The sequence below is a fragment of the Bombina bombina genome, chromosome 7 (assembly GCF_027579735.1).
Source record: "Bombina bombina isolate aBomBom1 chromosome 7, aBomBom1.pri, whole genome shotgun sequence".
NCBI lineage: Eukaryota > Metazoa > Chordata > Amphibia > Anura > Bombinatoridae > Bombina > Bombina bombina.
The window spans coordinates 372,254,145-372,311,644 of record NC_069505.1 but is presented as its reverse complement, the minus strand read 5'-3'; the positions used below and the strand labels follow the sequence as shown (position 1 = coordinate 372,311,644).

Genomic DNA, 57,500 nt, shown 5'->3' with positions numbered 1-57,500 from the left:
CTGTTAGTTAACAACAGTCCACTGCTCATCGCCCCGTACTTGGTGCACAGCTTTTTGACAGCTTTTTTTATAAATATGGAGAGCGTATTGAGATACACGGCCACAATGTTAGGCGAGTGTATTGGTGCCGGCGAATGCAGCATAGTTACGGCTTGATAATTCGGCCTCCAGAGGTCAAACCAAGACTAGGGTTCAGGCATTAAAGGACATTATACACTAGATTTTTCTTTGCATACATGTTTTGTAGATGATCCATTTATTTAGTCCATCGGGGTGTGTTTCTGTAAAAATTTATAGATTGCTTATTTGTAAATAAAATTGTGCTGATTTTCAGACTCCTAACCAAGCCCCAACATTTTAGAAGTATACTAATGTATGCAGACTTCAGATTGCTTCTTTTTGTATAATGGGTCTTTTCATATGCAGGGGAGGAGGGAAGGGTCTGCTCTCAGCCCCTTTCAGTGGGGGTCTCAGTCTTACCTCATCAGCAGTGCTAAATTGGGAGCATCTAAGTAAGATTTTAACAGGTTTTATACTGGATTTTTATATCAGTAGCTCTGCATATTATTCTTTATAGTAGTGACTATTACATGCAGTTAAATGTAAATTGGTGTATACTGTCCTTTTAAGTATATATATATATATATATATATATATATATTGTATATACATACACACACACACATTTTTTGGCAATCCTGAATGGAAGATGCATTATTATGTTTTTGTAAAATAAAAAAACAACTGAAGACCAGAGGGAAATAAATTGCATATTTTCTCTCTCTTACATGCAGTTTTTCACAAAGAAACAAGTATCCATTAGTATTATCAAGTGTCTGACACACGCATGCACACACGCACGCGCACACACTCAGGATTGCCATATATGCACAAAAGCAGCAGGGCCATTACAGTGTTAAAATTACATGCTCTTCTAGATTTATTTCTTGCAAATAGCTCAATAAAAATAAGATGGTCAGAAAGCTGATTTTATTACAAGACCAGAGACTCCTATTTAGCATACTTTTTTTTTCTACTCAGAATGCAGCACTTTAAAGAAATAACAAAAGCATCATCAGATACAATAATATTAAAACAGAACAGAAAATAAAGAATAACAATAAGTAGCTAAGGTGTGAGCTAAATTATCACACCAGGAAAAAAGTGACCAATCAGAGTAGGAATAGTGTCCATAAACTGACCAATACGAAGCCAAATCTCCTCTTTCTTTTGCAGCTCATCTCTGAGATAAGTCATGCAAATTATTATATTCTAAGATAGATATTGTTGTTTAATTATACAATATTTAATTGTTTGTTTTATTACATTATTCCTCTTGTAACGTTTATTTTGTTTTCATTGTATTTATTTTACATTTTATTGTTTCTGTTTCGTTTTTTATTTTTATTTTTTCCCTGTTTTATAACTTCATTGTCTTTCCGTTTTTTCCTTTGCCTGTGTATGCGGTCTTTTCGCTTCCCTTTCCCTTCCCTTTTTTCTTTCTAATTTTCAGTTTTTTCTTCTGACGTTTGTTTAATCTCCTGCTGCGTGGAGCCTCTCTTCATCTTCTTATTGCGTGTGCCGCCCGCAGCCATTTTGTGGGCCATTCCCTTATACTTTCCCCACCCTCTTATCTTGCTGATGTCTCTGCCATCTTGTGAAATGCATTGCATCACTCCGGTGCCACTCTTTGTAATTTTATTGCAATTTTGTGGATCGTATGTTAAAAAAAACCATTTTGTTCTTACATTGTTAGTTCTTTAGTTAGCAAGTTAATTTAGTCATATCTTGGGCTCTGTTGCCATCTTGTGGCTATAGTTTTAATTTACCTCAAAAGTTTATTACAACTTTTTCTGTCAGAGAAATTTTGATATTTTTATTATTTGACTTTATTATTTTTGTGTGGTATTTTAGTTTTAATATTTTTTGTTCTAATGTCTGAACCTACAGAGTATTCTACTCCACTAACTACACAAACTTTTCAATCTATGATTGATTCATCTATGAATAATTTATTTAATAAAATGTCTTCATTAATTGGTAATAAAGAGACTAAAAAGTCTTTAAAAAGGAAAAATCCAAAAATCCTTCTATTGCTGTTAAAGCAAGTAAAAAACTAAGATCAAAGTCTTGTCAGTTACTTTCTGACACATCTATTCCTCACAGCTAAAGAACTAAAAATGTTGTTGAAAGAACCCTGCATCCCAAGTGTACCCAAATGGGAGATTCTAAAGTAATGTCTAAATCTAAATAAAAAATTTCTTCTAAGACTATTGAAAAAAAATGTCTTCCTTAGAATCTAATAGTTCTGATGGGGATGAATATACTTTTCTTTTGTAATGATTCCGATGATTCAGATTTTTCCTCGGTAGCCAAGAAGCTTAAGAAAATGTCTAAAAAATTAAAAAACTTAAATGAGGAAGAAGTGGAGTTTACTGATTTCTTAGGGAATCCCAGATTTAACCCTGATGAGTTGCCCCACCCTCATTCTGCAGAATGGTGCCCATCTATTGACGTTCATAGATTTTCAACTCAGAAAACCTCTAAAAAAGCAAACCTGTAATAAAATGAGAGCCGAGTGTCCTCGTCCTTTACTCCCAAAAAATGCTTCTATTACACCGGAGGCATCTGCCTGAGGAAACAGTCTAACTGAGAAACGCGTCGCACTGTTTCTCCACTAGCCATAACTTTTATTGGCACTAATATGAGTGGTATATTTTTATAACTTTTTAAATAAATTTGTTTTTAACATTACCAACTCTATGTGCTGTGTATGGTCTATTGCTACGCTACTTTTAGGGTGAGAATCCCTAACCCCAGTATCCTGCCCTCATACCCTGTTGATATACAGTTTGGGTTTGATGACCACCTGTATTTTGGAGCTACCTTGGATCAGCTAGCTGGACTGCTGTAGAAATCCAGCCTGTCTCTATAGGCATAATTGATTGCCTTTTATACATGTGAGTACCCTGTGTTCATCTCTTGTCAGAAGTTTATAAGATCCACCATTGATCTGCACCATTGGCACCTCTATCTATTGTATTTTTCTAACAATTTTGGAATTTTGTCTGCCTCCCCTTCGGTCTGTCCTCTGTCCATTGGATTTTCACCAAATTACTCAAACCTGCGGTGGCTTGGTTGAGACTTTGGGGTGTTCGTCTGATAATTTATTTGGACGACATCTTAATTATGGACCAGAATTTTCTCTCTCTTCAAAATCATTTGTTTTCCACAATAAAATTATTAGAATCCTTAGGGTTTATTGTGAACATGCAGAAATCGATCCTTTCTCCAACCAGATCTCTGGTTTTCTTGGGTTTTCAGATAGATACTGATCTCTCTACCTTGAGTCTTCCTTCAGACAAAGTGAAGAATATCAAGAAAGAAATTTCCAAAACCTTATCCAAACATTCTGTTCCTATTAGGACTATAGCCAGAATAGTAGGTTTACTATCATCTTCTATTCAGGCTATATTCCCTGCCCCTTTACATTATTGCAAGCTCCAGAGATTGAAGATTCTTCATTTGAGGAAAGGTTTTTCTTATTCTCAGTTGATTTCTTTATCTCCAGAAGCCAAAGAGGAGCTTTCTTTGTGGCTTTCCCATTTAGAGACTTGGAATGGGAGAGCCATCTTCAGCAAAACTCCCGATTTTATCATAGAATCCGACGCCAGTCGTTCAGACTGGGGAGTTCATTGTGGTCCCTCCATTACATGTGGCAAATGAACTCTGGTAGAGAAACGTTTTCATATCAATTGTTTAGAATGATTGGCTGGCTCGTTTGCAGTCAAGAATTTTGCCAAATGTTCTTCTCCAGCTTCCATTCTCCTGCGTATGGACAACATTTCTGCAGTGCAGTATCTCAATCGTTTAGGAGGAACCAAATCCAGAGATCTGTCCAATATCACAAAGATTTTATTCATCTTTGTTTGGACAGGAACATCTCAGTCAAGGCAGAATATATTCCAGGACAATCAAATTCGGCAGCGGATTGGGGCTCTCGACATTTGACAGATTTCAGCGACTGGAAATTAGTCAGGAGCCTTTTTCTCTCTCTCTTCAGTCTCTCAGGGGACCTTTTTGTTTGGATGTCTTTGCATCCAGGGTAAATTTTCAGATTCATTATTATTTCAGCTGGCGTCCAGATCCGGATGCAGTGGCTATAGATGCCTTCCTTCATTCGTGGCCACTTCAGTGAGTATATACGCTTTTCCTCCTTTCTCAATGATCCCAAGGACAATTTCAATGTTCCAATTCTTTTTCCTCTTTTTCCAATCTTCTCACAGATCCAGAAGGCAATTTTCACAAACTAGTTCTCCAAGGCTCTCTCCATCTAGTGGCATGGACGATCTCAGGGGACCCTGGACTCTACGAGGCCTTTCGGATGGAGCTAAATCGCTCATGCAAGAGTCTTGGGCCCCAGGTACTCATAGATGCTACTTTGCCGCCTGGTCTAAATGGACTAGCTGGTGCCTGCGGAGAGACTTGGATCCCCTTTCTTCGGATCTGAGTGATATTATTAACTATCTGTCTCATCTTTTTGAATCAGGTCTAGATTATAGATCTATTAACGTTCATCGATCTGCCATTTCGGCTAGACATAACTTAATTAATAATCTTTCTGTTGGCAAACATCCTTAAGTTTGTAGGGTGCTCAAAGCTTTTAGATTAAACCACCCCCCCCCCGGTCCCTAAACATGAATTTTTCTGGGATGTGATTTTATTTTTTCTCTCTTCAAATCTTGGCCTGATAATGTTTCTTTGTCCCTAAAACAACTGTCTGCTAAACTCGCTACTCTTCTTTGTTTAATATCTTTTCATAGAGTTTCTGATGTCAAAGCCCTAGACTGGAACGCTAAATGTTTTTCTTCGAAAGAAGCTGGGATTGACATTTCTTTTTCAGCTCATTCAGTCAGAGGTTCTGCAGCTTCGAAAGCCTTTTTGAAGTCTGTTCCTCTTCAACAGATTCTGAGTGCTGCCGACTGGTCCTCAGATTCTATTTTTAAACAGTTTTACTTCAGACCCATTCAACATGCCTCGCTTAATTTATTTTCTTAGTTGCATTAACTTGCAAAAATAAAAGTCTCTGGTCTTGTAATAAAATTCTGATTTTCCTAGCTTGTGAAGGTATAATCTAGATTTTATTAAAGACACAGAGTCGAGTATTTCTTTCATGTAATTAGCAAGAGTCCATGAGCTAGTGACGTATGGGATATACATTCCTACCAGGAGGGGCAAAGTTTCCCAAACCTTAAAATGCCTACAAATACACCCCTCACCACACCCACAATTCAGTTTTTACAAACTTTGCCTCCTATGGAGGTGGTGAAGTAAGTTTGTGCTAGATTCTACGTTGATATGCGCTCCGCAGCAGGTTGGAGCCCGGTTTTCCTCTCAGCGTGCAGTGAATGTCAGAGGGATGTGAGGAGAGTATTGCCTGTTTGAATTCAATGTTCTCCTTCTACGGGGTCTATTTCATAGGTTCTCTGTTATCGGTCGTAGAGATTCATCTCTTACCTCCCTTTTCAGATCGACGATATACTCTTATAAATATACCATTACCTCTGCTGATTTTCGTTTCAGTACTGGTTTGGCTTTCTACAAACATGTAGATGAGTGTTCTGGGGTAAGTAAGTCTTATTTTCTGTGACACTCTAAGCTATGGTTGGGCACTTTTTTAATAAAGTTCTAAATATATGTATTCAAACATTTATTTTCCTTGACTCAGGATGTTCAACATTCCTTATTTTCAGACAGTCAGTTTCATATTTGGGATAATGCATTTGAATCAAATATTTTTCTTACCTTAAGATTTGACTTTTTTCCCTGTGGGCTGTTAGGCTCGCGGGGGCTGAAAATGCTTCATTTTATTGCGTCATTCTTGGCGCGGACTTTTTTGGCGCAAAAAATCTTTTCTGTTTCCGGCGTCATACGTGTCGCCGGAAGTTGCGTCATTTTTGACGTTCTTTTGCGCCAAAAAATGTCGGCGTTCCGGACGTGGCATCATTTTTGGCGCCAAAAGCATTTAGGCGCCAAATAATGTGGGCGTCTTATTTGGCGCTAAAAAAATATGGGCGTCGCTTTTGTCTCCACATTATTTAAGTCTCATTATTTATTGCTTCTGGTTGCTAGAAGCTTGTTCACTGGCATTTTTTCCCATTCCTGAAACTGTCATTTAAGGAATTTGATCAATTTTGCTTTATATGTTGTTTTTTCTCTTACATATTGCAAGATGTCTCACGTTGCATCTGAGTCAGAAGATACTTCAGGAAAATCGCTGTCTGGTGCTGGAACTACCAAAGCTAAGTGTATCTGCTGTAAACTTTTGGTAGCTATTCCTCCAGCTGTTGTTTGTATTAATTGTCATGACAAACTTGTTAATGCAGATAATATTTCCTTTAGTAATGTACCATTACCTGTTGCAGTTCCATCAACATCTAATGTTCAGAATGTTCCTGATAACATAAGAGATTTTGTTTCTGAATCCATCAAGAAGGCTATGTCTGTTATTCCTCCTTCTAGTAAACATAAAAAATCTTTTAAAACTTCTCTTTATACAGATGAATTTTTAAATGAACATCATCATTCTGATTCTAATGACTCTTCTGGTTCAGAGGATTCTGTCTCAGAGATTGATGCTGATAAATCTTCATATTTATTTAAAATGGAATTTATTCGTTCTTTACTTAAAGAAGTACTAATTGCTTTAGAAATTGAGGATTCTGGTCCTCTTGATACTAAATCTAAACGTTTAGATAAGGTCTTTAAATCTCCTGTGGTTATTCCAGAAGTTTTTCCTGTTCCTGGTGCTATTTCTGAAGTAATTTCCAGAGAATGGAATAATTTGGGTAATTCATTTACTCCTTCTAAACGTTTTAAGCAATTATATCCTGTGCCGTCTGACAGATTAGAATTTTGGGACAAAATCCCTAAAGTTGATGGGGCTATTTCTACCCTTGCTAAACGTACTACTATTCCTACGTCAGATGGTACTTCGTTTAAGGATCCTTTAGATAGGAAAATTGAATCCTTTCTAAGAAAAGCTTATCTGTGTTCAGGTAATCTTCTTAGACCTGCTATATCATTGGCTGATGTTGCTGCAGCTTCAACTTTTTGGTTGGAAACTTTAGCGCAACAAGTAACAGATCATGATTCTCATAATATTATTATTCTTCTTCAACATGCTAATAATTTTATCTGTGATGCCATTTTTGATATTATCAGAGTTGATGTCAGGTTTATGTCTCTAGCTATTTTAGCTAGAAGAGCTTTATGGCTTAAAACTTGGAATGCTGATATGTCTTCTAAATCAACTCTACTTTCCATTTCTTTCCAGGGTAACAAATTATTTGGTTCTCAGTTGGATTCTATTATCTCAACTGTTACTGGTGGGAAAGGAACTTTTTTACCACAGGATAAAAAATCGAAGGGTAAAAACAGGGCTAATAATCGTTTTCGTTCCTTTCGTTTCAACAAAGAACAAAAGCCTGATCCTTCATCCTCAGGAGCAGTTTCAGTTTGGAAACCATCTCCAGTCTGGAATAAATCCAAGCCTTCTAGAAAAGCAAAGCCAGCTTCTAAGTCCACATGAAGGTGCGGCCCTCATTCCAGCTCAGCTGGTAGGGGGCAGGTTACGTTTTTTCAAAGAAATTTGGATCAATTCTGTTCATAATCTTTGGATTCAGAACATTGTTTCAGAAGGGTACAGAATTGGTTTCAAGATAAGACCTCCTGCAAAGAGATTTTTTCTTTCCCGTGTCCCAGTAAATCCAGTCAAAGCTCAAGCATTTCTGAAATGTGTTTCAGATCTAGAGTTGGCTGGAGTAATTATGCCAGTTCCAGTTCTGGAACAGGGGATGGGGTTTTATTCAAATCTCTTCATTGTACCAAAGAAGGAGAATTCCTTCAGACCAGTTCTGGATCTAAAAATATTGAATCGTTATGTAAGGATACCAACGTTCAAAATGGTAACTGTAAGGACTATCTTGCCTTTTGTTCAGCAAGGGCATTATATGTCCACAATAGATTTACAGGATGCATATCTGCATATTCCGATTCATCCAGATCATTATCAGTTCCTGAGATTCTCTTTTCTGGACAAGCATTACCAGTTTGTGGCTCTGCCGTTTGGCCTAGCTACAGCTCCAAGAATTTTTACAAAGGTTCTCGGTGCCCTTCTGTCTGTAATCAGAGAACAGGGTATTGTGGTATTTCCTTATTTGGACGATATCTTGGTACTTGCTCAGTCTTTACATTTAGCAGAATCTCATACGAATCGACTTGTGTTGTTTCTTCAAGATCATGGTTGGAGGATCAATTCACTAAAAAGTTCATTGATTCCTCAGACAAGGGTAACCTTTCTGGGTTTCCAGATAGATTCAGTGTCCATGACTCTGTCTTTGACAGACAAGAGACGTCTAAAATTGATTTCAGCTTGTCGAAACCTTCAGTCGCAATCATTCCCTTCGGTAGCCTTATGCATGGAAATTCTAGGTCTTATGACTGCTGCATTGGACGGGATCCCATTTGCTCGTTTTCACATGCGACCTCTTCAGCTTTGTATGCTGAATCAATGGTGCAGGGATTACACAAAGATATCTCAATTAATATCTTTAAAACCGATTGTACGACACTCTCTAACGTGGTGGACAGATCACCATCGTTTAATTCAGGGGGCTTCTTTTGTTCTTCCGACCTGGACTGTAATTTCAACAGATGCAAGTCTCACAGGTTGGGGAGCTGTGTGGGGATCTCTGACGGCACAAGGAGTTTGGGAATCTCAGGAGGTGAGATTACCGATCAATATTTTGGAACTCCGTGCAATTTTCAGAGCTCTTCAGTCTTGGCCTCTTCTGAAGAGAGAATCGTTCATTTGTTTTCAGACAGACAATGTCACAACTGTGGCATACATCAATCATCAAGGAGGGACTCACAGTCCTCTGGCTATGAAAGAAGTATCTCGAATTCTGGTTTGGGCGGAATCCAGCTCCTGTCTAATCTCTGCGGTTCATATCCCAGGTATAGACAATTGGGAAGCGGATTATCTCAGTCGCCAAACGTTGCATCCGGGCGAATGGTCTCTTCACCCAGAGGTATTTCTTCAGATTGTTCAAATGTGGGAGCTTCCAGAAATAGATCTGATGGCGTCTCATCTAAACAAGAAACTTCCCAGGTATCTGTCCAGATCCCGGGATCCTCAGGCGGAAGCAGTGGATGCATTATCACTTCCTTGGAAGTATCATCCTGCCTATATCTTTCCGCCTCTAGTTCTTCTTCCAAGAGTAATCTCCAAGATTCTGAAGGAATGCTCGTTTGTTCTGCTGGTAGCTCCGGCATGGCCTCACAGGTTTTGGTATGCGGATCTTGTCCGGATGGCCTCTTGCCATCCGTGGACTCTTCCACTAAGACCAGACCTTCTGTCGCAAGGTCCTTTTTTCCATCAGGATCTCAAATCCTTAAATTTAAAGGTATGGAGATTGAACGCTTGATTCTTGGTCAAAGAGGTTTCTCTGACTCTGTGATTAATACTATGTTACAGGCTCGTAAATCTGTATCCAGAGAGATATATTATAGAGTCTGGAAGACTTATATTTCTTGGTGTCTTTCTCATCATTTTTCTTGGCATTCTTTTAGAATTCCGAGAATTTTACAGTTTCTTCAGGATGGTTTAGATAAAGGTTTATCCGCAAGTTCTTTGAAAGGACAAATCTCTGCTCTTTCTGTTCTTTTTCACAGAAAGATTGCTAATCTTCCTGATATTCATTGTTTTGTACAAGCTTTGGTTCGTATAAAACCTGTCATTAAGTCAATTTCTCCTCCTTGGAGTTTGAATTTGGTTCTGGGGGCTCTTCAAGCTCCTCCGTTTGAACCTATGCATTCATTGGACATTAAATTACTTTCTTGGAAAGTTTTGTTCCTTTTGGCGATCTCTTCTGCCAGAAGAGTCTCTGAATTATCTGCTCTTTCTTGTGAGTCTCCTTTTCTGATTTTTCATCAGGATAAGGCGGTGTTGCGAACTTCTTTTGAATTTTTACCTAAGGTTGTGAATTCCAACAACATTAGTAGAGAAATTGTGGTTTCTTCATTATGTCCTAATCCTAAGAATTCTAAGGAGAAATCGTTGCATTCTTTGGATGTTGTTAGAGCTTTGAAATATTATGTTGAAGCTACTAAGTCTTTCCGAAAGTCTTCTAGTCTATTTGTTATCTTTTCCGGTTCTAGAAAAGGCCAGAAAGCTTCTGCCATTTCTTTGGCATCTTGGTTGAAATCTTTAATTCATCATGCCTATGTCGAGTCGGGTAAAACTCCGCCTCAAAGGATTACAGCTCATTCTACTAGGTCAGTTTCTACTTCCTGGGCGTTTAGGAATGAAGCTTCGGTTGATCAGATTTGCAAAGCAGCAACTTGGTCCTCTTTGCATACTTTTACTAAATTCTACCATTTTGATGTATTTTCTTCTTCTGAAGCAGTTTTTGGTAGAAAAGTACTTCAGGCAGCGGTTTCAGTTTGAATCTTCTGTTTATGTTTTTCATTAAACTTTATTTTGGGTGTGGATTATTTTCAGCAGGAATTGGCTGTCTTTATTTTATCCCTCCCTCTCTAGTGACTCTTGCGTGGAAAGATCCACATCTTGGGTAGTCATTATCCCATACGTCACTAGCTCATGGACTCTTGCTAATTACATGAAAGAAAACATAATTTATGTAAGAACTTACCTGATAAATTCATTTCTTTCATATTAGCAAGAGTCCATGAGGCCCGCCCTTTTTTGTGGTGGTTATGATTTTTTTGCATAAAGCACAATTATTCCAATTCCTTATTTTATATGCTTTCGCACTTTTTTCTTATCACCCCACTTCTTGGCTATTCATTAAACTGAATTGTGGGTGTGGTGAGGGGTGTATTTGTAGGCATTTTAAGGTTTGGGAAACTTTGCCCCTCCTGGTAGGAATGTATATCCCATACGTCACTAGCTCATGGACTCTTGCTAATATGAAAGAAATGAATTTATCAGGTAAGTTCTTACATAAATTATGTTTTTCCCACCTCATATGTTTTTGTCCCACCCTTTAATGGTTACATTTTATTAATGAATTTTGTTTTTGACAGTTTCCAACTGAACGGAAACCTTTTCTCCGGATTCCTACCTTCAACCCAAGAGGATTGTCTTCCTTCTAGTAGTTCTTGGTCAAGGTTTCATTCTGCAAGCAAGATCTTCACTTTCAAGATGTTTTCAAGTCAAGTCTTCAGTTTCTTCTTCATATGTTTTTTTGGACTGTTTGGACTTTTTATTGTTCTCTCAAAATTCCTCCATTGTGAGCATCAGACAAGTAAGAGGAGGTTTGGCTGCATATTGGTCAGTTTATGGACACTATTCCTACTCTGATTGGTCACTTTTTTCCTGGTGTTATAATTTAGCTCACACCTTAGCTACTTATTGTTATTCTTTATTTTCTGTTCTGTTTTAATATTATTGTATCTGATAATGCTTTTGTTATTTCTTTAAAGTGCTGCATTCTGAGTAGTAAAAGAAAGTATGCAAAATACTTGTCTCTGTGTCTTTAATAAAATCTTGATTATACCTTCACAAGCTAGGATAATCAGAATTACACACACTTGATTACTTCTGGCAAGATCTTGGTGGGCTTTCTTTATTCTAACTATAAATGAAATGCTTTTGGGTTTCTCTTATCTTCAGGAGAGAAGGCTTGATGGAAAGTAGACAAACAATTGTATTTCTACTTGTTTAGAAAACTTCTGTGTATTATATTATTTCTATTTATTAATATATTCTGGTATTATAGCATAAGCAACTGGAGATTTATATATACACAGATGTAAATTGTGTAATTAGTGAATGAAGATCTGATAAGAGAAATAAGAATCAATCCAACAAAGCAAATAATAATAGAATTAAAAGTTTATTATAAAATATTGTAAAACTGCCACAAGAATTTGTCAGCCCAAGAGGCTGAGGTTGGTCCAAGCATTGTAGCAATTCTTCCATGATCCAAATAGCAGAAACAGTTCAGGCCAAAGATCACACACGGTAAGTCCAATCAGATGTCACAGCAAAATGAAGTTCACCCACATATGGCACGTTACTTGCCATAGAAAAAAGATTCCTAAGTCTATTCCAAAAACTTTGCCATTTGCTCCTCTTTCCATTATTGCCAGATGGTATTGGCTGGCCTTCACTGGTGATGCTGTTATTGAGGAAAATAGCAGTTAATGCCTGAAAATAACCAGCTTATTTAATTTTATAAGTAATTTCCTAGCTATAAACAAACATGTTTGAGAGAACGTGGCCAATATTGCCTCAGCTTGGTCTCTATCTATACAGGAACAGTGATATGCAGGCTGTATATTTCATTATAAGATCTGAATTGTAGTGGGCAATTTAAATATAAAATTGAAAGCTATGTAGGGGAAATAAATGAACCATAATATCCACACCTAATGCACACATTTCCCCTCATCCTTTTTCCCTGGACTCACCATGATCTTTTTGCATCAGAGGGTGAAGGCTTGGAAGGGTCTTGGTGTTCTTCAATAAATGGGGAACCAGAGGACTGAGCTATGATGAAGCTGTGGGTAGTGGAGGAAATTGAAAAATGGAAAGAGATGGATTAGGAACAAAGAAGGTGATGGGAGATGTTCTGTAATAAATAATCTTGTGGGAGAGGGAGGAGGTGAATTTGTGTCTCTCAACCATACTTAATCTTTCAACTAATCAAATACCTAATTTAAATGAGAAGATACTTTTTTGTTTTCTATATTGATATTCTTATAATAGGGACCTTTTTGTTTTTGATTCCTGACACTCCACAAACATCTTCTGTAGATGCACATGTCTATCATGTTTGTTGTTCTAATGTAGAAAATAATTGTGGTACATAGAAATCTAATGTATCTGATATCTTACATGTCATTGTCACTCTGGTCATCGCTAGACTCCAGCCTTTTTGCAGGTGGTGACTCAGAACTCCAGTTGGTGTCATCTTGGAGTTCACCGCACTGGTGGGTACAGAAAAGAAAACATTTTGAATGACACACACACACACACACATATATATATATATATATATATATACACACACGCACATATATATATATATATATATATATATATATATACTACACACACACGTATATATATATATATATATATATATATATATATATATATATATATATATATATAACTCAAATGCTAAGTCTCACTGATACTTACCACAGATGAGACTGGTCTAGTCCTCTTTCTTGAGTATTTGGGCTCATTATTCGGGGCTAGGGATAAGTCATCTAGATAGACACAGAAAACATATTTAAAGGGACATGAAACCCATGGGTGAGCCAATGACAATGGGTATTTATATGCAGTCACAATCAGCAGCTAGAACCTAGGTTCTTTGCTGCTCCTGAGCTTTCCTAGATAAACTTTTCAGCAAAAGATAACAAGAAAAGGAAGCAAATAAAATAATAGAAGTAAATTAGAAAGTTGTTTAAAATTGTATGTTCTACCTAAATCATGAAAGATGGGGGTTTCATGTCCCTTTAATAACTGTGCATGTCAACAATAGGGTGTGACGTACCATTACTGCACATACATATGCAAATGTACTACTAGAGAAAATAATTTAAAGGAACAGTCTAGTCAAAATTAAACTTTCATGATTCAGATAGAGCATGTAGTTTTAAACAACTTTCTAATTTACTCCTATTATCAATTTGTTCACTTGGTATCTTCATTTGAAAAATCAAGAATGCAAGCATAGGAGCCGGCCCCATTTTTGGTTCAGATCATGGTCAGCACTTTCTGATTGGTGTCTAAATGTAGTCAACCAATCAGCAAGCGCTACCCAGGTGCTCAACCAAAAATGGGACGACTCCTAAGCTGACATTCAAATAAAGATACCAAGAGAACGAATAAAAATTGATAATAGGAGTAAATTAAAAAGTCACTTAAAATTGCCTGCTCTATCTGAATCATGAAAGTTTAAATTGGACTAGACTATCCCTTTATTGTTAAAAAGCCTTCATTTAAAAACTTATATATATATCTACCTATCAATATATCATCTATATATCTGTGTTACACATATGTACCTGTTATTTCAGGACCCTCAGTAGATGAACCAGGCTCCACGTAACATATCCAGGGATCGCTCATGATTAACTGCTATTAGAAATGAGTAAGGTCAAAACAACTAAACGCATAGTTATAATACATATGTTTAATGTGTAAAGACTGTAATAGTCTAGGACCCCAAATGTGAAGTTTGCTAAGGATGCATATAGTGCAATAGGGCTCACAAAAATATAATTTAAAAATCAGATCATATAAGTAAAAGAAGTAATGAAATAAAAAATACACAGTAAAACTGCATTGTTTAATCACATTACAAATGGTATTTTGTGGAAAAATTAAAAATAAAATTTTATATTCAAAGCATATTTTTTTCCTGTATTGTAAAATCAGTTTCTCCGCCTCTGATATTAGGCTGGATTATTCTAGGGGCTTGACGATATCTGCCATTTCATTCCACATGCAAATGATGTATATAAATCATGTGGTGTAGATTGTTTGGACTGAAGGATTCCTTCCTCAAATTAGTGCCCCATATTTATTCTAGTAACTATTGTTATTTGGTTATAGATTTTTAAAAAGTAAATTAATGCTACAGTACATGCAATAAAGTAGAACACAAATTACCCTGCAGATCTGTACTTGTACGTATTAAATGCGCAGAGAATATTGTGTTCATGGTGGACAAATGTTTTAGGAATTTGTGACATGTTTAACCCTTTCATGACAGGGTTAATTTGTCTACATCTGAACAACTATCCGATGTAAACAAATTGAAATCCAACGGTCGCGTCAGGGGGCCTCCCTATGACGCTAGGCACGCCCTCCAGACCGTGATCGCATCCTGGAAGCGCCGTTGGCTTCAGGACAGCCAAATGGGAAGGACGTTCTATTGCGTCCTAACAGCGTTAAACCCGGCACGGTAAGGACGGAATAGAACGTCAGAACAGTGTTAAAAGGTTAAGTATCCGAGAAATAATTTGTGAGATTGTATTAGTTCATGAAGAATGTGTGAATTTAATGAAGAGGAATAGTAAGACCATAATTTACCTCCAATGACTCATACTTGCAGGGGTCTGGCATTAGCATTTTGCGAAGAAGATTTTCACAGTCAGTAGTGATGTAATCAGGAACAAAGTCACAAAAGGCGTTTATGCCGATCTTTCTCATTGCCTAAGAAAACCAATACAAACAAGGGTGAGCAAGTCTAATGTTACTCAGCACTGTCCTTGTGTAAAATATAACTGATGCAGCTCTTAGGATAGGAAAGTCACAATTAAACTTGCATGATTCAGATAGAGCAGGTCATTTTAAGACACTTTTAAATTCACTTCTATTTTAAAATATGCTTTGTTCTCTTGGTATCCCTTGTTGAAAAAGAATACACACATATCCTACACTAGTGGGAGCCGCTGCTGATTGGTGCCTGCACACATTTGTCTCTTGTGATTGGCTGACTAGATGTGTTCATCTTGCCGCCAGCAGTGTAATGCTGTTCCTTCAGCAAAGGATAACAAGAGAATGAAGCAAATTTGGTAATAGAAGTAAATTAAAAAGTTGTTTAAAATTGCATGTTCTATCTAAATCATGACAGAAAATGATGGGGTTTTCTGTCCCTTTAATCTAGTAATGAAAGTAAAAACATAATTTGTGCCAAATGTATTCTCTCCCCGCTCCTGAGGAATATTTCATACAAATTGTACCTTTGAGTGACACTTACCACTTGTGCTGCGCCGTAAGGTGACTTGGAGAAGCCGATCAAATCATAAAGTATCCTCCCGAGGCCCTGTATATCTATTTGTAGCCCAAAATGATTTTTAGTTTCTGAAGAGAAGATTGTGCTTACACCAAAATCTGCGACTTTGATGTTTCCATCTTCGTTTATAAGGATATTCATGGTCTAAAATAAAGGAAATATGCTGTTAGTTTAAAAAAAAAAAACTTTATTGATTTAGCAGTTAGCATTTGTATCTGTTTAGTGATATTTCTTTCTTTCAGGGCTGTTTCTAGTGGCGGGCAGACCGGGCAGTGGGAGCAATAAGGAGCGCTTTAATAAAAAAAAAAAAAATATTAACCAGTGGGGAGCACTTTAAAAAAAAAACTTTTTTTTTTTTTAATTATGTTAAAGTGGCAGTGCTTGCTTGCTTGATAAACTACTGGTATAGCAAAGGTTAACAGATTACAAGCATATACATTAAAAAAAATAATATATATATATATATATATATATATTTGAAAGGAAGCTGTTATGTTAATTGGCTGCATTGGATGTCACTCATACTAATGGAGCAACAAGATCACAAAGGGGGCGTGTTAAGACCGGATAACTACTTAGAGCTCAAACGGAAAGTAAAAAGGAGAGGAATCACCCTGAGGAAAGCAGTCTCCTATCTCACTGATCTGTGTCACTAAAGAGGTGATGCTTTACGCATATGACAAATTATTCATGGTCTTTACATAATGATATGAACATATTTTTTTGTTTTACTAAGCTTATTAAAAAAAGTGCTTTATAAAAATTGGGTTTCCACATACTAAGGAACAGGTTTTCTGTTATGGACTGTTGAATAAAAAAAAAAATCTTTTTGACATTATGCCTTTTTTTTACTTACTTAATAGTGATGGGTGTGTGTATGTGTCATTTACTCCATAACGGCAATGGCGAGTTTTCACAAACTCACATGTTAGTGCTTGTGTCTGCTATTACTGCCTGAGTATGTGTGTGTGTATGCCTATCTATCCCTGCCTGTGTGTGTGTCTGCTATTACTGCCTGAGTGTGTGTGTGTGTATGCCTATCTATCCCTGCCTGTGTGTGTGTCTGCTATTACTGCCTGAGTGTGTGTGTGTGTATGCCTATCTATCCCTGCCTGTGTGTGTATCTGCCTATTACTGCCTGAGTGTGTCTGTGTATGCCTATCTATCCCTGCCTGTGTGTGTATCTGCCTATTACTGCCTGTGTGTGTGTGTATGCCCATCTATCCCTGCCTGTGTGTATATCTGCCTATTACGGCCTGAGTGTGCGTGTGTGTGCCTATCTATCCCTGTCTGTGTGTGTATCTGCCTATCACTGCCTGTGTGTGTATGTATCTGCCTATTACTGCCTGACTGTGTGTGTGTGTGTGCCTATCTATCCCTGCCTGTGTGTGTGCCTGCTTTTACTGCCTGAGTGTGTGTGTATGCCTATCTATCCCTGCCTGTGTGTATATCTGCCTATCACTGCCTGAGTCTCTGTGTGTGTGTGTATGCCTATCTATCCCTGCCTGTGTGTGTTTATCTGCCTATTACTGAGTGAGTGTGCGTGTGTATGCCTATCTATCCCTGCCTGTGTGTGTATCTGCCTATTACTGCCTGTGTGTGTGTATGCCTATCTATCCCTGCCTGTGTGTGTGTGCATCTGCCTATTACTGCCTGTGTGTGTATGCCTATCTATCCCTGCCTGTGTGTGTGCCTGCTTTTACTGCCTGAGTGTGTGTGTATGCCTATCTATCCCTGCCTGTGTGTGTATCTGCCTATTACTGGTTGAGTGTGTGTGTATGCCTATCTATCCCTGCCTGTGTGTATTTCTGCCTATCACTGCCTGAGTCTCTGTGTGTGTGTATGCCTATCTATCCCTGCCTGTGTGTGTATCTGCCTATTACTGCCTGAGTGTGCGTGTGTGTATGCCTATCTATCCCTGTCTGTGTGTGTTTATCTGCCTATTACTGAGTGAGTGTGCGTGTGTATGCCTATCTATCCCTGCCTGTGTGTGTATCTGCCTATTACTGCCTGTGTGTGTGTATGCCTATCTATCCCTTCCTGTGTGTGTATCTGCCTATTACTGCCTGTGTGTGTGTGTATGCCTATCTATCCCTGCCTGTGTGTGTGCCTGCTTTTACTGCCTGAGTGTGTGTGTATGCCTATCTATCCCTGCCTGTGTGTGTGTCTGCTATTACTGCTTGAGTCTGTGTGTGTATGCCTATCAATCCCTGCCTGTGTGTGTTTATCTGCCTATTACTGAGTGAGTGTGCGTGTGTATGCCTATCTATCCCTGCCTGTGTGTGTATCTGCCTATTACTGCCTGTGTGTGTGTATGCCTATCTATCCCTTCCTGTGTGTGTATCTGCCTATTACTGCCTGTGTGTGTGTGTATGCCTATCTATCCCTGCCTGTGTGTGTGCCTGCTTTTACTGCCTGAGTGTGTGTGTATGCCTATCTATCCCTGCCTGTGTGTGTGTCTGCTATTACTGCTTGAGTCTGTGTGTGTATGCCTATCAATCCCTGCCTGTGTGTGTTTATCTGCCTATTACTGCCTGAGTGTGTTTGTGTGTGTGTATGCCTATCTATCCCTGCCTGTGTGTGTATCTGCCTATTACTGCCTGAGTGTGTGTGTGTATGCCTATCTATCCCTGTCTGTGTGTGTTTCTGCCTATTACTGCCTGAGTGTGTGTGTGTGTATGCCTATCTATCCCTGCCTGTGTGTGTTTATCTGCCTATTACTGCCTGAGTGTGCGTGTGTATGCCTATCTATCCCTACCTGTGTGTGTGTCTGCTATTACTGCCTGAGTGTGTGTGTGTGTGTATGCCTATCTATCCCTGCCTGTGTGTGTGTCTGCTATTACTGCCTGAGTGTGTGTGTGTGCCTATCTATCCCTGCCTGTGTGTGCCTGCTATTACTGCCTGAGTGTGTGTGTGTATATCTGCCTATTACTGCCTGAGTGTGTGTGTGTATACCTATCTATCCCTGCATGTGTGTGTGTGTGTCTGCTATTACTGCCTGTGTGTTTGTGTATGCCTATCTATCCCTGCCTGTGTGTGTGCCTGCAATTACTGCCTGAGTGTGTGTGTGTATGCCTATCTATCCCTGCCTGTGTGTGTGCCTGCTATTACTGCCTTAGTGTGTGTGTGTGTGTATGCCTATCTATCCCTGCATGTGTGTGTGTCTGCTATTACTGCCTGAGTGAGTGTGTGTGTATGCCTATCTATCCCTGCCTGTGTGTGTGCCTGCTATTACTGCCTGAGTGTGTGTGTGTATGCCTATCTATCCATGCCTGTGTGTCTGCCTGCTATTACTGCCTGAGTGTGTGTGTGTATGCCTATATATCCTTGCTTGTGTGTGCATGTATCTGCCTATTACTGCCAGTGTGTGTGTATCTGCCTATTACTGCCTGTGTGTGCATGTATCTGCCTATTACTGCCTGTGTGTGTAGCCTATCCCTGCCTGTGTGTGCATGTCTCTGTCTATTACTGCCTCTGTGTGTGTGTGTGTGTGTATGCCTATCTATCCGTGCCTGTGTGTGCATGTGTCAGCCTATTACTGCCTCTGTGTGTGTGTGTGTGTATGCCTATCTATCCGTGCCTGTGTGTGCATGTGTCAGCCTATTACTTCCTGTGTGTGTGTATGCCTATCTATCCCTGCTTGTGTGTGCATAGATCTGCCTATTACTGCCTGTGTTCTGTGTGTGTATCTGCCTATTACTGCCTGTGTGTGTATGTATCTGCCTATTACTGCCTGTGTGTGTATGCCTTTTTATCCCTGCCTGTGTGTGCATGTCTCTGTCTATTATTGTCTATGTGTGCATGTCTCTGTCTATTACTGCCTGTGTATGCATGTCTCTGTCTATTACTGCCTGTGTGTGCATGTCTCTGTCTATTATTGTCTGTGTGTGCATGTATCTGCCTATTACTGCCTGTGTGTGCATGTATCAGCCTATTATTGCCTGTGTGTGTGTATGCCTATCTACCCCTGCTTGTGTGTGCATGGATCTGCCTATTACTGCCTGTGTGTGCATGTATCTGGCTATTACTGCCTGTGTGTGTATGCCTATCTATCCCTGCCTGTGTGTGCATGTCTCTGTCTATTACTGCCTGTGTGTGTGTGTGTGTGTGTGTGTGTGTATGCCTATCTATCCGTGCCTGTGTGTTCATGTGTCAGCCTATTACTTCCTGTGTGTGTGTGTATGCCTATATATCCCTGCGTGTGTGTGTGTATGCCTATTACTGCCTGTATGTGTATCTGCCTATTACTGCCTGTGTGTGCATGTATCTGCCTATTACTGCCTGTGTGTGTATGCCTATTTATCCCTGCCTGTGTGTGCATGTCTCTGTCTATTACTGCCTGTGTATGCATGTCTCTGTCTATTACTGTATGTGAGTGCATGTATCTGCCTATTATTGTCTGTGTGTGCATGTATCTGCCTATAATTGTCTATGTGTGCATGTATCTGTCTATTACTGCCTGTGTGTGCATGTCTCTGTCTATTACTGCCTGTGTGAGAATGTTTCTGTCTATTACTACCTGTTTGTGCATGCCTATGCCAATTACTACCTGTTTGTGCATGTCGCTGTCAATTACTACCTGTTTATGCATGTCTCTGTCTATTACTGCCTGTGTGTGCATGTCTCTGTCTAATACTACATGTGTGTGCATGTATCTGCCTATTATTGTCTGTGTGTGCATGTCTCTGTCTATTACTGTCTGTGTGTGCATGTCTCTGTCTATTACTGTCTGTGTGTGCATGTCTCTGTCTGTTAATGCCTGTGGGTGCACATCTCTGTCTATTACTGCCTGTGTGTGCATGTCTTTGTCTATTACTGTCTGTGAGTGCATGTCTCTGTCTATTACTGTCTGTGAGTGCATATCTCTGTCTGTTACTGCCTGTGTGTGCATGTCTCTGTCTGTTCCTGCCTGTTCCTGCCTGTGTGAGCACATCTTTGACTATTACTGCCTGTGTGTGCATGTCTCTGTCTATTACTGCCTGTGTGTGCATGTATCTGCCTATTATTGTCTATGTGTGCATGTATCTGTCTAATATTGTCTGTATGTGCATGTCTCTGTCTATTACTGCCTGTGTGTGAATATCTCTGTCTATTAGCACCTGTTTGTGCATGCCTATGTCAATTACTACCTGTTTGTGCATGTTGCTGTCAATTACTACCTGTTTGTGCATGTCTCTGTCAATTACTGCCTGTGTGTGCATGTCTCTCTCTATTACTGTCTATGAGTGCATGTCTCTGTCTATTACTGCCTGTGTGTGCATGTCTCTGTCTATTACTGTCTGTGAGTGCATATCTCTGTCTATTACTGTCTGTGAGTGCATGTCTCTGTCTATTACTGTCTGTGTGTGCATATCTCTGTCTATTACTGTCTGTAAGTGCATGTCTCAGTCTATTACTGTCTGTGAGTTCATATCTCTGTCTATTACTGTCTGTGAGTGCATATCTCTGTCTATTACTGTCTGTGTGTGCATATCTCTGTCTATTACTGTCTGTGTGTGCATGTCTCAGTCTATTACTGTCTGTGAGTGCATGTCTCTGTCTATTACTGTCTGTGTGTGCATGTCTCTGTCTATTACTGTCTGTGAGTGCATATCTCTGTCTATTACTGTCTGTGAGTGCATATCTGTCTATTACTGTCTGTGTATGAATGTCTCTGTCTATTACTGTCTGTGTGTACATGTATCTGTCATTTACTCTCTGTGAGTGCATATCTCTGTCTATTACTGTCTGTGAGTGCATATCTCTGTCTATTACTGTCTGTGTGTGCATGTCTCTGTCTATTACTGCCTGTGTGTATAGTATATTTGAAGTATATTTGAAAAATAAACAGTTATTACAGTTCTTTATCAAATTATGTATTGTGCGAAAATCTCATAGACTTTAATAGTGAATTTTGTAAAAAAAATTGTTATAACTTTTCTAAATATTTGTAATAGACCCCTGAATATGTTACAAATACACCCAGTGACATATTGCAATCCTTTAGAAAATCTTACATGATGACTTTTTTTGCAAAGTTCAACTTTAAAATCGATTGGAAGCTTTGTAGATTTTGTATAAGAATTTAAAGGGATTGATTATGCATTAAACAAATAAATATGCATAGCTATAAGAAAAGTATAAATATAATGGCAATTAGTAAAAGATATAAAGATATTATCTAAAAATATCTTTATATTTGGAAAAAACCATTGCAGTAGAAAAAGAACATATTTAAAGGGATAGGAAAGTCAAAATTAAACTTTCATAATTCAGGATACACCAAACAAATTTAAGACAATTCTATTATTCTTGTTCTCTTGGTATCCATTGTTGAAAAGCATATGTACATATCCTTAGCAGCAGCAATGCACTACTAGGAGCTAACGGGTGGTTGGCCGCAACACACATTTGTCTCTTGTCATTTGCTCACCAGATGTGTTCAGCTAGGTCCCAGTAGTGCACTGCTGCTTTGGAGCTGACCTCTAAATGACAGAGTGACATGCAAGGTCTAGGAGGGGGACTTTAGAATCTGTGAGGGGGGGCGCATTTTGGAATTTTGCCCTGGGAGCCAGAGTCTCTAGAAACGGCCCTGTTTCTAATGTCATGTAGAACGGTGAGGGGGAATTTCAGTGTGTTTTGCCCATGTGCAAATCCAGTGTTAAATTGTAAACCTCTTGGGGTTCTATATAAAAATGATAAGTGTTGTCCTGGGGTTTCATTTAAAAAGTGCAGCCGATAAACAATAAAAAGAACTGATTGTGATTGTTATGACATTAAACTTGCTCCTCTACAGCCGTTAACTCCGTGATAAGTATTAAAAGACGGATAGTTAGCAACCCCTGTATGAGACGTATTTTGAAATAATTTTGTGTTTGTAAAACGGTGTCCCGTAAAAGTTATCACTATTGTAACCTTGTGTATGTAACTTACTAAGCCTTTAATGTAGAGTGAATAAACGTGTTTTTATATTGCTGAGTCTGCATGTCATTTATGCATAGAATGTCCATTTAATACATTATACATATCTATTAACTTAACCCCCCAACCCTTTTTCACTTACATTTAAGTCCAGATGTGCAATGCCCTTCTGATGACAGTGAAGCACTGCTGACACGATCTGAAAAGAATGTTAGTTTAGATTAAATTCAGGGCTTATATATTATAAATGTGTCAGATACATAATGATAAATAACAATCAGCTAAATGACGAGTTTTGCCGTACAGCTATACCGCTAAAAAATTGGCCATTGCGCGTGGAATGGCCAGTAACGCATATTATGAGTCTTGTGAATATAGCTATACCGCAAGCATTTTAGCCTGTAACGCAACGTCCATTCCGCACTCAAAAAAGTGACGTTTGAGTGCAGGATTTTCTAGAGCGCCATGTTACAGGTTGTGCAGTCTGGCTAAAATGCTTGCGTTACAGCCTACACCGACACGATCCATTCCGCTATTTGATTCCAGTAGTTATGGATTTTGTGTAACAAAAATGTTTCACAAAACTCATAACTAAAATGTCACAAAGTACACTAACACCCATAAACTACCTATTAACCCCTAAACCGTCACCCTCCCACATCGCAAACACTATATAAAACTTACTAACCCCTAATCTGCCGCCCACCCACATCGCAACTATTAAATAAATGTATTAACCCCTAATCTGCCGCCCACCCAGATCGCCAACACTATTTAAATATATTAACCCCTAAACCGGGGCCCCCCCCACATCGCCAACACTATTTAAATATATTATCCCCTAAATTACTGGCCCCCCACATCGCAAAACACTAAATTAAACTATTAACCCCTAAACCTAACACATCCTAACATTAAATTAAAATTACAATATAACTATCTTTAAATAAATAAAAACTTACCTATGAAATAAAAAAAGCTAAGTTTAAACTATAAATTAACCTAACATAACTATTCTAATAAAATAAAATAAACTACAATTTAAAAAATCAAAGATTACAAAAAAAACACCAAAATTCCGAAAAAAAAATTAACTCTATGATTACAAAATAATAAACAAAATTATCAAAAATAAAAGCAATTACACCTAATCTAATAGCCCTAACCCCCCCAAAATAAAAACACACCCTAACCTACAATAAACTACCAATAGCCCTTAAAAGGGCCTTTTGTAGGGCATTGCCCTAAATTTAAACAGCTCTTTAACCTTGAAAAAAAATATAAATCCCCCAACAATAAAACACACCCCCAACCAACCCCCCAAAATAATAATCCTAAATCTAAAAAATTCCTAAAATACCCATTGCCCCTAAAGGGGCATTTGTATGGGCATTGCCCTTAAAAGGGCATTCAGCTCTCTTACTGTGCCCATCCCTAATCTATAAAAAAAAGCCCATCCAAAAGAATGAAAAAAAACTAACACTAACCCCATAAAATCTACTCATGGTTTCTGAAGTCCGGACATCCATCTCCATTCAGGCGGCGACATCTTCATCCATCGCAGGGCGTCTTCTATCTTCATCCCGGCGGCGTGGAGGATTTCAGAAGCTCTCATCCTATTGGCTGATTTGAATTTGAAGAATCAAACCAGCCAATAGGAATGCAAGGTACGCCATTTTGAAATGGTTACCTTGCATTCAATTTCAGTTTACGGCGGGGCTTTATGAACGCTCCACGCATGATGTCATCACCGTCCAGGATAGCTCTGCTCCGCGTCACCAGGATAAAGATAGAAGACGTCCCCGCGATGGATGAAGATGTTGCCGCCTGGATGAAGACTTCTCGCTGCCTGGATGGAGATGGATGTCCGGACTTCAGGAACCGTGAGTAGATTTTATGGGGTTAGTGTTAGGTTTTTTTCATTCTTTGGGTGTTTTTTTTTTTTAGATTAGGGATGAGCACCGTAAAAGAGCTAAATGTCCTTTTAAGGGCAGTGTAAAAGAGATGAATGTCCTTTTAAGGGCAATGCCCATACAAGTGGCCCTTTAGGGAAATTGGTAGTTTAGGTTTTTTTAGACTTAGGTTTTTTTATTTTGGAAGGTTGGTTGGGTGGTGGATTTTACTGTTGGGGGGACTTTGGATTTTTTTCTAGGTAAAATAGCTGTTTAACTTAGGGCAATGCCCTACAAAAGGCCCTTTTAAGGGCTATTGGTAGTTTATTGTAGGTTAGGGGGTGTTTTTATTTCTGGGGGGCTTTTTTATATTTATAGGGCTATTAGATTAGGTGTAATTGTTTTTATTTTTGATAATTTTGTTTATTATTTATTGTAATCTTAGAGTTTATTATTTTTCGTAATTTTAGTGTTTGTTACTTTTTGTAATCTTAGATTTTTTTGATTTTTTTTCGTAGTATAACTTTTTTTTAAATTTGTCATTTAGTTTTTTAAATTTTTTCGTAGAGTTAGGATTTCTTTTATTCATGTAATTTAGGTTTTTTAATTGTTAGTTTATTTTATTGTATTAGAATAGTTATGTTAGGTTAATTTATAGTTTAACCCCTTAATGACCAAGGATGTGCCAGGTTCATCCTGCAGAAACTGTCAGTTAGTGACAATGGACGTACCTGGCACGTCCTTGGTCTAACTGAGAGCTGGAAGCGATTGCGATCGCTTCCAGCAGCTCTCAGGGTATTGCAGTGATGCCTCGATATTGAGGCATCACTGTAATACCTTTTTTAAGCATCTGATGCAGAGAGAGCCACTCTGTGGCCCTCTCTGCACAGGTAGCGATGGTGCCAATCGTTGGCGGGTGAGAGCTTAGCAGGGAGGCGGGTGGGCGGCCCATCGCTACCCAGCATCCGCTTCCTGTAGGTGCAATGTGCACGCCCGGTGCCGGGAGAGTGCGGGGGGGGGGGGGCTGTGGGAGCGCACACACGCAGAAACCACTGCCACCAATGATCCCTTAATTGTAGGAGAGAGGGAGAGGAGACATTTTTAAAAAAAATAAGTATCAAAGGATCTTGGAGGGGGGTATTGAGGGGGGGCAGCTACACTAGAAAAAGCTCTATTTTATAAAAAAAAATCCAAAAAAATGTTTTTGGGGGCAAACTGCCAGTACTCAAGATAGCAGGAAATAGGTAGCGGGGGGAGGGTTAGAGAGCTGTTTGGGGGGGATCAGGGAGGTTGGGGGCTATCACAGCTGAATAAATATTTTTTATTTTTTTTTTAAAACAAAAACCTTTTATTTTAGTACTGGCAGACTTTTTGCCAGTACTTAAGATGGCGGGACAATTGTGGGGTGGGGGAGGGAAGAGAGCTGTTTGGGAGGGATCAGGGGTGGGATGTGTCAGGTGGGAGGCTGATTTCTACACTAAAGCTAAAATTAACCCTGCAAGCTCCCTACAAGCTACCTAATTAACCCCTTCACTGCTAGGCATAATACAAGTGTGCTGCGCAGCATTTAGCGGCCTTCTAATTGCCAAAAAGCAACACCAAAGTCATATATGTCTGCTTTATAAACAATGGGGATCCCAGAGAAGCATTTACAACAATGTGTGCCATAATTGCACAAGCTGTTTGTAAATAATTTCAGTGAGAAACCTAAAGTTTGTGAAAAAATTTGTTAAAAAAGTAAACAGTTTTTTTATTTGACATGAAAATATACCAAAATGGGCCTAGATCAATACATTGGGTTGTCTACTACACTACACCAAAGCTCAAATTAACCATACAAGCTCCCTAATTAACCCCTTCACTGCTGAACATAATACACGTGTGGTGTGCAGCAGCATTTAGCTGCCTTCTAATTAGCAAAAAGCAACCCCAAAGCCATATAAGTCTGCTATTTCTGAGCAAAGGGGATCCCAGAGAAGCATTTTCCACCATTTGTGCCATAATTGCATAAGCTGTTTGTAAATAATTTCAGTGAGAAATCTAAAGTTTGTGACAAAATGTGTGAAAAAGTGAACAATTTTGTTTATTTGATCGCATTTGGCAGTGAAATGGTGGCATGAAATATTCCAAAATGGGCCTAGATCAATACTTTGGGATGTCTTCTAAAAAAAAATATATTCATGTCAAGAGATATTCCGGGATTCCTGACAGATATCAGTGTTCCAATGTAACTAGCGCTAATTTTGAAATTTATTGCCCTATAACTTGCAAAAAAGCAAAGAACATGTAAACATTGGGTACTGTATTTCTAAACTCAGGACAAAATTTAGAAACTATTTAGCATGGGTGTTTTTTGGTGGTTGTAGATGTGTAACTAGGCTTACCAGATGTCCCAGTTTGACTGGGATTGTCCCTGTTTGGAGGCTCTGTCCCAATGTCCCACCCAACTGTTCATTCGGTCCCAGCCGGTGCCGGCATTACAAACACCGGCAATGCAAAATCCGTTTTTTAACATTCGGATTGCAATTAGCTAGCATAGCTGACATGGGCAGTATTATCACAAAATACTATACTGTGTACGTCCCTAAATGCCCCCTCTAAACTCAAAATGAATTGCAAGTACCACACAACCTCTTCAATTGGAAGCCACAAAAACGCGCTGTGGTGAGAGGAATTTAATGTGTCGTCTGACAATACACTGACAGCAGCAGTGACAGTGCAGGGCAGAACCGGCGCTATAAGGAACTAGTAATAATCGTGGAAGAAAAGGGAAGAAAAGACTGAACCAGGACATGGAGATAGTCAGTAATGGAAGCAAAGCCATATCCTTACAATCTCTGAGTAGTTTCTGCTTTAACCTCTGACTTTTTCCAAACCTAACTACTTTCATATAACTGAATGATCTAGTGCCACTTATTGATACCTTCTATTCCAGTCAGAGCCTATTTTTAAAGAGATTAAAATATGCATTTGTGAGTTTTTTGGAAAATTAGTTCAGGTCGGCAATCGTCATGCCCCATTGACCACCCCCCTTAACAATTCCCCTGACCACACCCCACTGGCACCGTGCCAGGTGGTCCTAGTTTCACCTCTAAAAATTATGGTAAGTGTGGCAAACCTAGCCACTTCTGGACTATAACGTAAGAAAGGTTGTCTATAGGCTGTATATTGTGCTATGTAGATGTGACAGACCCTTCTGTCAGCACTGAAAGAGTTAACTGTGTTCAGCTTTAGCCTCAGCTATTGTGCACTGTCATTAATGTTATTGATAAACAGTCCATTGTTTAATCACCCTCAGAGAGCAAATGCTTAGGTGATAAGAAAAGCCAAATGTGTCTTGTGTTTAAATTGTTATCAGCTTAAGCAAGGTAAATCTATTGTATCATGTCAAGGGTGTGTTCCCTTCATCTAATGTACAACATTCTTTCAACCCCCCCCCCCCCCGATCTGGGGGGGGGGTCAAACCGGCATAAATACTAGGCATAGCCTTTTAATAAATGTCATTCTGTTTTAAACCTGAAAACTGGCTGGGTTGTGAATTGCTGATTCCCTATGCAGGACATTGTTCCCTGGTGTTAACCCTTGGTATACTGTTGGTGCCGTTACAATTGGTGGCAAGCGACGGAATGAACCTTATCGCCCAGAAGAGCAACTACACAAGCCAGTAACCTCAGGAAGAGGGGGATTACTACAATACTGACTAAGATGGAAGGAGTACCAGGGACCGAAGTGAATGGAGATGGATTATTCTAAGCTAAAGAGACAAACGTAAAAGGAACTGCTAGAAGCCAGGGGAAAGATAGGCAGCAGCAAACCCAAGGCTATATTAATTGCTGAGCTGATGGAGGGAGACAGAGCTCGCAGCGCTACGCCTCCAGCAGCCATGGAGGAGACCCTATACCAGAGGGAAATGAGGACCAGGCTGGAATTTTTACCCCAACCTGTACCACGGGATATGCTATCCGTGGTAATGGCAGATGTGCAGGAGTACGTGATGGCACACAGTCCGCGGAATGCATCCTCCCGAGCAGAATCCATTTTGGACGCACTCAGCAACCCAGTAAGACCCAAAATCCCATACCATGCATTTAAAATGTTTTGTGAGGAGAAGGATGAGATTGATGGGTATTTACAGGATTTTGAGAGACTGTGCGAGTTACATGATTTGGAGCAGTCCGTATGGGTGCCGGTGCTAGCAGGCAAGCTAGCCGGTAGGGCAGCGGAAGCGTATCGCGCTGTACCCAGGGAGGACAGCAAGGATTACGCTAAAGTGAAGAGAGCGATCTTGGAAAGATATGCCATTACCTCAGAGGCATACCGGCGCAAGTTTAGAGGCCTGCGCAAGCCAGAAAGAGATTCACATGCAGAGTGGGCCCACAAGCTGGATCAAGCATCTCAAGGGTGGATACAGGCCAGCCAAGCTACCACCATGGAAGAATTGCGACAACTGATGCTGTTGGAGCAATTCTTTAACGGCTTGTCCCCAGAAGCCCAAGAATGGGTGAGAGATCGAAAACCCCTCACCTTAACCGAAGCAGCCAGATTAGCAGACCAGCATTTTGATGCCAGGAGGCACCATGGACTACAGCCTAACAACGGACGGGCTAATATACAATGCCACACCTGCAAGCAGTGGGGACATATGGCACGTGAGTGCACCCAAAATCGGAGCAGACAAGCTTGGAACCAGGTCAGACAGAACCTGGCCCCAAGGGCGGCTGCTCACCATTACCAAACGGAGCCAGCCGCTCATGAGGTGTTGAGCACCCAAGCCGAGGAACCCCTGGGAATTCTGCATGAGGTGATGTCGGTCCAGGGACTTCGGGATTCGGGAGCTACTTTAACCCTGATAGCTCCCCATTTGGTGCCGGATACAGCACCCACTGGCGGATCCGTGGCAGTACGAGGGGCAGGGGGAGCAGTATACCGATTGCCCACTGCTAGAGTGGAGTACAGACCCCCAGTCACCCCAGCAGCTGCCAGTTACCAACCCCCGGCGCACCGCTATACCACACGGCCTCCGGCCACGAACTACCCTCAGAGAGGCCGGTTCAATTCGCGGGGCTACTCACAACCTATTCGGTGCTTTGGATGTAAGCGACTAGGGCACAAAAGACCAGAGTGTCCCCTAAACGCAGCAAATCAAGCACAGTCCTGGAGAAGACCCGCCGGCGGAATCCCACATAATCCTCAGCCTGCGGCCCGCTACGTAGAGGTGCCAGAATGCTGGGGCAGCCTACATGAAGCAGACCCCGTGCAAGCTGCCCACCGGAATAACCGGCAGCGGGTTAAAGTGAATGGGAAGGAGGTCAGTGGTCTACGGGATACTGGTGCTACCATGACCTTGCTTCAAGAGAACTTGGTGTCTGAGAAACAGCACACTGGAGACACTATGGCTGTGAGGGTAGCAGGGGGCACTGTGTTCCGCCTACCTGTTGCCAGGGTACATTTGGATTGGGGAGTGGGCGCTAGACTTGTGAATGTGGGGGTCAAGAAGGACTTACCTGCTGATGTTCTCCTTGGAAATGACTTGGCCCCCCTTGTTTCTGCCTATGCTCCCATGGATCCCGCTGATGTTAACCCTGTGACTACCCAAGCCCAGTCCCTCCGGGAAGAGACGCTTCCATGTTTGGGGTGGGGGCAGTACTGAGCCAAGTTGGAGCAGATGGCGGAGAACACCCCGTAGCTTACTTGAGCCGAAAGTTGTTGCCCCGGACATCCCCAAGCCGATCCGTTGGGATCAGACTGTGTATGCCGGCTTGGTTCTGGGGGAGCATTGTGGCAAACCTAGCCACTTCTGGACTATAACGTAAGAAAGGTTGTCTATAGGCTGTATATTGTGCTATGTAGATGTGACAGACCCTTCTGTCAGCACTGAAAGAGTTAACTGTGTTCAGCTTTAGCCTCAGCTATTGTGCACTGTCATTAATGTTATTGATAAACAGTCCATTGTTTAATCACCCTCAGAGAGCAAATGCTTAGGTGATAAGAAAAGCCAAATGTGTCTTGTGTTTAAATTGTTATCAGCTTAAGCAAGGTAAATCTATTGTATCATGTCAAGGGTGTGTTCCCTTCATCTAATGTACAACATTCTTTCAACCCCCCCCCCCCGATCTGGGGGGGGGGTCAAACCGGCATAAATACTAGGCATAGCCTTTTAATAAATGTCATTCTGTTTTAAACCTGAAAACTGGCTGGGTTGTGAATTGCTGATTCCCTATGCAGGACATTGTTCCCTGGTGTTAACCCTTGGTATACTGTTGGTACCGTTACAGTAAGCCTATGTGTAACAGATTTTGGGGGTCAAAGTTAGAAAAAGTGTGTTTTTTTTCCATTTTTTCCTCATATTTTATAAAAAAAATGTATAGTGAATTATAAGATATGATGAAAATAATGGTATCTTTAGAAAGTCCATTTAATGTCCTTAAGGGTAAGAAAATGGAAAAATGGTCTGGTCATTAAGGGGTTAAACTTAGTTGTTTTTATTTCACAGGTAAATTTTTACTGAATTAAAAATAGTTATATTGTAATTTTAATTTAAAGTTAGGTGGGGGTGTTAGGTTTAGGGGTCAATAGTTTAATTTAGAGTTTTGCGATGTGAGGGGCCGGCGGTTTAGGGGTTAATATATTTAAATAGTGTTGGCGATGTGAGGGGCCAGCGGTTTAGGGGTTTATAGGTTTATTTAGTGTCGGCAATGTCAGGGAGCGGCGCTTTAGGGGTTAATCATTTTATTTAGTGTCAGTGATGTCAGGGGCGGCAGATTAGGGGTGTTTAGACTAGGGGTTTATGTTAGGGTGTTAGGTTTAAAGGGACACTGACTCACTGAGCCCACATTTTTTCTTTTGTGATTCAGATAGAGCATGACATTTTAAGCAACATTCTAATTTACTCCTACAGGGAGTGCAGAATTATTAGGCAAATGAGTATTTTGACCACATCATCCTCTTTATGCATGTTGTCTTACTCCAAGCTGTATAGGCTCGAAAGCCTACTACCAATTAAGCATATTAGGTGATGTGCATCTCTGTAATGAGAAGGGGTGTGGTCTAATGACATCAACACCCTATATCAGGTGAGCATAATTATTAGGCAACTTCCTTTCCTTTGGCAAAATGGGTCAAAAGAAGGACTTGACAGGCTCAGAAAAGTCAAAAATAGTGAGATATCTTGCAGAGGGATGCAGCACTCTTAAAATTGCAAAGCTTCTGAAGCGTGATCATCGAACAATCAAGCGTTTCATTCAAAACAGTCAACAGGGTCGCAAGAAGCGTGTGGAAAAACCAAGGCGCAAAATAACTGCCCATGAACTGAGAAAAGTCAAGCGTGCAGCTGCCAAGATGCCACTTGCCACCAGTTTGGCCATATTTCAGAGCTGCAACATCACTGGAGTGCCCAAAAGCACAAGGTGTGCAATACTCAGAGACATGGCCAAGGTAAGAAAGGCTGAAAGACGACCTCCACTGAACAAGACACACAAGCTGAAACGTCAAGACTGGGCCAAGAAATATCTCAAGACTGATTTTTCTAAGGTTTTATGGACTGATGAAATGAGAGTGAGTCTTGATGGGCCAGATGAGCTTGTGGGGCCTTTTCGGGTTGAGGATGGAGTCAAGCTCAACTCCCAGTCCTACTGCCAGTTTCTGGAAGACACCTTCTTCAAGCAGTGGTACAGGAAGAAGTCTGCATCCTTCAAGAAAAACATGATTTTCATGCAGGACAATGCTCCATCACACGCGTCCAAGTACTCCACAGCGTGGCTGGCAAGAAAGGGTATAAAAGAAGAAAATCTAATGACATGGCCTCCTTGTTCACCTGATCTGAACCCCATTGAGAACCTGTGGTCCATCATCAAATGTGAGATTTACAAGGAGGGAAAACAGTACACCTCTCTGAACAGTGTCTGGGAGGCTGTGGTTGCTGCTGCACGCAATGTTGATGGTGAACAGATCAAAACACTGACAGAATCCATGGATGGCAGGCTTTTGAGTGTCCTTGCAAAGAAAGGTGGCTATATTGGTCACTGATTTGTTTTTGTTTTGTTTCTGAATGTCAGAAATGTATATTTGTGAATGTTGAGATGTTATATTGGTTTCACTGGTAAAAATAAATAATTGAAATGGGTATATATTTGTTTTTTGTTAAGTTGCCTAATAATTATGCACAGTAATAGTCACCTGCACACACAGATATCCCCCTAAAATAGCTATAACTAAAAACAAACTAAAAACTACTTCCAAAACTATTCAGCTTTGATATTAATGAGTTTTTTGGGTTCATTGAGAACATGGTTGTTCTTCAATAATAAAATTAATCCTCAAAAATACAACTTGCCTAATAATTCTGCACTCCCTGTATTATCAAATGTTCTTTATTCTCTTGGTATCTTTATTTGAAATGCAAGAATGTAAGTTTAGATGCCGGCCCCCTTTTTGGTGAACAACCTAGGTTGTCCTTGCTGATTGGTGGATAAATTTATCCACCAATCAAAAACTGCTGTCCAGAGTCTGAACCAAGAAAAAAGCTTAGATGCCTTCTTTTTCATATAAAGATAGCAAGAGAATGAAGAAAAATTGATAATAGGAGTAAATTAGAAAGTTGCTTAAAATTGCATGCTCTATCTGAATCACAAAAGAAAATTTTTGGGTTCAGTGTCCCTTTAGCCCCTTAACCCCTTAATGACCACAGCACTTTTCCATTTTCTGTCCGTTTGGGACCAAGGCTATTTTTACATTTTTGAGGTGTTTGTGTTTAGCTGTAATTTTCCTCTTACTCATTTACTGTACCCACACATATTATATACCTGTTTTTCTCACCATTAAATGGACTTTCTAAAGATACCATTATTTTCATCATATCTTATAATTTACTATAAAAAAATTATAAAATATGAGGAAAAAATGGAAAAAAACCCACACTTTTTCTAACTTTGACCCCCAAAATCTGTTACACATCTACAACCACCAAAAAACACCCATGCTAAATAGTTTCTAAATTTTGTCCTGAGTTTAGAAATACCCAATGTTTACATGTTCTTTTACTTTTTTTGTAAACTATAGGGCCATAAATACAAGTAGCACTTTGCTATTTCCAAACCATTTCTTTTCAAAATTAGTGACTAGTTACATTAGAACACTGATATCTTTCAGGAATCTCTGAATATCCATTGACATGTATATATATATTTTTTTTAGTAGACATCCCAAAGTATTCATCTAGGCCCATTTTTGTAGTGCCACTGCGCACTACACGTGTATTATGACCAGCAGTGAAGGGGTTAATTATGGAGCATGTAGGGAGCTTTTAGGGATAATTTTAGCTTTAGTTTAGTGTAGTAGACAACCCCAAGTATTGATCTAGGCCAATTTTGGTATATTTCATGCCACCATTTCACCGCCAAATGCGATCAAATTAAAAAAAACGTTAAATTTTTCACAATTTTAGGTTTCTCACTGAAATCATTTACAAACAGCTTATGCAATTATGGCACAAATGGTTGTAAATGCTTCTCTGGGATCCCCTTTATTCAGAAATAGCAGACATATATGGCTTTTGCATTGCTTTTTGGTAATTAGAAGGCCGCTAAATGCCACTGCGCACCACACATGTATTATGCCCAGCAGTGAAGGGGTTAATTATGTAGCTTGTAGGGTTAATTTTAGCTGTAGTGTAGTGGACAACCCAAAGTATTGATCTAGGCCCATTTTGGTATATTTCATGCCACCATTTCACCGCCAAATGCGATCAAATAAAAAAAAAAAGTTCCCTATTTCACAAACTTTAGGTTTCTCCCTGAAATTATTTACAAACAGCTTGTGCAATTATGGCACAAATGGTTGTAAATGCTTCTCTGGGATCCCCTTTGTTCAGAAATAGCAGACATATATGGCTTTGGCATTGCTTTTTGGTAATTAGAAGGCCGCCAAATGCCACTGCATTTCACACGTGTATTATGGCTAGGAGTGAAGGGGTTAATTATGTAGCTTGTAGGGAGCTTGCAGGGTTAATTTTAGCTTTAGTGTAGAGCTCAGCCTCCCACCTGAAACATGAGACCCCCTGATCCCTCCAAAACAGCTCTCTTCCCTCCCCCACCCCACAATTGTCCCCGCCATCTTAAGTACTGGCAGAAACTCTGCCAGTACTAAAATAAAAGCTATATTTGGTTTCTTTTGTGTGTGTTTTTAGCATATTTACATATGCTGCTGTGTAGGATCCCCCCTTAGCCTCCAACCTCACTGACCCCCCACCAAACAGCTCTCTAACGCTTCCCCTCTGCCTTAATGGGCGCCATCTTGGGTACTGGCAGCTGTCTGCCAGTACCCAGTTTAGTAAAAAATGTGCCTTTTTTTTAAAAAAAAATGCCCTTTTCTGTAGTGTAGCTTCCCCTCCCCCAAGACCAACCCCCCACCTCTTCCAGATCCCTTAGCTGTTTATTTACAGCTTTCAAAACTTTTTTTTTCTACTTTTTACAGCTTTATTTTTCTGCAGTGTAGCGGTTCCCTCCCGCTCCCACCCCGTGCACGCGCCCGCCTGCCGCCCCCGTGCACGCGCGCGCTCCCATGCGCGCTCCCGTCTGTCCCACCCCCGATCCTGCCCCCCTCCACTCCACTCGGCACATTGATGGCCGCCCACCCGCCTCCCAGACTTGCTCCCACCCACCAACGATACCGGCCACCGATGTCCGGTGCAGAGAGGGCCACAGAGTGGCTCTCTCTGCATCGGATCGGCAAGGGGGGGTTATTGCAGGATGCCTCGATATCGATTAATGACCACAGCACTTTTCCATTTTCTGTCCGTTTGGGACCAAGGCTATTTTTACATTTCTGCGTTGTTTGTGTTTAGCTGTAAATTTCCTCTTACTCATTTACTGTACCCACACATATTATATACTGTTTTTCTCACCATTAAATGGACTTTCTAAAGATACCATTATTTTCATCATATCTTATAATTTACTATAAAAAATTATAAAATATGAGGAAAAAATTGAAAAAACCCCCACACTTTTTCTAACTTTGACCCCCAAAATCTGTTACCCATCTACAACCACCAAAAAACACCCGTACTAAATAGTTTCTAAATTTTGTTCTGAGTTTAGAAATACCCAATGTTTACATGTTCTTTGCTTTTTTTGTAAGTTATAGGGCCATAAATACAAGTAGCACTTTGCTATTTCCAAACCATTATTTTTCAAAATTAGCGCTAGTTACATTAGAACACTAATATCTTTCAGGAATCTCTGAATATCCATTGACATGTATATATATATTTTTTTTAGTAGACATCCCAAAGTATTCATCTAGGCCCATTTTTGTAGTGCCACTGCGCACTACACGTGTATTATGACCAGCAGTGAAGGGGTTAATTATGGAGCATGTAGGGAGCTTTTAGGGATAATTTTAGCTTTAGTTTAGTGTAGTAGACAACCCCAAGTATTGATCTAGGCCAATTTTGGTATATTTCATGCCACCATTTCACCGCCAAATGCGATCAAATTAAAAAAAACGTTAAATTTTTCACAATTTTAGGTTTCTCACTGAAATCATTTACAAACAGCTTATGCAATTATGGCACAAATGGTTGTAAATGCTTCTCTGGGATCCCCTTTATTCAGAAATAGCAGACATATATGGCTTTTGCATTGCTTTTTGGTAATTAGAAGGCCGCTAAATGCCACTGCGCACCACACATGTATTATGCCCAGCAGTGAAGGGGTTAATTATGTAGCTTGTAGGGTTAATTTTAGCTGTAGTGTAGTGGACAACCCAAAGTATTGATCTAGGCCCATTTTGGTATATTTCATGCCACCATTTCACCGCCAAATGCGATCAAATAAAAAAAAAAAGTTCCCTATTTCACAAACTTTAGGTTTCTCCCTGAAATTATTTACAAACAGCTTGTGCAATTATGGCACAAATGGTTGTAAATGCTTCTCTGGGATCCCCTTTGTTCAGAAATAGCAGACATATATGGCTTTGGCATTGCTTTTTGGTAATTAGAAGGCCGCCAAATGCCACTGCATTTCACACGTGTATTATGGCTAGGAGTGAAGGGGTTAATTATGTAGCTTGTAGGGAGCTTGCAGGGTTAATTTTAGCTTTAGTGTAGAGCTCAGCCTCCCACCTGAAACATGAGACCCCCTGATCCCTCCAAAACAGCTCTCTTCCCTCCCCCACCCCACAATTGTCCCCGCCATCTTAAGTACTGGCAGAAACTCTGCCAGTACTAAAATAAAAGCTATATTTGGTTTTTTTTGTGTGTGTTTTTAGCATATTTACATATGCTGCTGTGTAGGATCCCCCCTTAGCCTCCAACCTCACTGACCCCCCACCAAACAGCTCTCTAACGCTTCCCCTCTGCCTTAATGGGCGCCATCTTGGGTACTGGCAGCTGTCTGCCAGTACCCAGTTTAGTAAAAAATGTGCCTTTTTTTTTAAAAAATGCCCTTTTCTGTAGTGTAGCTTCCCCTCCCCCAAGACCAACCCCCCACCTCTTCCAGATCCCTTAGCTGTTTATTTACAGCTTTCAAAACTTTTTTTTTTCTACTTTTTACAGCTTTATTTTTCTGCAGTGTAGCGGTTCCCTCCCGCTCCCACCCCGTGCACGCGCCCGCCTGCCGCCCCCGTGCACGCGCACGCTCCCATGCGCGCTCCCGTCTGTCCCACCCCCGATCCTGCCCCCCTCCACTCCACTCGGCACATTGATGGCCGCCCACCCGCCTCCCAGACTTGCTCCCACCCACCAACGATACCGGCCACCGATGTCCGGTGCAGAGAGGGCCACAGAGTGGCTCTCTCTGCATCGGATGGCCAAGGGGGGGTTATTGCAGGATGCCTCGATATCGAGGCATCACTGCAATAACCGGAAAGCAGCTGGAAGCAAGCAGGATCGCTTCCAGCTGCTTTCCAGACCAAGGACGTACGCCACACGTCCTCGTTCATTAACTGTATTTTTTTTGAGGACGTGTGGCGTACGTCCTTGGTCGTTAAGGGGTTAAACAACTTTCTTTCCCCAATAGACAGCAATGGGGTTGCATTACGGCGATCTCCATTCCGCGATCGCAGGTGTTTTTTTTCTAACACTTTCTCCCCATTGATGTTTATGGGGGAAAGCGTGCACGAGCACGTCAAGTGAGCCCTTGATATCACCATATCGCACAGCACAAGGAGGCTTTTCAGTAACTCCTAATGGCATCACTATGGAAAGTGATATAGCACAAATTTTTTGGCGTTATTTTTGCACCCTGTTTAGCGCACAACTCGTAATCTAGGTAATTGTTTGGTTTTATTACTTCACTGCTATATTACTTGTTGTGATTACTGTAGTCTTATTAATTTATTTTAAGTTTCTTAAAGGGATAGTCTATTCAAAATGAATCTTTCATGATTCAGATAAAGCTTGCAATTTTAAGCAACTTTCTAATTTACTCCTATTATCAATTTCTCTTCGTTCTCTTGGTATCTTTATTTTAAAAAGCTAGAATGTAAGCATATGAGCCGGCCCGTTTTTGGTTCAGCACCTGGGTAGCGCTTGCTAATTGGATGGCTACATTTAGACACTAATCAGCAAGCACTACCCAGGTGCTGAATCAAAAATGGGCCGGCTCCTATGCTTAAAATTCCAGCTTTTTTATACAAAGATACTAAGAGAACGAAGAAAAAGTGATAATAGGAGTGAATTAGAAAGTTGCTTAAAATTGCCTGGTCTTTCTGAATCATATTTATTTTAGTTTTGACTAGACTATCCCTTTAAATAGAGTGAGTCCAATTGAACAATGTTTTAGAATGCAATAAGGATGTTTATCATATGTATAACATAATGTGTAAATAACACATATTGATAGAATCTTTGTGTTATACAACAGACTAACTCTAGCACATCTGAGCATTGAGATATTAACGGCTAGATTTAGAGTTTTGTCGGTAACGACCCGCGTAGCTAACGCTGGCTTTTTTTTGGCTGCACCTTTTAAATACCGCTGGTATTTAGAGTTCACAGAATGGCTGGGTTTTCAGTGCGTTAGGCTCCAAAAAGGAGCGTAGAACATAATTTACCGCCACTGCAACTCTAAATACCAGCGTTGCTTACGGATGCGGCCAGCTTCAAAAACGTGCTCGTGCACGATATCCCCATAGGAAACAATGGGGCAGTTTGAGCTGAAAAAAAACCTAACACCTGCAAAAAAGCAGCGTTCAGCTCCTAACGCAGCCCCATTGTTTACTATGGGGAAACACTTCCTATGTCTGCACCTAACACCCTAACATGTACCCCGAGTCTAAACACCCCTAACCTTACACTTATTAACCCCTAATCTGCCGCCCCCGCTATCGCTGACCCCTACATATTATTATTAACCCCTAATCTGCCGCTCCGTACACCGCCGCAACCTACATTATACCTATGTACCCCTAATCTGCTGCCCCTAACACCGCCGACCCCTATATTATATTTATTAACCCCTAATCTGCCGCCCCAACGTCACCTCCACCTACCTACAATTATTAACACCTAATCTGCCGACCGGACCACACCGCTACTATAATAAATGTATTAACCCCTAAAGCTAAGTCTAACCCTAACCCTAACACCCCCCTAACTTAAATATAATTTAAATCTAATGAAATAAAATAAATCTTATTAAATAAATTATTCCTATTTAAATCTAAATACTTACCTGTAAAATAAACCCTAATATAGCTACAATATAAATTATAATTATATTGTAGCTATTTTAGGATTAATATTTATTTTACAGGCAACTTTGTAATTATTTTAACCAGGTACAATAGCTATTAAATAGTTAATAACTATTTAATTGCTACCTAGTTAAAATAATTACAAAATTACCTGTAAAATAAATCCTAACCTAAGTTGCAGTTAAACCTAACACTACACTATCAATAAATTACTTAAATAAACTATCTACAATTATCTACAATTAAACCTAACACTACACTATCAATAAATTAATTAAAAACAATACCTACAAATAAATACAATGAAATAAACTAACTAAAGTACAAAAAATAAAAAAGAACTAAGTTACAAAAAATAAAAAAATATTTACAAACATTAGAAAAATATTACAACAATTTTAAACTAATTACACCTACTCTAAGCCCCCTAATAAAATAACAAAGACCCCCAAAATAAAAAAAATGCCCTACCCTATTCTAAAATACAAATAGAAAAGCTCTTTTACCTTACCAGCCCTGAAAAGGGCCCTTTGCGGGGCATGCCCCAAAGAATTCAGCTCTTTTGCCTGTAAAAAAAAAACATACAATACCCCCCCCAACATTACAACCCACCACCCACATACCCCTAATCTAACCCAAACCCCCCTTAAATAAACCTAACTCTAAGCCCCTGAAGATCTCCCTACCTTGTCTTCACCACACCGGGTTCACCGATCGGTCCTGAGGAGCCTCCGAAGTCTTCATCCAAGCCCAAGCGGGGGGCTGAAGATGTCCATGATCCGGCTGAAGTCTTGATCCAAGCGGGAGCTGAAGAGGTCCATGATCCGACTGAAGTCTTCATCCAAGCGGGAGCTGAAGAGGTCCATGATCGGGCTGAAGTCTTCTATCAAGCGGCATCTTCAATCTTCTTTCTTCCGGATCCATGGTCATCCCGCCGACGTGGAACATCCATCTTCACCGACGACATCCCGACGAATGACGGTTCCTTTAAGGGACGTCATCCAAGATGGCGTCCCTCGAATTCCGATTGGCTGATAGGATTCTATCAGCCAATCGGAATTAAGGTAGGAAAATTCTGATTGGCTGATGGAATCAGCCAATCAGATTCAAGTTCAATCCGATTGGCTGTTCCGATCAGCCAATAGAATGCAAGCTCAATCTGATTGGCTGATCGGATCAGCCAATCGGATTGAACTTGAATCTGATTGGCTGATTCAATCAGCCAATCAGAATTTTCCTACCTTAATTCCGATTGGCTGATAGAATCCTATCAGCCAATCGGAATTCGAGGGACGCCATCTTGGATGACGTCCCTTAAAGGAACCGTCATTCGTCGGGAAGTCGTCGGTGAAGATGGATGTTCCGCGTCGGCGGGATGACCATGGATCCGGAAGAAAGAAGATTGAAGATGCCGCTTGATAGAAGACTTCAGTCCGATCATGGACCTCTTCCGCTCCCGCTTGGATGAAGACTTCAGTCGGATCATGGGCATCTTCAGCCCCCCGCTTGGGCTTGGATCAAGACATCGGAGGCTCTTCTGGATCGATCGGTGAACCCGGCGTGGTGAAGACAAGGTAGGGAGATCTTCAGGGGATTAGTGTTAGGTTTATTTAAGGGGGGTTTGGGTTAGATTAGGGGTATGTGGGTGGTGGGTTGTAATGTTGGGGGGGGTATTGTATGGGTTTTTTTTACAGGCAAAAGAGCTGAATTCTTTGGGGCATGCCCCGCAAAGGGCCCTTTTCAGGGCTGGTAAGGTAAAAGAGCTTTTCTATTTGTATTTTAGAATAGGGTAGGGCATTTTTTTTATTTTGGGGGTCTTTGTTATTTTATTAGGGGGCTTAGAGTAGGTGTAATTAGTTTAAAATTGTTGTAATATTTTTCTAATGTTTGTAAATATTTTTTTGTAGTGTTAGGTTTAATTGTAACTTAGGTTAGGATTTATTTTACAGGTAATTTTGTAATTATTTTAACTAGGTAACTATTAAATAGTTATTAACTATTTAATAGCTATTGTACCTGGTTAAAATAATTACAAAGTTGCCTGTAAAATAAATATTAATCCTAAAATAGCTACAATATAATTATAATTTATATTGTAGCTATATTAGGGTTTATTTTACAGGTAAGTATTTAGCTTTAAATAGGAATAATTTATTTAATAAGAGTTAATTTATTTCATTAGATTTAAATTATATTTAAATGTGTGTTAGTGTTAGGGTTAGACTTAGCTTTAGGGGTTAATACATTTATTATAGTAGCGGTGTGGTCCGGTCGGCAGATTAGGGGTTAATAATTTTAGGTAGGTGGAGGCGACGTTGGGGGCGGCAGATTAGGGGTTAATAAATATAATATAGGGGTCGGCTGTGTTAGGGGCAGCAGATTAGGGGTACATAGGTATAATGTAGGATGCGGCGGTGTACGGAGCGGCAGATTAGGGATTAAAAAAAATATGCAGGGGTCAGCGATAGCGGCGGCGGCAGATTAGGGGTTAATAAATATTATGTAGGTGTCGGCGGTATTAGGGGCAGCAGATTAGGGGTACATAGGGATAACGTAGGTGGCGGCGGTGTGCGGTCGACAGATTAGGGGTTAAACATTTTTAATAGAGTGGCGGCAATGTGGGGGGGCCTCGGTTTAGGGGTACATAGGTAGTTTATGGGTGTTAGTGTACTTTAGAGCACAGTAGTTAAGAGCTTTATGAACCGGCGTTAGCCCAGAAAGCTCTTAACTCCTGTTTTTTTTCTGTGGCTGGAGTTTTGTCGTTAGATTTCTAACGCTCACTTCAGCCACAACTCTAAATACCGGTGTTAAAAAGATCCCATTAAAAAGATAGGATACGCAATTGACGTAAGGGGATCTGCGGTATGGAAAAGTCGCGGCTGGAAAGTGAGCGTTAGACCCTTTCCTGACTGACTCTAAATACCAGCGGTAGCCCAAAACCAGCGTTAGGAGCCTGTAACGCTGGTTTTGACGGCTAACGCCAAACTCTAAATCTAGCCGTTAGTGAGGAATCTCATAAAGTACTTACTTGCCGGAACCAAACTCGGGCTCTCTCCTCATCTATGCGCCCGTGATCTTTAAGGTAATGAAAAAGATCTCCTGTATCCAGAGCAAAGTAGAAACAGAAGGTAAATTATGATGAAATAAATTTGGTTTGACCAAGAGTCAAATAAAATAGATAAAATAAAAAATCTCAGTAGGAATTGAAGAGAGATAAAGGAAAAAATGATTGCAAATAGGAAGCTAAAACGTGTTAAGACCAGTTACTATTATACCAAACAGGTTAAATGTATAAAAATAATGTACCTCCGCTTAAATATTCCATGCATAAGTATAATATGTCTTCGGTGTCTATTACCTCATATAGTTTTGCTGTAAAGGAGAGAAGATAGTGGTGAGAAGGTCCATGGAGATAAGTAGAAGGAGATTGGTAACAACTTGTATATAAGAGAAGGAAGAAGCAGCATTTCAGATGGGTCATTGGGTCTTACTTACCTATGTTCGGGTGATCCAGCATTTTAAGGATTGTAACCTCAAGGGGAAGCTAAAAAGTAAAGGAGTCAAGTTACTAATAGAAGACGGTGGTAAATAATGATAACAATAGAAACTGAACCACCTTAAATAAAGTAGCCTCATAAAACAGCTAACAGGTAAAGTAAGTTCTAAATCTCTAGTTATTTATAATAACTTGCTGTGTGTTTAACACTCCTGAGTGCCAACTAGACCTATTGTGCATGGCATTAGTCTAGACAACTGCAGTAGTTATCTATAGCGTAAAATACAGTCTTTAGTAGATCTGCAGAAAATTAAATTGTACATTGATTAAATCAGTTCTTTACCTGCTGCAGACTAGATGGACCCATATTGCTTTTGTAGATAACTTTAACAGCAACCTGAAAATATAAACAATATATATATATACAATTAGACAATATGCGGTTTATTCTTTAAAAAGGGGTTTCACAGTGTGACAGGGCAGCTAATTTTCAATCAGCTAGATTACGAGTTTTGAGCGCTATAGGGAAATTAACGAGCGCCACAAAAGCGTTGTTATATCACCTCCCTATAGCGCTGCTATTACAGGTTTTGAAAAACCCGGCTTGCGTGGGCGATATGGTTGCGTTGAGATCCATACCTCACCCAAATACAAGCGCTGCTTTGACATGCTCATGCAACAATTTCCCCATAGACATCAATGGGGAGAGGCTCTTTTGCCTGTAGAAAAAGCTCCGTAGGGCAGCCCCATTGATGTCTATGGGGAAAGAAAAAGTTATGTTTAAACCTAACACCCTAACATAAAAACCACGTCTAAACACCATAATCTGCCGCCCCCGACATCGCCGCAACCTACATAATGTTATTAACCCCTAATCTGCTGCCCCTAACATCGCTGCCACCTAAATAAAACTATTAACCCCTTATCTGCCGCTCCTGATATCGCCGCCACCTAAATACACTTATTAACCCCTAATCTGCTGCACCTAATATCGCTGCCACCTATATAAAACTATTAACCCCTAATCTGCCGCTACCGATATCGCCGCCACCTAAATACACTTATTAACCCCTAATCTGCTGCCCCTAACATCGCTGGTACCTTAATACATTTATTAACCCCTAATCTGCTGCCCCTAACATCGCCGCCACCTAAATACACTTATTAACCCCTAATCTGCTGCCCCTAACATTGCCGCCACCTAAATACACGTATTAACCCCTAATTTGCCACCCTTAACATCGCCGCCACCTACATTACAGTTATTAACCCATAATCTGCCGCCACCAATGTCGCCGCCACTATACTAAAGTTATTAACCCCTAAACCTCTGGCCTCCAACATAACTAACACTAAATAAATATATTAACCCCTAAGCCTAACCCTAACGTAACCCTAACCCTAAGCATAACCCTAACGTAACTCTAAGCCTAAATCTAACCCTAATTTAAATATAATTAAAATAAATCTAAATTAAATTTACAATTATTACCTAAATAATTCCTATTTAAAACTAATTACTTACCTGTAAAATAAAACCTAACCTGCCTTACACTAAAAGATTACAAAAAAAATAAATTAAATTAATAAAATACATTTATCTAAATTAAAAAATAAATAAACACTAAACTACACAAAATAAAAAACAAAATTATCAAAAATAAAAACGAATTACTCCTAATCTAATAGCCCAAATCAAAATAAAAAAGCTCCCCCAAAATAAAAAACCCTAGCCTACACTAAACTACCAATTGCCCTTAAAAGGGCCTTTTGCGGGGCATTGCCCCAAATAAATCAGCTTTTACCTGTAAAAAAAAATTAAAAACAGCCCCCCAACAGTAAAACCCACCATCCACTCAACCAAACCCCCCCAAAAAATTATATCTAAATAAACCTATGCTAACCATTGCCCTGAAAAGGGCATTTGGATGGGCATTGCCCTTAAAAGGGCATTTAGCTCGTTTACATTGCCCAAAACTCTAATCTAAAAATAAAGCCCACCCAATAAACCCTTAAAAAAACCTAAGTCTAACCCCCGACGATCCACTTACAGTTTTCAAAGATGAAAGCTCAATCCTATTGGTTGATTGCAACAGCCAATAGGGTTTTTCCCCTTTAATTCCTATTGGCTGATAGAATTCTATCAGCCAATCGAAATTTAAGGGACACCATCTTGGATGACGTCACTTAAAGGGAAACTTAATTTTCCAGCGGCGATCATAAAAAGAGGATGCTCCGCGCCGGATGTCTTGAAGATGGACCCGCTCCTTGCCGGATGGTTGAAGATAGAAGATGATGTCTGGATGAAGACTTCTGCCCGCTTGGATGAAGACTTCTGACGGCTTTGATGAGGACTTCTGCCTGCTTGGATGAAGACTTCTGCCGGCTTCGATGAGGACTTCTGCCCTCTTGGATGAAGAATTCTGCTGCCTGGATGAGGATGGATGTCCGGTCTTCGAAAACTGTAAATGGCTCGTCGGGGGTTAGTGTTAGTTTTTTTTTTAAGGGTTTATTGGGTGGGTTTTATTTTTAGCTTAGGGTTTGGGCAATGTAAAAGAGATGAATGCCCTTTTAAGGGCAATGCCCATCCAAATGCCCTTCTCAGGGCAAAGGTTAGCTTAGGTTTATTTAGATATAATTTTATTTGGGGGGTTTGGTTGTGTGGGTGGTGGGTTTTACTGTTGGGGGGTTGTTTGTATTTTTTTTACAGGTAAAAGAGCTGATTTCTTTAGGGCAATGCCCCGCAAAAGGCCCTTTTAAGGGCCATTGGTAGTTTAGTGTAGGCTAGGTTTTTTTTTTTTATTTGGGGGGGGGGGCTTTTTTATTTTGATAGGGCTATTAGATTAGGACTGTCATGGACACCGGGCTGCAAGGGCTAAACCCCTACCCCCTACAACCTCACCCCTGTTGTTTCTCAGTGGTTTTGGGCTCCTCAGAGCAACCACCATCTCTGTAAGCTTTTTGTTTGCTTTTTGTTGGCTTGTTTTTGTGTTAAGAGAAGAGCTAGTCTATGACCAGGAAAACCCTCCTAGGCTGGCCGGGTTCCTGGAACTCCCAGTCGGCCGCCTCACAACGGACACCCGCCTAACCCCTCTCAGGCTGGCCGGGCTCCTGGAACTCCTGGTCAGCCACAGGACAGCAGGACACCCGCTAACTTTACCCCTGGTTGCTTCAGCAGCCCTTTGCCCCAGGGCTCCGCTCTTTTTAGGGATTGGTAGCCCCTAGGGAGGACAAGAGCTGGGGGAATTATTGGATGGGAGCTCCTTTGGGAACCGGGGGTTTTGGACACCCCTAACCCCCTAACTTCAACGGACTGTAACTCCGGTCCCCAGTAACGAATCATGCTGATTTTTGGACTATGGCATCTGGGGATCGAAGTGCTGCCGCTCCACCAGGATCTCCCCAAAACCGCCACACCTGTGTCCTGGGACTGTGGCTGCTATGGAGGTGCCGGTCAGTCTGGAGAGGCAGGAATAGAGGTTTTCAATAAAATCAGTTTCTGTTTCACCAGAATGCTAGTATATCTAGTTATTTGGGTGGGCTCCAGCTAAAATCATTTTCCTACATAGCAGCCTGTTACAGACAGAGGAAGGAACCTCAGGCAGAGCTACCCGGTCTGGGTAGCTGGAGTCTGCCACAGGGTGGGACCCTGAATACAGGTGCTGTCGGGCATCAGGGGTGGCTACAGGCTGTGGTCACTTGCCAGCTACATAGCTGCAGTTGGCAGGGAGGAAGTAGGACCCGTTTGATGGAGCTACCCAGTCGGGGTAGCCAGGGTATCCGTCACATTGGTTGGCAGCGGTGGGATGCTTCCGACTACCTGGAACATCCAAACCACTAACTGAAGATCTTCTCGGATGGAGCAGTACCATGGGCTCTGGAAGGAAGAATTGAGAACTTTGCTGCAGGCTAGAAAGAAAGTCGCTGGCAACAAGACAAAGGCAGTGCTCCTAGCTGAACTGATGGAGGACGATCGGCTGGTGGGTCGGACATCGACCAAAGCGGGGGACGGCCCAGTACAGCCTCCACTCAGGGGACTACAGTGTCTGACCTTCAGCGGCAGATACATTGGTGACTATCTCTATGGATCTAACCCCCCCTCGGGTAGTGACTGAAGCCACCAAGGTACATGTTTTGGAGCTTCAAAGGTCTATGGGGGGGTCATGCCGGATCCCCTGGACCCCCCTTCCCAGCCCAAGAAACTAACTCACAGGGCTTTCTGAGCCTTCCAGGATTATGAGAGCAAGGATATCGACCATTACCTACAGCCGTTCGAGACACAGTGCCACTTAGCTCGGTCCTTGGACTCCTGGGTTACTGGGTGCCACATCACCATCCTAGAAGAAGCTGTTCAACTTATCCTCCTGAAGCAGTTCTACAACCGCACTCCAGCGGAGATAAGGTACTGGGTAAAGGACAAGGGAGCCAGAACAGCTGACCAAGCTGCCTCCCTGGCTTATCAGTATGTGGATGCCCAGTGCCAGGTGGCCACAGACCTCTGGTGTTATGGGTGTGGACACCCCGGCCATATTATACAGAACTGTCCAACAAGACAAAGAAACCACCCAGCCCAGCCGCCAAGGAACCCCGCCCCAACTCCGTGGGGAACTCCTCAAGCCCGCACCTACCAGGCTGCTGCCCATTGTACCTATACATTGAGTTCCGACCCTTATGCTGAGTGGCCAGAAGAAGAAGTGGGTGTCTTGCACCACGTCAACTCAGTGGACCAAGACAACTGACAACAGCATCGGCAAGATGTATGGGTCAACGGGCAGGCGGCTCAAGGAATGAGGGATACTGGGGCCACCATTTCTTTGATTCAGCCTCACCTCATTCCCCTCTCGGGTCGCACTGGGCAGACCCTTGTTGTAGGGGTAGCGGGAGGTGCTGTTCTGAGGGTCCCTACAGCCTAGGTCCATTTGGACTGGAATACCGACTCCTGCAATGTAGAAGTGGGAGTTATGCAACAAATCCCTGCGGAGGTCCTGCTGGGAAACGACCTTGGCCACCTTGTCTCCGCCTTTGTGGGGGATACCTCTCTGGACACCTGCCCAGTGACTACCCGCCAGCAGGCCAGATGCCAAGCCACCTCACCAACTCTGGGAACCCAGGTAAGACTCACTGCCCCGACTCCTACCTTACCCCGACTGCCCGTCCCTACTAACCCTGAACTTGCCGAGACCCCCTCTTGGGCAACCCCTTCCGACTTTGCCAAAGAGACTTTGAGCGACCCGACCCTGGCCCCTTACCGAGACCGAGTAGGTGCTGATGCCCAGGACCCTGGAGCCAAACGGTTCCAGTGGGAGGGAGAGCTCTGTAGGTATAAATATGCATAGAACTGATATAGAATGTATATACAATATGTGTGTCTGTATATATGTGTAACAAAGGTCTACATTTTATGGAAGGATGTGATTATTGACACATGTAGATAAAACTAACAACAAAGAGACAAGGTCTTTACATATGCAAAGTACTTCACCCTTTACAAGAAAGATCTCAGGATATAAACAGGACAGCTGAGAGGGATGGGGGCAGTTGGGATGGAAGGTTGGTAGGTATACAGACACTGACACTCTGCACACACATGCATTCACATACACAAACACAGACATGCAACCGCACAGTCATTCTAGATAGGAAGAAAGGGTTTTGGTAAGTACACACACACACAGAGACATCCACTCTGTAATAACTGTTAGATAGGATACATTGTGTGTTTGGGGGTATGACTGAAAACCTTTTTATGTAACTGTCTCTGTAACCTTTCTGTAATTTGGGCAGATCCTAATTAAAGCTCTCTCTATGGTAAAGAACTGAGTGTCTGAAAATCATTTAGCCTGGAATTACTATGAGTACAGTATAGTGGCTATATTTCTGTAGAACTACACATACAATGTTTACCTGGGAATGTTGGTAAAGTGAATAGTGTGCTAGTGTGTAGTGAGGTGACACTAGGGGTTATTATAAGTATTACACAGCGCAGAGGATATTATCCAGAACATATCCAAAGTGGATTTCTTGAATGTGATCCTGGTGGATGCAAGGGATAATTGTGCAACAAGCTCCTGTACCGGATCTCCAAGAGGAGAAAAGGACTGGTGCCCAAACGCCAGCTGGTCGTACCGAAGAAGTTTCAGTCCAACCTGCTGAAAATAGTGCATGACATTCCCTTAGCCGGCCACTTAGGAAAGCATAGGACCCACCTCCGCTGGACTCAAACCTTCTTTGGCCATGCATTAAAGCCGATATTAAGGAATACTGTAAATCCTGTGAGGTTTGCCAGAAGGTAGGAAAGACTGGAGACCATACGAAAGTCCCCTCCATCCTCTGCCCATTATTGATGAACCCTTTAGCTAAGTGGCAGTAGACATCGTGGGGCCATTAGCTCAGCCCAGCCCCTCAGGGAAGAAATGCATCCTTACAGTAGTAGACTATGCAACCTTATACCAAGAGGCAATCCCCTTGGCCAATATCCAGGCTGAGACCATAGCAGATGCGATGCTCTGGATATTCACCAGGGTAGGCTTCCCTCGGGAAGTAGTTTCCGATCAGAGAACACAGTTCACTGCAGAAATCACTCAACAACTCTGGAAGTTGTGCGGGATTAAACCCCTTACCATCCCCAGACAAATGGGCTGTGTGAGAGGTTTAACGGGACCCTAAAGCAACTGCTTCGGATCTTCTCGGCCACTCACAAGGACTGGGAAAGATTCCTGCCACATCTCCTCTTTGCATATTGAGAGGTGCCTCAGGAATCCACAGGATTTTCCCCCTTTGAACTACTGCATGGTCGAAAGGTTAGGGGCCCGCTAGATTTGGTACGAGCCCTCTGGGAGGGATCCACAGAGGGGAAGAGCACTCTGTCGTGGGGTACGTACCCTGGCTGCAGGACCTGGCTGCCCAAGTCCACGAGAACCTTCAAGCCTCTCAACACAAACAGAAGCGATAGTACAATTAAAATGCCCGTACCCGAACCCTGATAGTGGGACAGAAGGTCCTCACCCTGAAGCCTGTCAAAACAGACAAGCTACAGGCCTCTTGGCAAGGACCTTACCGGGTTGTGGAACAACTGAACAACACTACATACCTGGTAGCGAAGTGTTCAGATGAAAGGATTCGTCAGACCTTTCATGTGAACATGTTAAAGGCATACATAGAAAGACCCAGGGATGTGGCCGCAATCTGTGCGCCGGCAGTGGAGGACTCTGAAAGTCTTGCAAAGCCGGAGCTTCCCAGACCTACTGATGCCCCCAGGGGGTGAATGACATATTCCTAGATGACAGGTTAGAACCCGAACAGAAAAGGCAGGTCTGGTGACTCCTGGAACAGAGAAGTGACATGTTTTCTACTGTCCCTGGGTTTGCCACCACAGCCACCCACCGGGTGGAGACCCCAGGACAGACTCTCCTGTGACAGGCTGCCTACAGGGTCCCAGAGGCCGTCAGAGAAAGTATGCACCTGGAGCTCTGGGGAATGTTGGATCTAGGTGTCATTTAACCATCCAACAGTCCCTGGGCCTCCCCAGTTGTGTTAGTGCCCAAAAAGGACGGAACTACCCGGTCCTGCATTGACTACGGTAGACCCAACAACAGAACCACCACTGACGCCTATCCCATGCCTCGAGAAATGACCTGTTAGATTGAATCGCCCGGGGCCACTTCCTGACCACCCTCGACCTATGCAAGGGTTATTGGCAAATCCCCCTCGACCCTGAATCCGTCCCCAAGTCCGCCATCATCACTCCTTTCAGCTTATAACAGTTTAAGGTCATGCCGTTGGGAATGAAGAACGCCCCAGCCACTTTCCAAAGAATGGTAGACCGCCTGTTAGATGGCCTCCAGGACTATGCCTTTGCATACCTGGATGACATCTCCATCTAAAGCGAGACCTGGGAAGACAATCTGGTCTACCTAGGGGTCCTCTTAGATCGTCTTCGAGCCGCCAGCCTAACATTGAAGCCAGATAAGTATACCATTGGGCGCTTGGAGTTTCAGTACTTGGGCCACCAAGTCGGTAAGTCGAGGCAGTGGCTAACTGGCCCACCCCCAGGACCAAAACCCATGTCCTTGCCTTTCTGGGTACTGCAGGCTACTACCGGAGGTTTGTCCCCAATTACAGCACCCTCGCCAACCCCTGACTGACCTGACCCATAAACGACTTCCCTGACAGGTCCTGTGATCCCCCGAGTTTGAAAAAGCCTTCCAGAGTCTTAATCTCTGCTCCAGTACTGACTGCTCCTAACCCAGCCAAACGCTTTTCTGTCCACACAGATGCCTCTATGTTCGGGTTGGGGGCCATACTAAGCCAAGCGGACGAGGAAGGACAGGACCACCCCATTGCCTTCATCAGTCGAAAACTGCTACCCCGGGAAGTAGGTTACGTGGCAGTCGAGAGAGTGTCTGGTACTTGTATGGGCTTTGAAGAAGTTGCAGCCCTACCTATATGGAAGACCCTTGACCGTCCTCACTGACCATAATCCCCTTGCATGGCTCAACCGAGTTTCCGGGGACAACGGGAGACTGTTGAGGTGGAGCCTAGCCCTGCAGCCATTTAACTTTGACATTCAGTACCGACCGGGAAAAAGCAATGGGAATGCTGACAGACTTTTCCGGCGGACTCAAGTGGCATAAACTCCTCGGACATCCAAAGGCCGACCCGTTTGTGGATCTAGAGGGGGGAGTTGTCACAGACACCGGGCTGCAAGGGTTAAACCCATACCCCCTACAACCTCACCCCTGTTGTTTCTCAGTGGTTTTGGGCTCCTCAGAGCAACCACCATCTCTGGAAGCTTTTTCTTTGCTTTTTGTTGACTTGTTTTTGCGTTAAGAGAAAAGCTGGTCTATGAGCGGGAAAACCCTCCTAGACTGGCGGGGCTCCTGGAACTCCCATTCGGCCGCCTCACAACGGATACCTGCCTAACCCCTCTCAGGCTGGCCGGGCTCCTGGAACTCCCAGTTGGCCACAGGACAGCAGGACACCCGCTGACTTTACCCCTAGTCGCTCCAGCAGCCCTTTGCCACGGAGCTCTGCTCTTTTGGGGATTGGTAGCCCCTAGGGAGGACAAGAGCTGGGGGAATTATCGGAGGGGAGCTCCTTTGGGAACCGGGGATTTTGGACACCCCTAACCCCATAACTTCAACGGACTGTAACTCCGGCCCCCAGTAAAGAATCATGCTGATTTTTGGACTATGGCATCTGGGGACCAAGAGTTTTAAAATGACACCTGGGAAGTGCCACTGCTCCACCAGGATCACCCCGAAACTGCCACACCTCTGTCCTGGGACTGTGGCTGCTATGGATGTGCCGGTCAGTTTGGAGAGGCGGGAATGGTGGGGAAATTGTGGGATTGTCCAGGGTCTTATCATGATGAGCTGTGCATATAAAAGGAGTGTGTGTTTTCAATGAAATCAGTTCCTGTTTCACCTGAATGCTAGTATGTCTAGTTATTTGGGTGGGCTCCAATTAAAATCACTTTCCTGGGCTACATAGCAGCCTGTTCCAGACAGAGGAAGGAACCTCAGGCACAGCTACCCGGTCTGGGTAGCTGGAGTCTGCCCCAGGGTGGGACCCTGAATACTGGTGCTGTCGGGCATCAGGGGTGGCTACAGGCTGTAATCACTTGCTACATAGCTGCAGTCAGCAGGGAGGAAGCAGGACCCATTTGGCGGAGCTACCCAGTAAGGGTAGCCAGGGTATCCGTCACAAGGAGTAATTCGTTTTTATTTTTGATAATTTTGTTTTTTATTTTGTGTAATTTAGTGTTTATTTTTTTTGTAATGTAGATAATTGTATTTTATTAATTTAATTTATTTTATTGTAATGTTAGGTTTTAGTGTAAGGCATGTTAGGTTTTATTTTACAGGTAAATTCTTATTTATTTTAGTTTATAGCGGCGGTGTGGGCGGACAGCAGTTTAGGGGTTAATAATCTTTAAATAGTGTTTGTGATGTGGGAGGGCGGCGGTTTAGGGGTTAATAGGTTTATTATAGTGGCGGCGGAATAGGGGTTAATACATTTTTTAAGTGGCGGCGATGTCCGAAGCGGCAGATTAGGGGTTAATAATTTTATTTTAGTATTTGCGATGCGGGAGGGCCCCGGATTAGGGGTTAATAGTTAGTTTATGGGTGTTAGTGTACTTTGTGACAGTTTAGTTATGAGTTTTATGGTACAACTTTTTAGCATAAAACTCATAACTACTGACTTTAGATCTTGTCAATTTAGGGTGTACCGCTCACTTTTGGCCTCACAGCAAAACTCGCAATACCGGCGCTATGGGAGTTCCATTGAAAAAGGACTTTTTTAAAAGTGTGGTACTGACGTTGCGTGACGGCCAAAAAGGTGTGCGGTACACCTATTCTGACAAGACTTGTAATAGCGGCGTTAGGGAAAAAGCATCGTTATGATGCATAACGATGCTTTTTCACTCATAACGCAAAACTTGTAATCTAGCCGAATGTGCTTCATAAAAAGTGACATATTGATAATTTACTTCCATAAAATTTAACTGTGATACAAGCCATGAAATAATTCACATGCGCTTTGAATGTTACACATATGGTATGAGTTATAGGGGCCGATTTATCATCCTGCGGACGGACATGAGCCACTGTAGCGAATGTGTCTGCCGCAAATCGATAAATGCCGACAGCATACGCTGTCGGCATTTATCATTGCACAAGCAGTTCTGGTGAACTGCTTTTGCAATGCCACCCATTGCAGATTTGTGGCCAATCGGCTGCTAGCAGGGGGTGTCAATCAACCCTATCGTATCCGATTGGGCAGATTGCTGTTCGCAGCCTCAAAGGTAGCGGAGGAGTTAAGGAGCAGCGGTCTTAAGACCGCTGCTTCTTAACTCCTATTTTCGGCGAGCCTGAAGGCTCGCACAGAAACAGCTACATTCAGGGCTGTTCGGCCCTTGATAAGTCGGCCCCATAAAAATGATCATGATGCACATAATGGTCTCTCAAGTAGACGTGCGCAGCTAAAAAAATTGTTTTGTTTCGTTTTGATTAGTTAAATAAATAATTTTGTTTTGGCAAATTAGTTTAGTTGTTTTGTTTTTAAAAATCGTTTTGGCAAATTAGTTAAGTTAATCGTTTTTTCGGATCCATTCTTTATTCATATGCATTATTCTATTCTGAAGTTTAGAATAGAATAATGCATATGAATTAAGAATGGATCCCCAAAAATTATTTAATTTAACTTATTTGCCTTAACAAAATAATCGAAAACCGCAGCCACCCACATCGCCGACACTAAATAAAGCTATTAACCCCTAAACCGCCGCCCCCCACATCACCAACATTACCTAAACCTATTAATACCTACACCGCACCCCCACATCGCCGACACTAACTAAATCACTAAATAAAGCTATTAACCCCTAAACCGCCGTTCGCCGACATCGCCGACGCTAAATAAACCTATTAACCTCTAAAGTGCTGTTCCCCTACACTAACTAACTAAACTTATTAACCCCTAAACCGCTGTCCCCCACATCGCCAACACTACCCAAACCTATTAACCTCTAAATCGCACCCCCCCCCACATCACCGACACTAACTAAATAACTAAATAAAGCTATTAACCCCTAAAGCACCGTTCCCCGACCTCGCCGACACTACCTAAACCTATTAACCCCTAAACCGCACCCCCCACATCGCCGACACTAACTATATCACTAAATAAAGCTATTAACACCTAAACCGCCGTTCCCGACATCGCCAACACTACCTAAACCTATTAACCCCTAAACTGCACCCGCTCACATCGCCAACACTAACTAAACCTATTAACCCTTAAACCGTAGTTCCCAAACATCGCCGACACTAACTAAACCTATTAACCCCTAAACCACTGCCTCCCACATAGCAACAACCTAAATTAAACTATATTTACCCCTAAACCTAACACCACCTAAAGTTTAACATAATTAAAATAGACCTAAATTAAAGTTACAATTATTAACTAACTATCTATTTAAAAATAAATACAAACGGGGACTTCCGGGCGGCGGCCATCTTACAGGTCGCACTGAGCTTCAGCTCCTGGGTTATTTGCCACTTTTATCTAAACTTAAGCTGACATATTGGTTCTAAGATACTCAGATAGGTGGAAAAGCACTGACTGAAGGCACTTTCATCCAAGAGATAAGGTTTTGGATTGTGGTGTGGCCCTCTCAGCCCTCAGTACCGGACTTACAATTTTGGGGCCTTCCCTTATTTCTGAAGCCTCATCTGTCTCCACATTTGCTGCACCGTTGTTGTGCAGCCAGTGCTCTTCGGGGCAAGTTTTTTCTACAGAGAGTTATAAATTTAAAGCAATAGGATGGAAAAACCGCTAATAGCTATCTTTGCCGAGTTACTGGACATCCAGCTTAAAAGCATTACTGACCACCTAACAAGGGAATGGGGTAGTGCCTATACTCCTATCCACGCCACCGGCTCCTCAAAGTTACCTGAAACCATACTTGCGGTGGGTGAGGAACCAGGCTGGGAACAGCAAAACCCGCTAGAGGAGACTCCTGCCCCACTTAGCCCCGAGCCCCGAAGCGAAAACAGCTCTTTATTGAAAAATGGAGGGTGGAAAGGGAGCCTTGAAAGACGGGAGATTCCCATTAAACCTTTGACCGGGAGTTCCTTGTACTTATCGAGTACACAATTCAAACCATTGCAGGGAGAGAGAGAGTGCGAAGACCAAGCCTGCAGTACTTATGCCGAATGCTGTGGGATATCTGACGCTGTGTTGGTGGGGATTATCGGAGTCTTAAAAGTGGTGGACCGGTCACGACCCTGCGTAGGAGCAGAAGCTAAACTCACCCAGATTGTTAGGAGAGGCACGTCTGAGAAGCGGCAGTCAAGTCTAGCAGGTCCTCTTGTTCAGCCCGCGAGTAGAGGGGCTGATCGGCTCCTACACGCTGCCTGTACAGCTCTGTGTGATGCTCCATGGTATCTACGCACCAAGACAGAGTATTTGATCTACAAGCCGGGCCCAGAAATGCGACAGAGCACAGATAGGCAGCAGCGTGTGATGTTCCCCCTGACACCACGGACAGAGCATGGGTATGTTGTCAGAGGGGTCAAAGCAGGAGTCGGCTGATCTAATTCTATGTCAATGGTGAGAGATTCCGCCCTTACAATAACGACATCCTTCAGGCTGCCTACTGATGAGCAGCGAGTCTGCTCTCCTGCATAAATATTCTCACTGCGGAGTCTTTATTTTGCCGAAAAATGACTAATACAAATGAACCCTAATGACGGCACTAAGCCTGAGGTACGGGGGACATTATCTGTTTAGACACTGCGATATATATATATATTTTTTTTGCTCCAATTGGGGACATGGCTGCATAACCTTCTATGACTCACTTGCCCACCTCAGTACTCAGGTGTAAGATGAGAGCTTTCCAGCGTGGTTTGTAGTGGACAAGTATCAGCGTGCTGTTAAACCACTATAAGTAGCTTTCTCAGTATTACTACCTGTCTTTTGGACTCACATATTGGCTTATGTGCTCTCTGACCCCCTATTAACTTATTAACTAGTTATGAGACCCTAGCTATTAGATAGAAATACTATATTTGGACATGTATGAGATCTACTGTTTTTTTTTTTTTTTTTTTTGTAAATAGTAATAGGGTAAATGCTTGTTTAGTTTTATCATTGATTTTATTAATTGAGGTGCTGCTTATTTTATACATGCTACATGGGTGAAATATCTGAGCCTATATACCCTGTCATATCTCATTCTTATGCCGGCTGGATATATAAGAGAGCAAATTCATGGGCACTCAATATTATTCCCCAGGGCTATATAACATTTGTTAAGTACCTACATAGAGGTCACACTCTAAACTTGGTTTGTTACCCCCTACACCTTAACAACAGGTCCTTTGAGTTAATACTTAGCTTACTTAAGCTCCCATTCAGTTTTTAACACATCCTGGGTTGTGACTCATAAGCTCCTCTGTACTATCTCCCATATTAAAATATCCCAGGTATGTGTGGGTTACAATCATCCCATATAATAATTAGGGATATAAAGTGAGGATATCATTTAAGACCCAAAAGTGGTCTTTTCTGTAGGTAAAAATCTCCTTTAACTCTAATCCATAGTTACGGAGTCCAAAAGTGACTTCATGTGCTATTCAGGAGGGTAAAGAACAGTAGGCACTTGATTTAACCACTACACCTGTGAATTTTACTTTTAGGAATATACTCTGTGTAAAAATGTTATACAATGTGATACATTTTTCTTCACTGTTATGTTACATCGATTTATATTACTTGTATGCCTTATCTCAATCCTCAAATAAAAAGTTAAAATAAAAAAATAAAAAACTTCTAAAAATAAATACAAACTTACCTGTGAAATAAAAATAAACCCTAAGCTTACACTAATAAAACCTAACATTACTATAAATTAAAAACCTAAGATTACTAAAAAATTATAACTACAATTACAAAAAATAATAAACACTAAAATTACAAAAAATAAAAAAACTACCATTACAAAAAATAACTAACAAAATTATTCAAAACAATAAAATCTATTCCTATTCTAAAGAAGAAGAAAAAACACCCCAAAATAAAAAAAACCCTAATCTATAATAAACTACCAAGGGCCCTTAAGAGGACCTTTTGTAGGGCATTGCCCTTAAGTTAACAGCTCTT

General features: G+C 41.5%; 1 protein-coding gene across 2 annotated transcripts; it reads right to left on the bottom strand.

Annotated features, from left to right (window-relative positions):
- Nucleotides 1-11,902: 11,902 nt before the first annotated feature.
- On the bottom strand, nt 11,903-43,202 carry LOC128635911 (serine/threonine-protein kinase MARK1-like). Of its 2 annotated transcripts, none has more exons than XM_053689006.1 (12): nt 43,171-43,202; nt 42,827-42,875; nt 42,638-42,703; nt 42,360-42,430; nt 22,888-22,944; nt 15,810-15,989; nt 15,140-15,262; nt 14,110-14,182; nt 13,235-13,305; nt 12,926-13,017; nt 12,499-12,588; nt 11,903-12,206 (listed from the first exon to the last, which is right to left on the bottom strand). In XM_053689006.1, the coding sequence occupies exons 1-12, from the start codon at nt 43,192-43,194 to the stop codon at nt 12,041-12,043; spliced, it is 1,062 nt and encodes a 353-aa protein (XP_053544981.1). In that variant the 5' UTR covers nt 43,195-43,202; the 3' UTR covers nt 11,903-12,040. The 2 variants fall into 2 exon arrangements, with proteins under 2 accessions (XP_053544981.1, XP_053544982.1); XM_053689007.1 differs by having other exon boundaries at nt 14,110-14,179.
- Nucleotides 43,203-57,500: the final 14,298 nt, after the last annotated feature.

Excerpts from the sequence above, each read along its gene's own strand:
- LOC128635911 (XM_053689006.1), bottom strand. The coding sequence starts at position 43,194 with ATGGGTCCATCTAGTCTGCAGCAG. Across the intron at positions 42,704-42,826 it reads GCTGGATCACCCGAACATAG|CAAAACTATATGAGGTAATA; the intron begins GTAAGTAAGACC and ends TCTCCTTTACAG. Across the intron at positions 22,945-42,359 it reads CCCGAGTTTGGTTCCGGCAA|ATCGTGTCAGCAGTGCTTCA; the intron begins GTAAGTACTTTA and ends CATTCTTTTCAG.